The following is a 70,221-nucleotide window of genomic DNA, read 5'->3' on the forward strand; positions in this document are numbered from 1 at the left end:
AGCGGACTGGTCCATTGCTGCAACACTGATCTGCAATTTCTTTAGCCCAGATAGCTCACAGTCACCTTTTAATCTTCCCGGCACAAGCTCGCGATCGACAGGTCCATGCTATCGGCCTCGTCTCCGCCTTGCATCTCCCCCGGTAGATTAATCCTCCCTGTATTTGGTGGAGTGGACTCTGGTATCTTAGTCGGCCACCCTTTGAGGATGTAGAATTTAGTTAACACGTCGGATATGGTTCTATCCCCCGATCAATCAGGCAATCTGAACACAAGAAATTATTAGATCAAATGAATTTTTCTCCAGGTTTAACATCATTACAGTTTGCTTCAGGCATGTTAGTAAATAACACTTCAATTCCTGTTGTTCTTACACATTGTCATGAGAACCTGCACAGTAACCTCATAATATTTTCACATGAGGCTACCTGGCAAACAGTATCTCAACGGGAGATAGACAGGTGGTCTGGGATGATCTTGATACTAGTACCTATCACCTTACACATGTTGTAAAAGATATTACTTGTGAAATGAGTATTCCTTCCATCACTAATTCTAAGGATACTGTATTGATACAAAATTCCTGCAATAAAAAAATTCTGTTATAAATGTCTATGGTTCTATTGTTTCCTTGGCCCCTGGGTAGGGCAGTACTTCAAATATTTAACCTTAGCCGGGTATGGCTGTTGTATGTCTTTCGCAGCCTTGCGTCCTGTATGTGAAAGATAAAGCGCAACAGTTTAATATCATTTAAACATAACAGTTCTATAAAGCTTTGACAAACAATACTGGGTTAGTCCTTGGGACCCTGAGGCTTTCGTGTCTATGTGCAGTGTACCTCTCCCTTATATGGAAGCAAGAGGGCACTGGTAGTTGGGGTATAGGAGGGAGAAAGTAAACAATAGTTAAGCTACCTCACTCTGGGTCTCTTACATTTTTATGGGTTTTCACATTGACTGTACCTACACCCCCATCCGCATATGACGGTGGTGGTGCGCGTCAACCATCTGTACTACCTTCCACAACGCTACCGTGCCACATGTGCACGCTATTTCGCAGCTCGCACGCATTGCAATTCAGCGCTGCGGGTTTTATGCTATGGTAATGTGCTCACGACGCTAGTTTGCGTCGTTTGCACATTGTTAAGCCACGCATCCCCTTCATGCTGCCATATTTGTTTTTAAACATTCAAAATACTTAATCTTTTTTCTCTCGGGATCGCACCATACTGATGTGATCCTGGACATTATCTAATACATTTTTATCAAAACCACCAATTCTGGGAAACGGTCTAACACTCATTCTCGTCATATTAAACCATATATCACAATACCTTATCGCATAAGTACCGTACTTAGTATGCATAATATGTTGTGCCGACCAGAGCGGCGCTTTCAACAGCAGCAAACCTATGGAAGAAATTTCTAGATGCGTCCATTCACCTATGAAAGTTATTTCTAGATGCTTTCACTCACCTATGAAAGTTATTTCTAGATGCTTTCACTCACCTATTATCTCTCAGCTCACAATCACACCTAGTGCGGCTCAACTACAATGCTCAAATATTATTGAACATTGCAGTCACACTGAGAGCCGGTCCCTAACAAAAATAACAAACCATACACCTGCTCTGTGTACTGAATGGTAAGCTGCTTACCGAGCGGCTAGGCTAACCCTTGCACCTAGCCCTTAAGGATCATACGATACCCTTAACTGTCCAACACTTACTCACTGTTACACACTTTTTTCTCTGCGCAGAAAATAAACGTTTACCCAGATATTGCTAATAGAAAAAAAATGTAAACCTCAATGGCTTTGTTCAAACATGTGGCTGCAGAACCGGAAGTGCGTATACGCTATCGTGTGCCCAGCCGCATACACATTAATGCGACTACCACACAACCGTATAATGATTTTTTTAACTGCGTACACAAAAATGCGTCTCAGCCGCATACTCAATACTGCGGCACCCCTCTAAATGTAAGGTTCTATCAACAGAGAAAAAAAAAAACTTTTTTTTTTTTCCTCTTTTGTCCCTGAATTCTGATCAGCGCTTTCTCTACACAATAACCGGCAGTACGCTCTCAGCAACACTGTGGTAATGAGAGACTAATGCGTCTCTCAAAAGGCGCCTCCACCCTTTTGCTGAGAGAGGACTGACCGATTGTTATCATGTATCAGATAGTGTGATAAACCGATGCGAGCCCCCACTGTTAAATTTTTAAATACCTTTTAATATATTCCTTCCTATAAACCTCTAAGATTCACCTGCCTAGAACCTCTAAGACAAAACCCTGCCTATACCTTCTAAAACCACAAGATGTCGCTATTTTGATTATACCATTAATGAAATACCGAGACAGTTGAATAGCGGTCCGAAGCGCTAAAGATTATTATTCAGGTAAAAGTACAGATGTTACAATGCTATGATCTAATAATGAGCGCAAATAAATTGTACAAACATTAGGTCATAAGGTACAGTTAAAATAAATGAAACGGTTAATAAAGATCAAAACACAATGAGCAATATGAGAAAGAGAGAGAGAGAGAGAGAGAGAGAGAAAGAGACATTAAAATACAATGAGAGATATATCAATGTCTGCTGAGAGCACATGTTCAAGATGGCTGGTGATGGAGTGTGTGTGTGTTTGTGTGTGAGGGGGGGGTTGGGCCGAAGCACATGTTTTTCCTTTGTTTGCAAGCCTCATGATCCCTAGGCAAACTCCATCCTGCACCAAGCTGCAACTCCGCAAATCATCCATCAATGACCACAACCACAACAAAGACAATATACCTATCTGACCCACACAACACCACAACTGGGCAGAATCACCATTTCCCTTGTTCACCCCAAATGGAGGCAAGCCATCTCCAACAAACCGCAGACAACATACCCATCTGACTCACACAACACCACACTATGATCACATTCATGAGTATACAACACACACAAAGCCCATCTCTCCCAAGCAGAGATACCGTTCAAGCACACGGCAAGGCCCAAACACAGAACACATGGCAAGGCCCAAACACAGAACACATGGCAAGGCCCAAACACAGAACACATGGCAAGGCCCAAACACAGAACACACCAGAGGATCTCAATCAACCAGCATCAATCATTCACAAATATCACAACAATTCCACAATCAATCCCTTTCCTGCATGCTGACAACAGACCACTGTACCCTACAGTGCAGATGAAAAGCACAGACCAGACAACACATCATCCACTGCATGCCAACACAGACCCATGAATATCCTTAGAAAACTACAAACCACACACCATGCTAAGCTAATAACTGATTAACACCACATAGCTACAGACACCCAAATAGGCTAAATATTGCACATTTTATACTCAGCTATAACAACCCAGAGGAACTGAGACCCATTCTTCCGTTGTCTGGTCAGGGAGTGTACCTCTCTCTTCCTTCTAAAATCTGCAAGTGTGTCTGCTAAACTGTGTTTTCTCAGGATGTGCATGCTATGTTCCCGCCCCCTTTTACCTGTGAGGTCATCAGAAAGGGAGTATCCTTTTTGGTTACCTGAGACTACTGTTTCTACTCTCAGCTAGCTAGCTCTATTGATTAGACTGGAATAACCAGTCCTTTGGAGAAATCTGTTACAGGGCATTTATTGGACAATTCCAAATGGATACAAAAGGTCTCCAACCTCCTTTTGTATCCCCCAACATGCAAATCTAAGCTGCTATGGAAAACAACATTTCAAATAGATATTCTCTCTAACATTCAAATTTCATAGCCGCATGTTCTGATCTTCATATTGATGTAACCGGAATGCTGCAGAAACAGAGTAGGTCAGTACGGTTCCACACACAGTTCACTTGTCATTTACTAAGCCATAGTTACAGAAAACATTCATTTCTTAATTATCCTTTTTGCGTTACGGGACCATTGCTTTTAAATGTATGTATGCGGGGAAAACACCACTGAATTGCGTTGTGCGTCTGAGGGTCGGTGGGGCACTCAGCGAGCAGCACTAAGCTGGAAGGGCATCTAGGTGTGTGTGTGGCCATGCCAGTATGATTTTGGGAAGGATCACTAAAAAACTGACTGTATTCTGTTTAACATTGTGTGTATGAGTTGCAGGGAATTTTGCTACTTTTCAAATATAAGTCTGTGTGATATTATAAATGGGCCACATATACACACACACACATATATATATATATATATATATATACAAGCACACATGTATTTTTCTGATGTTTTTAAACTGCAATTGCAAAATGTGTTTATACAGTGAATTTAATTCTCATACAGGAAGGAGGCTTCCAGCTGTGCTGTCGGAGCCTCCCTGTTTAGTCTGCCTGTGTTTGAGGAAGGCTGACTATGTACCTTTTGTTTACAAAATAGTGCTGTGAGATTTTATTTCTAAGATGGAGTCTTGGCCCTTTACAAGACAGCATTGCGCAGATTCCAATTGCAAACAGATTCTGTCTTCGCCAATTATCCGGTTTTGACAGCCCACCCTCTCCTCACATCCACACCCCCAGGACCCAAACTGGCTTTTCTCTAAAGCCGACATTTCTAGTCTGTTTTTCCCAAACAGACTTCTGGGGGTTTCAGAACACATATGACAGGAACCTAAGACATACATATAAGCCATTCCACACTTCTCCAGTGCTTCTATCACAATATATATATAGTCAGGTCCATAAATATTGGGACATTGACAGAATTTTTGTATTTTGGCCTCTATTCACCACCACAATGGCTTTGAAATGAAACAAACAAGATGTGCTTTAACTGCAGACTTTCAGATTTAATTTGAGGGTAATTACAGCCAAATCAGGTGAACGGTGTAGGAATTACAATGGTTTCTATATGTGCCTCCCACTTTTTAAGGAGCCAAAAGTAATGGGACTATCAACTCAAAAGCTATTTCATGGACAGGTGTGGGCTATTCCTTCATTATTTCACTATCAATTAAGCAGGTAAAAGGTCTGGAGTTGATTCTAGGTGTGACATTTGCATTTGGAATCAGTTGCTGTCGACTCTCAATATGAGATCCAAAGAGCTGTCACTATCAGTGAAGCAAGTCATCATTAGGCTGAAAAATCAAAACAAACCCATCAGAGAGATTGCAAAAACATTAGGTGTGGCCAAATCAACTGTTCGGAACATTCTCAAAAAGAAAGAACGCACCGGAGAGCTCAGCAACACCAAAAGACCCGGAAGACCACGGAAAACAACTGTGGTGGTTGACAGAAGAATTATTTCCCTGATGAAGAAAAACCCCTTCACAACAGTTGGCCAAATCAAGAACACTCTCCAGGAGGTAGGTGTATATGTGTCAAAGTCAACAATCAAGAGAAGACTTCACAAGTGTGAATATAGAGGGTTCACCACAAGATGTAAACCATTGGTGAGCCTCAAAAACAGGAAGACCAGATTAGAGTTTGCCAAACAACATCTAAAAAAGCCATTACAGTTCTGGAACAACATCCTATGGACAGATGAGATAAAGATCAACTTATACCAGAGTGATGGGAAAAGAAAAGTATGGAGATGGAAAGGAACTGCTCATGATCCAAAACATACCACCTCATCAGTGAAGCATAGTGGTAGAAGTGTCATGGCGTGGGCATGTATGGCTGCCAATGGAACTGGTTCCCTTGTATTTATTGATGATGTGACTGCTGACAAAAGCAGCAGAATGAATTCTGAAGTGTTTCAGGCAATATTATATGCTCATATTCAGTCAAATGCTTCAGAACTCATTGGACGGCACTTCACAGTACAGATGGACAATGACCCGAAGCATACTGCAAAAGCAACTAAAGAGTTTTTTAAGGCTAAAAAGTGAAATGTTATGCAACGGCCATGTCAATCCCCTGACCTGAAACCGATTGAGCATGCACTTCACTTGATGAAGTCAAAACTGAAGGGAAAATGCCCCAAGAACAAGCAGGAACTGAAGACATTTGCAGTAGAGGCCTGGCAGAGCATCACCAGGGATGAAACCCAGCGTCTGGTGATGTCTATGCGTTCTAGACTTCAGGCTGTAATTGCCTGCAAAGGATTTGCAACAAAGTATTAAAAAGTGAAAGTTTGATTTAGGATTGTTTAGTTTGTCCCATTACTTTTGGCCCCTTTAAAAGTGGGAGGCACATATAGAAACCGTTGTAATTCCTACACTGTTCACCTGATTTGGATGTAATTACCCTCAAATTAAATCTGAAAGTCTGCAGTTAAAGCACATCTTGTTTGTTTCATTTCAAAGCCATTGTGGTGGTGAATAGAGGCCAAAATATGAAAATTCTGTCAATGTCCCAATATTTATGGACCTGACTGTATATACACAGATCGAGCAAGTGTTTGCCACTTGCCACTGCGCATGCAGGAAAGCGATTGTATTGCAATTACGCTCGCACAGAGGATTCACTCGCAAAGTGAGTGACAGGTAGTCAGCGTTTGAGGAGATAACCGGGGGTGACTAAGGAAATGCAGGCGAGTCTGACCTTTAAAACACCATTTCATGGGCGTGCATAAATTAGCCATCTCCTTTGCAGGATGAGAGCTCTCAGCATGTCAGGAGAGACGCAGTGTTTAAGACAGGTCAGACTTGACTCAGAATCTGCGTGGCTGCCTGATCTGCGTCGATGTTACAGATGATTACGCTGTTGTACGTTATCTGACGGATATGAGATGGCAGCAGTGGGCGTCACTGTGCTCCAGTAAGCTTTGGAAGGCATTAGCATATTTTTGCTATTGGGGTCCTTGAAAGATCGCAATTGCGATGGCTTTAGCGTAAATCTCTTAGTAAGGCCCTGTGTATGTGTGTAGTTACATGTATTTTGCTTATTTGTGGGTTAATCTGACAACAGATCAGACAGCTGGTTCTTTTTTTCTAGATTCATTTCTATTCTCCCTTATGAGCAGGTAATTCAGATCAAGAGCAGACTAAAATTGCTCAAATTCTATGTTTAAAATTGGTTAGGAAATATTGCGTGGCACGTAATAACAGTGGGTGAACCGTAGGCTTGATGTAATTATAGGTGGCGGTAAGGTAGAGCAATTATGTTGCTTAGTTGAGATTCTTCTCGATTCCCCCGGGAATAGAAGACTGAACTCTTTCTATCTGTGTTTTAAAATAATTGTTATGATGTGTTTGTATTTCATTTTGCAACTGTACAAATGCACATTGCAAATGTACAAAATCTGATTTTGTCATAATGTATTTTGTGCACACTTTTGTATTAAATTATTTGATCTTGCTATTATACAACATGCAGCATACAGATACATAGAAAAGTGTAGAGGCAAGGTATGAGTCCGCACTAGTGGTATAGAGTTTGAGTAGTTGAAAAATCACTATTTACATGATTAAATTACCATCATAATGGTTCATCACAACAAAAAAGTCCTGGATGACTCTCGGTTGGTGGTGCGCCCTTAGGATTTGTGCTAAACACATTTAGGAGTACTTTTTGCAAAGAGCAAAAAAGGAAAAAGACAAATATGCCTTTATAGGGGCACTCTTATATATAATTAACTTAGAAATAGATAGTAATGAAATGATTAATGTGAAATAAAACTTAACGTTTAATATACAACTTTTTTAAAAGAAATTCTCCCCATAGAAAAGTGATCACATGAGATCTCTTCAGCTTTTGTGAAAGCCTAAATAAATGCAAATATAAGGGGGCGACTCAATTGTTTTTTATGTGTGCTAATTAATGGGTGCCCAATGTAGCAATGTTTTGGGCGCCCATTAATTTTCGCGCTTGTCGCGCCCAAATAGACCGGGTTAGCTGCATAATATGGCTGGATTTATTGCACATTTCTGCTCACCTCCTCAGGAGGGTGCGAGCATAACTGCCGGCGTTGGCGGCTTTTGCGTCCGAAAGGAGCAACAATTTAATTGATTCTTCAGGCGTTCATTAGTCAGAGCCACCGGCGAAAGCAATTGAATCCCCCCCTAAATGTTTTCTATGCACCATAACAATAAAATATTTTTTTTGGTAGCTTGAAAGGTTATTCTAGTCTGTAGTGAAGGTGTTCAAGGAACCTTTGAGTAGCCTATGGTGAAATATAATGTTGCCAGATATTATGGATTAATCAATAATTTGAAGGAAAACTAGATATACAATAACAGGAGGTAGCCACGGGCTTTAATGCACGGGGCTCTTCAATTAGCCTCCCGATTTCGCCTGATAGCTGTTTTGGCGCCCTTTAAATTAATGTGTCAATGTGCGTGAATACACTGAATCTGTGAAAAGTTCACGGATTTGTATGTTAACTGGCTGTTATCACGTGATAACAGCACAGTTATCAAGGATTTCTTTTTGGGTCTCACAAGGCCCGAATAGAAATCCCAGTTAAATGGGCTAATTGAATAGGCCACGGTGATCAATTAGCTCGTTGTAAATTAACGTGGCTAACTGAATCTTCCCCTATGGCTGAATTCATTGCAAAATGTAATTGGTCCATTTGGTTTAGGAACCAACAAATTGGCTGGACAATGGCTACAGCCTTGCTTTAAGTACCTTGTACTGAAAAAATAATAATAATAACTATTTTTTACGAAATGGGTATGTTCCAGAAGAATAAAAAAAGACTACAATATGATTCCTTCCTGAAACAATATTTATATAGTAAACAAAATAAAAATATTATTTGGTAGGAGATATATATATATATAGTGACACAGTCAGGATAGGGGTCCCTCTCCTGGAATAGATGGACTCCCTCTTTACAAACACAGCAGCTGTAGAAACAGGATACAGGTCAGGGCTTCTTGTACAAACTGGTCGGTGCCAATCTTTATTGTGCCAAATGAATGTAAACATAAACAAAACATAAACATAAGTCCTGTTGGGCACTAGCAACACAGCAGATTCCCTCTCTATAATAACGGTAGGGCCTATTGCCCTCACCATCAACAAAACATGTGCACAGTACTTACAAGGATTATGACCAAGTGTCTCTGAACAGGCTAGTTTGCCTGCTCTCCCAGGTGTGAGACACTCAGCCACAGACAAACCCAGCTTATATTAGCCATTACCAGCTGCAAGCCCTAATGAGTCTGTTACCAGGCTGAAAGGCCCAAAACCTGGAGTGGCCTGTGGATGGAGCTGTTAAATTTGTAAATACCTTTTAATATATTCCTTCCTATAAACCTCTAAGATTCACCTGCCTAGAACCTCTAAGACAAAACCCTGCCTATACCTTCTAAAACCACAAGATGTCGCTATTTTGATTATACCATTAATGAAATACCGAGACAGTTGAATAGCGGTCCGAAGCGCTAAAGATTATTATTCAGGTAAAAGTACAGATGTTACAATGCTATGATCTAATAATGAGCGCAAATAAATTGTACAAACATTAGGTCATAAGGTACAGTTAAAATACATGAAACGGTTATTAAAGATCAAAATACAATGAGCAATATGAGAAAGAGAGAGAGAGAGAGAAAGAGACATATTAAAATACAATGAGAGATATATCAATGTCTGCTGAGAGCACATGTTCAAGATGGCTGGTGATGGAGTGTGTGTGTGTTTGTGTGTGAGGGGGGGGTTGGACCGAAGCACATGTTTTTCCTTTGTTTGCAAGCCTCATGATCCCTAAGCAAACTCCATCCTGCACCAAGCTGCAACTCCGCAAATCATCCATCAATGACCACAACCACAACAAAGACAATATACCTATCTGACCCACACAACACCACAACTGGGCAGAATCACCATTTCCCTTGTTCACCCCACATGGAGGCAAGCCATCTCCAACAAACCGCAGACAACATACCCATCTGACTCACACAACACCACACTATGATCACATTCATGAGTATACAACACACACAAAGCCCATCTCTCCCAAGCAGAGATACCGTTCAAGCACACGGCAAGGCCCAAACACAGAACACATGGCAAGGCCCAAACACAGAACACATGGCAAGGCCCAAACACAGAACACATGGCAAGGCCCAAACACAGAACACACCAGAGGATCTCAATCAACCAGCATCAATCATTCACAAATATCACAACAATTCCACAATCAATCCCTTTCCTGCATGCTGACAACAGACCACTGTACCCTACAGTGCAGATGAAAAGCACAGACCAGACAACACATCATCCACTGCATGCCAACACAGACCCATGAATATCCTTAGAAAACTACAAAGCACACACCATGCTAAGCTAATAACTGATTAACACCACATAGCTACAGACACCCAAATAGGCTAAATATTGCACATTTTATACTCAGCTATAACAACCCAGAGGAACTGAGACCCATTCTTCCGTTGTCTGGTCAGGGAGTGTACCTCTCTCTTCCTTCTAAAATCTGCAAGTGTGTCTGCTAAACTGTGTTTTCTCAGGATGTGCAGGCTATGTTCCCGCCCCCTTTTACCTGTGAGGTCATCAGAAAGGGAGTATCCTTTTTGGTTACCTGAGACTACTGTTTCTACTCTCAGCTAGCTAGCTCTATTGATTAGACTGGAATAACCAGTCCTTTGGAGAAATCTGTTACAGGGCATTTATTGGACAATTCCAAATGGATACAAAAGGTCTCCAACCTCCTTTTGTATCCCCCAACATGCAAATCTAAGCTGCTATGGAAAACAACATTTCAAATAGATATTCTCTCTAACATTCATATTTCATAGCCGCATGTTCTGATCTTCATATTGATGTAACCGGAATGCTGCAGAAACAGAGTAGGTCAGTACGGTTCCACACACAGTTCAATTGTCATTTACTAAGCCATAGTTACAGAAAACATTCATTTCTTAATTATCCTTTTTGCGTTACGGGACCATTGCTTTTAAATGTATGTATGCGGGGAAAACACCGCTGAATTGCATTGTGCGTCTGAGGGTCGGTGGGGCACTCAGCGAGCAGCACTAAGCTGGAAGGGCATCTAGGTGTGTGTGTGGCCATGCCAGTATGATTTTGGGAAGGATCACTAAAAAACTGACTGTATTCTGTTTAACATTGTGTGTATGAGTTGCAGGGAATTTTGCTACTTTTCAAATATAAGTCTGTGTGATATTATAAATGGGCCACATATACACACATGTATATATATATATATATATATATATATATATATATACAAGCACACATGTATTTTTCTGATGTTTTTAAACTGCAATTGCAAAATGTGTTTATACAGTGAATTTAATTCTCATACAGGAAGGAGGCTTCCAGCTGTGCTGTCGGAGCCTCCCTGTTTAGTCTGCCTGTGTTTGAGGAAGGCTGACTATGTACCTTTTGTTTACAAAATAGTGCTGTGAGATTTTATTTCTAAGATGGAGTCTTGGCCCTTTACAAGACAGCATTGCGCAGATTCCAATTGCAAACAGATTCTGTCTTCGCCAATTATCCGGTTTTGACAGCCCACCCTCTCCTCACATCCACACCCCCAGGACCCAAACTGGCTTTTCTCTAAAGCCGACATTTCTAGTCTGTTTTTCCCAAACAGACTTCTGGGGGTTTCAGAACACATATGACAGGAACCTAAGACATACATATAAGCCATTCCACACTTCTCCAGTGCTTCTATCACAATATATATATAGTCAGGTCCATAAATATTGGGACATTGACAGAATTTTTGTATTTTGGCCTCTATTCACCACCACAATGGCTTTGAAATGAAACAAACAAGATGTGCTTTAACTGCAGACTTTCAGATTTAATTTGAGGGTAATTACAGCCAAATCAGGTGAACGGTGTAGGAATTACAATGGTTTCTATATGTGCCTCCCACTTTTTAAGGAGCCAAAAGTAATGGGACTATCAACTCAAAAGCTATTTCATGGACAGGTGTGGGCTATTCCTTCATTATTTCACTATCAATTAAGCAGGTAAAAGGTCTGGAGTTGATTCTAGGTGTGACATTTGCATTTGGAATCAGTTGCTGTCGACTCTCAATATGAGATCCAAAGAGCTGTCACTATCAGTGAAGCAAGTCATCATTAGGCTGAAAAATCAAAACAAACCCATCAGAGAGATTGCAAAAACATTAGGTGTGGCCAAATCAACTGTTCGGAACATTCTCAAAAAGAAAGAACGCACCGGAGAGCTCAGCAACACCAAAAGACCCGAAGACCACGGAAAACAACTGTGGTGGTTGACAGAAGAATTATTTCCCTGATGAAGAAAAACCCCTTCACAACAGTTGGCCAAATCAAGAACACTCTCCAGGAGGTAGGTGTATATGTGTCAAAGTCAACAATCAAGAGAAGACTTCACAAGAGTGAATATAGAGGGTTCACCACAAGATGTAAACCATTGGTGAGCCTCAAAAACAGGAAGACCAGATTAGAGTTTGCCAAACAACATCTAAAAAAGCCATTACAGTTCTGGAACAACATCCTATGGACAGATGAGATAAAGATCAACTTATACCAGAGTGATGGGAAAAGAAAAGTATGGAGATGGAAAGGAACTGCTCATGATCCAAAACATACCACCTCATCAGTGAAGCATGGTGGTAGAAGTGTCATGGCGTGGGCATGTATGGCTGCCAATGGAACTGGTTCCCTTGTATTTATTGATGATGTGACTGCTGACAAAAGCAGCAGAATGAATTCTGAAGTGTTTCAGGCAATATTATATGCTCATATTCAGTCAAATGCTTCAGAACTCATTGGACGGCACTTCACAGTACAGATGGACAATGACCCGAAGCATACTGCAAAAGCAACTAAAGAGTTTTTTAAGGCTAAAAAGTGAAATGTTATGCAACGGCCAAGTCAATCCCCTGACCTGAAACCGATTGAGCATGCACTTCACTTGATGAAGTCAAAACTGAAGGGAAAATGCCCCAAGAACAAGCAGGAACTGAAGACATTTGCAGTAGAGGCCTGGCAGAGCATCACCAGGGATGAAACCCAGCGTCTGGTGATGTCTATGCGTTCCAGACTTCAGGCTGTAATTGCCTGCAAAGGATTTGCAACAAAGTATTAAAAAGTGAAAGTTTGATTTAGGATTGTTTAGTTTGTCCCATTACTTTTGGCCCCTTAAAAAGTGGGAGGCACATATAGAAACCGTTGTAATTCCTACACTGTTCACCTGATTTGGATGTAATTACCCTCAAATTAAATCTGAAAGTCTGCAGTTAAAGCACATCTTGTTTGTTTCATTTCAAAGCCATTGTGGTGGTGAATAGAGGCCAAAATATGAAAATTCTGTCAATGTCCCAATATTTATGGACCTGACTGTATATACACAGATCGAGCAAGTGTTTGCCACTTGCCACTGCGCATGCAGGAAAGCGATTGTATTGCAATTACGCTCGCACAGAGGATTCACTCGCAAAGTGAGTGACAGGTAGTCAGCGTTTGAGGAGATAACCGGGGGTGACTAAGGAAATGCAGGCGAGTCTGACCTTTAAAACACCATTTCATGGGCGTGCATAAATTAGCCATCTCCTTTGCAGGATGAGAGCTCTCAGCGTGTCAGGAGAGACGCAGTGTTTAAGACAGGTCAGACTTGACTCAGAATCTGCGCGGCTGCCTGATCTACGTCGATGTTACAGATGATTATGCTGTTGTGCGTCATCTGACAGATATGAGAAGGAAGCAGTGGGCGTCCCTGTGCTCCAGTAAGCTTTGGAAGGCATTAGCATATTTTTGCTATTGGGGTCCTTGACAGATCGCAATTGCGATGGCTTTAGCGTAAATCTCTTAGTAAGGCCCTGTGTATGTGTGTAGTTACATGTATTTTGCTTATTTGTGGGTTAATCTGACAACAGATCAGACAGCTGGGTCTTTTTTTCTAGATTAATTTCTATTCACCCTTATGAGCAGGTAATTCAGATCAAGATCAGACTAAAATTGCTCAAATTCTATGTATAAAATGGCACGTAATAACAGTGGGTGAACCGTAGGCTTAATGTAATTATAGGTGGTGGTAAGGTAGAGCAATTATGTTGCTTAGTTGAGATTCTTCTCGATTCCCCCGGGAATAGAAGACTGAACTTAACGTTTAATATACAACTTTTTTTAAAGAAATTCTCCCCATAGAAAAGTGATCACATGAGATCTCTTCAGCTTTTGTGAAAGCCTAAATAAATGCAAATATAAGGGGGCGACTCAATTGTTTTTTATGTGTGCTAATTAATGGGTGCCCACTGTAGCAATGTTTTGGGCGCCCATTAATTTTCGCGCTTGTCGCGCCCAAATAGACCGGGTTAGCTGCATAATATGGCTGGATTTATTGCACATTTCTGCTCACCACCTCAGGAGGGTGCGAGCATAACTGCCGGAGTTGGCGGCTTTTGCATCCGAAAGGAGCAACAATTTAATTGATTCTTCAGGCGTTCACTAGTCAGAGCCGCTGGCGAAAGCAATTGAATTCCCCCCTAAATGTTTTCTATGCACCATAACAATAAAATATATTTTTTGGTAGCTTGAAAGGTTATTCTAACAGCACTCTCCAAGAGTAATACTACTGTAGTGAAGGTGTTCAAGGAACCTTTGAGTAGGCTATGGTGAAATATAATGTTGCCTGATATTATGGATTAATCAATAATTTGAAGGAAAACTAGATATACTATGGGGGGTAATTCAATTACCCATGACAAATTACAGCGGGCAATAACAGGAGGTAGCCACGGGCTTTAATGCACGGTCCTCTTCAATTAGCCTCCCGAATTCACCTGATAGCTGTTTTGGCGCCTGTTAAATGAATGTGTTAATGTGCGTGAACACACTGAATCTGTGAAAAGTTCACGGATTTGTACGTTAACTGGCTGTTATCACCTGATAACAGCACAGTTATCAAGGATTTCTTTTTGGGTCTCACAAGGCCCGAAAAGAAATCCCAGTTAAATGGGCTAATTGAATAGCCCACGGCGATCGATTAGTCCGTGGTAAATTAACGTGGCTAATTCATTACCGCTATGGCTGAATTCATTGCAAAATGTAATGGGTCCATTTGGTTTTGGAACCAACAAATTGGCTGGACAATGGCTACAGCCTTGCTTTAAGTGAGTTGTACCGAAAAAGTAATAATAATAACTATTTTTTATGAAATTTGTATGTTCCAGAAGAGTAAAAAAACAATACAATATGATTCCTTCCTGAAACAATATTTATACAATAGCAAACAAAATAAAAATATTATTTGATAGGAGATATATTGCCCTCACCATCAACAAAACACGTGCACAGTATTTACAAGGATTATCACCAAGTGTCTCTGAACAGGGTAGTCTGCCTGCTCTCCCAGATGTGAGACACTCAGCCACAAACCCAGCTTATACTAGCCATTACCAGCTGCAAGCCCTTATGAGCCTGTAACCAGGCTGCAAGGCCCAAAACCTGGAGTGGCCTGTGGATGGAGCCCTCCCTCTCCTCACATCCACACCCCCAGGACCCAAACCAGCTTTTCTCTAAAGCTGACATTTCTAGTCTGTTTTTCCCAAACAGACTTCTCCTGGGAGTTTCAGAACACATATGAGAGGAACCTAGGACATACATATAAGCCATTTCACGCTTCTCCAGTGCTTCTATCACAAAAAAAAAAATATATATATATATATATATTCATATATTTATATATTATAATATAGTTTATATTTCAACAACAGGATATACATATTAACAAATTCACATATATTACAATATAATTTTATTTCAACAAAAACATAAAAATCAAGGGTCAACTAAGGGTTTAATGCCCAATCACTACTTACTTTGTATCTCTGTGATAATCCATGCATGTGTTCTCTACCTCTCTACCTTCCTCAGTATGTGAATGACTGTGCTCCTCCATGGTCTCCCTATTATCTCCCTGTGTAGTGATGTCACTTCCTGTTTGTGTTAATTAAACTACTCTGCAAATATATGTTCCCTCTACAGTGTGCTATTAGTTGGGCCTCTTAATTCAGCTTTTACTAATTATTTTCTACTTTATTGCAATACCAATTGCTTAATTAATCAATTAATTAGCTCTAAACTCCAGGATTGCTTTTTTTCCCCTTTCCTTTAGCTTCCTGGATGTGTTCCATCCCATATGTGTTCTTCTTCCCAGCAATTTTTGTGCCTTTATTACCTTTAGTTGTGTTCCCCTTTTACCCGTCTAATCTACCATTTCCACTTATGAGATACTTTATATCCAATTTATTTAATCATGCTTTATTTAGTGCTAGTTTATACAAATAAAATAGACTGACCAATCGCAATCAGACCCCTGTGATGCCACACAAAGATATATTTAAACTTTTTGGACACCACACCGGTCCAATTTGAGGCTCCAATCCTTCCTATGTAATAGTGTTTTTATTTCATGTTTTTAAATAGACTGACTTGTTGTAATCTAACCCCTAGGACATCTCATTAAGACATTTATGGCTGTCCCTCAGGTCCCTTTCGAGGTGTCACCTATTATTGTGCAATTATGTCCCTTATATATCACATCCCAATATTAGGGGCCTTACTTGAATTCCCATTTGACCAACGCTTTACAACCAATTATTTGTCAAAAAATTATACAAAATCAATCCCTTCTTTAAGGCCATTAGGAGACAATGTATTAAGGGTATAAATCCAGAACAACTTTTTTTTTGATAGACTAAATTCCTATTACCCCCCCATGGTCTTCTCTAATGTGTTCAAAAATGGTAAATGTTAAATCACTTATGTCTGAATTATGATATTCTGATAAATGTCTTGGAAGGCTATGTGTTTTGACATTTTTCTTTATATTTCTAGAATGTTCCTGTATGCATACTTTTAGGTTTCTCTTTGTTTTCTCTATGTAAAAAAAAACAGACTACACACACACATAATTCTATAGATGACACAACTGGTAATGCAATTTACCAACTCTGTGAGTGAATAACTTCTGTTGTCCTCCCCTTTCCATATGAAGGATTTCTTCTCTGTATGTTTGCAACAGGTACATTTGCTGCATTTAACCAAAGGGGGTGCTTTTGATTAGAAGACCATAATTTACTAGGGGCCGGGATACTTTTAGTATTTCTCACTCTCCTAAAAATTAATTTATGTTTAACTGGAAGATGAGGGTCTAAAATTGGATCCCTGAACAGGATGTTCCAATGTCACTCCATTATTTTTTGCATTTGTTTGTTTTCTTTATTGTATTGGGTCTGCTACTGTATTTTCTATCTGTTCCTATTGAAGCTTTTCCTTTTAATAGTTCCATTCTGTGCATCTTCTATATTCAAAGCATCATACCATCTTTCAATAAATTGGTTTACAAGCAGTTCTGACTGATTCCAATACTGATCAATATTACTAAAATTTTTTACTTAAATGTAAAAATTGGGCACATGGAACTTTGTTCCAAGCTGGGAGATGGCAACTTGTAGAGTATGAAACTGTTTGCATCTGTTTATTTAAAGTATGCACTTGTACTGATGCTTTTATTGACATCACCCTATAATTGGATAAACTTTAAATTTAAATAATTTTGGATTTATATATGACATAAATTCACTGATACTCAAATTATCCCCTATTCATATCAATATTATATCATCTATGAATTGACTTAAAAATGTTATGTTTTTTTGCTGCCGTATGTAAACTCCGCCTTCAACTTTCCAATAAATATATTGGCAAAGGCAGAGGCAAATTTTGTGCCCATTGCCATCCCTGTTTTTGGAGAAGAAATTAAAAAGTTATTTTCTAGTGCAGTGGTTCTCAAACTCGGTCCTCGGTCGGTTTCCAGGTCATCCAGCAGGTGCACAGGTGTATTCATTACTCACTAACACATTTTAAAAGATCCACAGGTGGAGTAATTATTTCACTTGTGATTCTGTGAGGAGACCTGGAAAACATGCACTGTTTGGGTACCGAGTTTGAGAACCTGTGTTATAGTGTAAACTTAGTACTACTCATTAAAAAACCTTTTAATTTCAAAAGTCATCTCAGGGTCATTTCTCAAAACCCTTTCTACTGTTTCCAGGCCTTTTGTATGTGGAATGGTAGAGTAGAATCATTTTGCTTTATGTATGATATAATTTTACTGATACTCAAATTATCCCCTATCCATATCAGTATTAGATCATCTATGAATCGTTGAAAAAATTTGATGTTATTTTGGTCAAATTTGCTGCCATTTATAAATTCCTCCTTCCAGTTTCCCATGAATATATTGGCATAGGCAGGAGTAAATTTTGTGCCCATTGCTGTACCTTGTTTTTGGAAAATAAATTCTACTTCAAACTGAAAAAGTTATGTTCTAGTATAAACTAGAATATATAAACTATACAATATATTGGCATAGGCAGGAGTAAATTTTGTGCCCATTGCTGTACCTTGTTTTTGGAAAAACAATTCTACTTCAAACTGAAAAAGTTATGTTCTAGTATAAACTTAATACTACTCACTAAAAACCTATTCATTTCAAAAGTCATCTTAGTCTCATTCCTCAAAACCCTTTCTACTGCTTCTAGTCATTTTGTATGTGGAATGGAAGAGTAAAATAATTGTACAACACACAGTTTGCTCCAATCCATATCTTTAATTTCTTTTATAAGGTTTGTTGAGTCACTTAGATGAGAGCATATTTTTTAACATAGGGTCAGAGATTTAAGTCTAAATAGAGCAACAAGTTTGCTTTCAGGGAATTTACCCCTGCTATAATAGGTCTACCTGGGCGATAGTCTTTGTTTTTATGGTGATTTGAGGATCTTTCACATCGATATTCTAATTCTTCACTACAGGTGAGTCCATAATTTTTAGCCTTGTTTAATAAACAATATATTTGATCTTGATAAAGTCCAGTGTGGTCACCTGCTAGTTTTCTTATGTACACTCATCCTCAATGATGTTATATGTTTCCTTAAGGTAATCCCCCCTATCTTGAACCATGACTGTCCCCCTTTATCAGCTGTTTTTATAACCAAAGATTTGTCATGTTTAAGTTGTTTCACAGTTGTCTCTCTGAATAGGTCATATTACTGAATTTATTATCGTTTATTTTTATTTTCCTAAAGTCTTACCTTACAGAGTCATACAATATATAATATATATATATATAAATAAACAGATATGTATTTAAGTCATACATAGTAGAGATGAGCTGTTTGGTTTTGATCAGTTCCTTTTTGCCAAATTAACACAAGTTTGGATTTATGTAACTGGCTTTTGTCATGACGTGGGGGTGGACACTCTAGGTGGCTCTGCAGCAGCATCCAAAGTGTCCTAAAGGCACTATTGTTTGGCTCTCTAAGCTGTAGGTGCCAAACCAGGCACCTTTCTTCAGAAGATTCAGCCCTACCAATCATTGTATTAGAATGGAAAGTGATTTTCCTTGTCCTGACAAAAACTTAGTATCTTCTAAAGGGGTTTCTGGTATAGCTCCAAATGGACAATGCCACCATGGTAGTTATATAAATCACCAAGGGGAGCACATAATTCATGAGGGAGACAAAAACATATTATGAGGTGGGCGGACAGATTGTTCCTGCTGTATTGGCTGTCTACATTTCCAGTGTAGACAATTGAGAGACTGATTATATAAGTAATACTATGAATCAGAAATTTTTGAGGACCTCTGGGCACTCCGGGGGCTACAGTAGAGGTAGTCAATGGTGAGTCACCAACCACCAGATTATTCAACAATAGCTACAAAATAGATGAATACCTCTTTCTGCACTCACCTCTATCAACATGAATAAAAAATCCATAAACAAAATTTGCAAACAAAATTATACTCTTAATATAATAGAATATTTCTCGGCATGGCGGTCAGCAGGTGATACCTGTGAGGACGCTATGGTGAGGGGTGCCTGGCAGTGGTGCTGATGTCTGGTGGGGAGCATTGGCTGTGCGTGGTCCTGTGTGGGCATGTTCTCATTCTGGGCTGGTTAGGCCAGGCGGTGTTTCCATTCCGCTCCGGCATGGATGCTGCCATCTTGCCTCTGGCCATGTGACCTAGTCGCCCTATCCTGGTGTGTCACATGCTCTCTCTCTGGCCTGTCACGGCAGAGCACAGGGTATTTAAGGGAGTTCAGAGCTCCCTTTCATTGCCAGTGCAATGTGTTTCTCAGCGGAAGCTGAGAGAGAGTTCCTGTGCTCATACACCAGTCATTGGAAATCCTGTCTAGCCTGCTAACCTTGCCTACTCCAACTCTGCTGGATTCCCCTGCCTCCTCCAGTTGCCTCTCCCTTGCCTGAGTCCCTGAGTCTCCTGTACCCTGCACCTTGCCTCCACTTGCATTCCACTGGATCTTGTTTTCTTCAGCCTGCACTTCACTTCAGCCTCACAAACCTGGAATACTGGACTGTCTCCTGTCTGTCACTACCTGGACTTTTTCCCATTGCCTCACTACAGTTCCAAGTGCACCTTATTATTACCTGGACTTTTCTGTTGCCATTTCCATGTCTACTAAACCACTCATTAAAAGTTCCACATTCTCTTTTAAACCTGCTTCAGTGTCTGCTCCTAATACCACCCCGGGTCCACAACAAAACCAGAACCTCACAAATGAGAAGTCTATTGATGGTATTCGTACAAGTCCATACATTTTCTCCCTAGAGGATGTCCTGATGTTTTTCCATTCCTCAGAAAGGGGTGAGAAGAAATGGAAGTATACCAATAGTGTAGTATGTTTTTAAGAGATATGTCCAATAAAAATTGTCCAATATCTTGAATAAAGTGATCATACCATGCTCACTCTGTAAACCAGAAGTATGCTCCCATAAAGGTATCTTTGATGAGCATAGGAAGTATTGTTGTGTGTCCCCAGTTTTCTCCCTGAAGTATATATATCAGATGATACTCAAATGGGCGAGAAGAAGTAGGGAGGAACCAATGGTGTAGTATGTAATATTCAAGACAAAGCAATATCTAAATATGAGGGTGAATGGTCATACCCTACTCACTCTCTAAACAAGGGGTATACTCCCATAAAGGTATCTTTGTATGAAAATGAGCATACGGGGGGTCACTGGATCCTCACCCCCCTCAGTGTCGGAGACTGCAAAAATAACAGAAGGATAAAGTAGGAGGAGGAAAGGTATCTTAAGGATGAAAAGAAACAGCTATGAACACATCTTCTCATGATTTTTTTGTGAGTGTACACCCTTTGAACCAGAGGATACGCCCCCTTTTCTTCTTTCATACATGTTGGTGTGATAATGACCATTTTCATACAAAGATACCTTTATGGGAGTCCCAGGATCCCGTAAACCACCCCCCCATTAGAAACCCTCTGGTTTAAACAGGGTGGCTATTGAGGCTTCAATTCTGAAAGCGAATGGTTTCTCTGAAGCTATTATTCAAACTATTTTGAAGGTAGGAAACCTTCCTCTGCTAGGAATTACCATTTGAATCTGGAAAGCCTCTTGTTGTGAGGATAAGGATTTTCTAAATTCCTCCTTGTAGACTTCTGATTTTCTTTCTAGATGGATCGTAAGCTGGTTTACTTTTCGGTTCCTTAAAGGTTAAGGTCTCAGTGTTGTACCTCTATATATACCTCTGGGACCTTCTATTAGTCCTCTGTTCTTTACCATGAGCTTCCTTTGAGTCATTTAACAAAGGAGAAATAAAATATTTATTATGCGTAACAGTCTTTCTTTTGCCAATTGTCTCTGCAAGGAGAATCTTAGAACTTGGAGATTTTTTTTGGTGTTCTCGTTATTCTTCACCATGACTGAGCTGTTCTCGGAACGAAGCCCATGTTCCAACTTAAGGTAGCTTCCAAAATTCTCATTAATTAACAAAAAGTGGTTCCAGCTATAACTCGGTATTCTCTGGAATTTAAAGACACATTCTTTTGTTGGATAGTTAGGGCTCTTAAAATGTATGTTCAATTCACACCAGAATTACGAAAGATGGATGTTCACTATAAGTCTTAAAAAAGGATTGCCTGCTTCAAGATAAACCATTTGAAGGTGGATCGACATTATCTGCAATGCTTACACAATTGAGGGTCAGACATTTCTTTCTTTTTATCCTGTACTACACCTGTCTCCTCTTCGGGCTTTGTACTTTAGTTTACAGACAGCAAAAGAAGTATTGGGGGAATTGCCTATAATCATTGTAGTTTAATTTTCACTGCAATCTTCTAGTGTCCCCCAGTGTTTCCCAGTATTCACCAGTGTCCCCCAGTGTGTTCAGAGAAAAAGGATTATAGTTTACGTAGGGTTTGTAGAGGATGTCGGCACTTGGGATTCCAGCAGTCATAATCCCAACGCCGGCATCCTGAGAGGGTTAGGATACTGACACCTGTCACTCAGTATCCTAACCCTTCCCTCTCCCTAACAGTAGTGGATGAGAGAGGAGGGTAGGAGAGGAGAAGAGGGGGTGAGGGGAGGAGACACAGAGGGGTAGGCGAGAGTAGAGAAGGAGAAAGCATTGGAAGAGTGTCAGTGGGAGAAATAGAAGTAGACAAAGGAGGGGGCAGAGAGATAAGAGGTGAAGAAAGGGAGAGAAAGAAAGAAAAAAGAAAGAAAAACTCAGGCACCGCCGGGGACAACAGCTAGGGACTTATAATGACTTTATAAACATTTGTTTATACCTTGATTTGAAATATTTACATCGGAATGTACTTACATTGAACATATATACTGTATATTAGTTTCTTTAGTTTCATAAACAATTTTTGAAAAACAAATATATTTTCGATCATGTATTTATATGACAGTTTTATTTTCTGTACGTGTATTATATTTTAGTACAGGACAGAATGGTCTAACACCTGTCACTAAGTTCAGCAGATCAGTTATAAAAGGCAGAGAGATGATCCAGCGACATTACAGCAACAGACGCCTGTCAGCGTCCTGTGTGCTATAATTTACCTCTGAGTGTTACATACATGAATCTGCATTATATTGGAACACACTGAGCTGTCTATGGGAACAATGATTGCACCCACAGTGGTCCCTTATTTATATAAAGTGCTGCTGTATATAATGACGCTGTGTGTGACACTCTGCAGACCTGTGACCCAGAGCCCGTTACCATCATGCCACCTGCATCTAAGAGAATCCTATGAGGACTATGAATATTATCAAGATGGAGACATCATGATTGGAGGAGTGTTCACTGTGAATCAGTATAGTGTACACATTCCACAAACTTACATGTTAAAACAAATGTGTTTAAAGTAAGTAATATAGGGGTTTATACACTTTACATCATTTAAGACTCCACGTTTTGCACAATGAGCAAACTACTTGCTGCACATCAAAGGGAGTGAGTGATTCTTAATTGACAAGTAGCCAATATGCAAACCATTCATTCATTAATTCAGAGGTTCCCAAACTCCGCTATGACAGCCCAGGTTTTAAGGATATCCATGCTTGAGTCCAGGTAGTTGAATCAAATTGACTGAGGTACTAGTTACTGTAAGTCACATGCGCTCAAGCATGGATATTCTTAAAATGTGTACTGTAATGTCGGAGTTTGGGAACCTCTGCAGTCTGCAGTAATTCACTAATTCATTGAGAAAAGGAATTGGCAGAGAAAATATGTGTCAGTGAATTTACATACACTAACTTTATGTCACTGATAATAACTTTATGTCAGTGATAATAACTTTATGTCAGTGATAATAAATTTATGTCAGTGATAACAACTTTATGTCAGTGATAATAACTTTATGTCAGTGATAACAACTTTATGTCAGTGATAATAACTTTATGTCAGTGATAATAACTTTATGTTAGTGATAATAGCTTTATGTCAGTGATATTAAATTTATGTTAGTGATAATAACTTTATGTCAGTGATAATAACTTTATGTCAGTGATAATAACTTTATGTCAGTGATAATAGCTTTATGTCAGTGATATTAAATTTATGTTAGTGATAATTTTATATCAGTTATAATAACTTTATGTCAATGGGTGCGATTCAATTCAACGCGAATTTAATCGTGCCTGGAGCGAGCTCCTGGAGCTATTCAATTCAGTGCGCTGTGTGGTCGGAGAATGCCGGTTATCGCGGTCATTGCGCCTTAACAAGGGTGTTAAGGCGCATTAACCGGCATTCTCTGACCAAAGTGCCGGGCGCGCTGTTGTTAGCGCCGCGCTATGCAGAAAAACAGCTATGCACCCGGCACTTCGGTCGAATTTCTCTTCGCATCCCCAGGGGGGTGCGAGAAGAAATCCTTAGCGCATCCAAACAACGCTCCCTTCCGTGGCTATTCAACATCGCGTTGAATTGGATAATAACTTTGTCACTTATAATAACTTTATGTCAGTGATAACTTTATGTCAGTTATAATAACTTTATGTCAGTGATAATAAACTCCAGCAAATTGTCATAAAAAATAAAACCTTCAGTAGAATGAGAAAAATCTATTAACTACAAAATATATCAATATTCTAGAGTTTTTTTTCTTTAATAAAAGAAATGCCACCAAATACTGCAACTTCTAGACAGGGAAGGGTGGAAGCCTCTAAATTACTTTATAGAGCAGTGGTACTCAACTACAACCCTCAAGTACAATTAACAGGTCATGTTTTCTGGATTTCTTTAATCATGCACAGGTGTGTTAATCTTTTTGATGGCAGGTGACAGTACAGTTTAATGCGTACAGAACCTGCTAGAAATTAGAGATGTGCACGCACCCCTCTGTTTTGGTTTTGGCAAAACCACATTCAAATGTTATGGCTTTGGTTTTGGCAAAACCACCATCAAGTGTTTTGGTTCGGTTTTGGCTTTGGAATTTTTTTTAAAATGGTATAAAAACAGTTGAAATCATGTAACTTGGACCTGCTTTTGTGCCTATAGTATTATTAACATCAGTAACATTAATTTCCAGTCACTTGCAGTCATTTTTTGACTAATTTTGCCACCTGAAATCACAAAGGAGGGACTTAAATGCAATCAAACACATGCAAGTTCCGGATCGTAGATCTGAGATCCAACTTCCGGGAACAATTGAGCCGGGACTCGGTTTCGACTCGGAACCCCAATGTTCAGGAGTGTTCAGTTTTCAGCAAAACCGAACCGCTCATCTCTACTAGAAATACGTATTGTACAGAACTTACACCCAGCCCCTGAATCGTATCATATAACCAATAACTATTGTACATTGCACAAGGAGGTTTCTCAAACATATTTTTAAAATTTAGAGTGAAATTAAAATACTTTAGATGTCACACTCACAGTTATTATATTGCATGTGTTTATATTATTAGTTCAGTGTATGTAGACATGTCCTATGATGGATCCTATTGTTCCTAATGTCACCACACTCTCTCTCGTCTTATGTTGCGCTCAGGTACGTGGCATTAGCAGAGCAGTTTCTGGACACTTATTTATTAATTTGATGGGGTCAATTCAATTACCAGCAGTGAATTACTTGCTGCCGCAAGTATGTGGTGGTATATGTCGCACGTACGGTATCTCCTGTGTGGGCCCAGGGAGTGAGAGGTGTGGGTTTTGGTGCCAGCAAAGGCGTTACAAGGGCAACGCGCGCCCTTTGCGGGTAATTGAATCAGCCCCAGTTTGTCCAACAAATTGAGGTCCATGTTATGACCACTAATTACCAACAGCACTCAAGGAATATAAATCTCATTCTCCAAATAATATCACACCAAAATGCTACCATATCAGATAGAGAATCTATTGCATCTATTGTGTATTAAAACCTTTTCCAGGAAACGTGCTACAAAATAACTTTTTATAAACATTTGACATGTAAATCTATTTTATATTGTTACTGAGTGACATATGCATGAATGGGATCTATTATCTATAGGGTTAAAGCAGAATTTAAACATTGCAGATTCCATGTGACTTTCTTCAAATAAGTATACCAATACTAGCTATGGTGGGAAGGGATGTGTGAGTGCACCACATATTATAGTATTTGAACTGTGATTTGTAGGAGATTTAGCAGATGCAAACAATACCATTAGAATTGGAGCAATTACTTGTAAGCAGAAGATAAAGTGCCAATCACAATGGAACCGCGACATCACATGACCTGAAATGTATGAAAGTAGCCAGTTTTACTTTAATCCATTTAGTTGTATGAGATGAAAACTCAGGGATGTAGTTATTATCCTGGTTGTCGTAATGTCGGCGCTCAGAATGCCGACATCCTGACCACCGGCATTTTGACAGTAAGTTTTAGGGTTGTGGAGAGGGTTAGGGTTAGGCACTAGGAGGGAAGGGTTAGGGTTAGGCTGCGGTTGGGAGAGAGTTAGGTTTAGGCTACGGGGGGAGCATTAGGTTTAGGCTGTGGGGAGAGAGGGTTAGGTGTAGGGTAATATACTTACCTCCATCTGATGGGATTGTGACCCAGTCGGGATTCTAACCACCGAGATCCTGAGCGCTGGTGTCCGTACCCATCCCAAAACTCAGTATGGCTCATTTACTAACATGGCATCTTGCAGCAATATTACTTCATGCAATTTTACAATTATTTGACTTTTAAACATCTTGTTTCACTGAAATATTTATCAGTTATTTATAAAGCCCACTTCTATTATGCAGCTATATTGCAGACATTCACATCAGTCCCTGCAGTGTTAGTCAGAACAGAGCTGGTGATGGTGCAGTCTGCACGGCACCAACGCGTTTCACCAATAGTAGACTTGGAGCCACATTGGAGCCACACAGACCGCACCATCAACGGCTTTGTTCTGACTAACAGACTGAGATGCTGCCTGCTGAAGAGGGTTCTGCCCGTAGACTAGTTGTGCTTGACAGACTTCGATTGTACACATCGCGTGTACATCATTTAAAGCACCTTGAAGACCTGCAGTAACACAGCAAAGAAGTGCGGGATCACAGGAGGCATCAGTCAGGGAAAGATACAGAAACACAGGAAGTAAACATTCCAAAAAATAATAATGATTTTTATTAATAATAATAATAATAATAATAATAATAATAATGATGATAATAAATAATAATGATTTTTATTAATAATAATAATAATAATAATAATAATAATAGTAATAATGATAATGTTCATAAATAATAATAATAAATTGAAAATGAAAATATAGAATTTTTTAATTTATCCACAATAAAAATAGCTCCCGGGAGTACATATAATATATTATAATAAAATTTAAACAGTACACATCGTATTGCAGATGAGAAATAAGAACAATCAAATCTTTCACAGCTGTAATAGTATCACTGTTTGAGTAATGGTTACAATGATACTATGTAGGAGAGCTTGAGGTGAACAAAGTAGCAAATAGCTTAATGGCAGTCCAGAAACATAGATCTAAAATGTCAGCTTTTCTAATTGTTCCATAATCAGTAGCAGAAAGAAAGAAGTGATAATACCACTGTATAGGTCATTGGTACGTCCTCATCTCCAATATTGTGTTCAGTTCTGGAGGCCATATCTCCAGAAGGATATTAATACATTAGAGACTGTACAAAGAAGGGCAACTAAAATGGTGCAAGGTCTACACCACAAAACGTACCAGGAAAGACTAAAAGATCTTATTATGTATAGTTTGGAGCAGAGAAGGGAAAAGGGGGACATGATAGAAACGTTCAAATATATAAAGGGTTTTAACAAGGTAAAGGAAGGAGACATTCTTCAAAGAAACAGAAGTATTAGAACAAGAGGACGTGTTCTGACACTGGAGGGTGGTAGGTTCAGGGGAAATATGAGGAAAAATTACTTTACAGAAAGGGTAGTGGACAAGTGGAATAGCCTCCCATCAGAGGTGGTAGAGGCTAAGACAGTAGAGCAATTTAAACATGCATGGGATAGACATAAGGATATCCCTCAGAGGAAGTAAGGATCAATAAGGGTCGAGGTAATAATATGTTTTAAAATGGGGCAGACTAGATGGGCCAAGTGGTTCTTATCTGCCGTCAAATTCTATGTTTCTATGTTCCATAGGTGCTGAATATATTAAGAGAAAACAATAATGCACGTGTTGTTATGTTCTGGTGAGTCTCTGGGCTTAAGTATGCTTGAGTTGGTTACTTAGATAGTATACTCACAAATGTGGAATGTGGATAACCAGTGTCCCCATAAATTTGCTGTCCTGAATTACTGGAATAAACTGTGTGGAACAGACGGTATGCTAGATCTTCTCCGGTGGCTCACGCTGCCAATGTGGTCATACTAGGAGAGTGGGAGGCAGCACCCAGCAATGCAGGTAATGTAGCGCTCCAGTAGTTGTCTGTGTTGGCGGGCAACAGCCCTGCTGAATTATTGCCGGCGGTGGATGGAAGCTCCAGCAGTGATCACACTATGAAGGGGAGTCTCACCCAGGGCCGGCCGATCATACAACGCCTGAAAGTTGGCGGCAGCAATTAGATGGATCAGACCAAAGTAGGCAGGACATCCAGAAGGGTAGTAGGTCCACGTTTGTAAATCCCAAGTGGAACCTCAATCCAAAAGGCAGTAGGGGACACATTAGCACAGTGCAGCAGGTACCAGCACCTGTAACTTCAACGCGTTTCTCCATATATCGCGGCTTTCTCAAGAAGCGCCTATGGAACAATTAGAAAAGCTGACATTTTAGATCTATGTTTCTGGATTACCATTAAGCTATTTGCTACTTTGTTCACCTCAAGCTCTCCTACATAGTATCATTATAACCATTACTCAAACAGTGATACTATTACAGCTGTGAAAGATTTGATTGTTCTTTTTTCTCATCTGCAATACGATGTGTACTGTTTAAATTTTATTATAGTATATGTACTCCCGGGAGCTATTTTTATTGTGGATAAATTTAAAAATTCTATATTTTCATTTTCAATTTATTATTATTATTTATTGTCATCATAACTATTATTATTAAAAATCATTATTATTTTTTGGAATGTTTATTTCCTGTATTTCTGAGCGCCACTAAGCACTACACATTTCTTTTGTTTAATTTTTCTTGTATGTGGAGATTGGCATTCTCCACGTGTTTTGTACTGGTGGCTGCTAGAGAAACTCGAATCAGCTATTACAGGTGCCTCATTTAGCGCCAGGTTTTTTGTTTTGTTATAAAGATACAGAAAGCACTGCCTGCACCCTTGCATCTTGAAGGAGGTAACATTTGAGTAATATTTGTTTTTATTGGCGCATTTTACAAGTTTCAAATGGGATGTAGTCAGCATGTTGACATGCCAGATGCTGACGTTCAAAATACCGACACCAGATTCCCGACATCGAGCTCCCGGCTCCAGTATCCCGGCCAGCATCCCGAATGTAAGTATCGGGGGTTAGAGAAGGATTCGGTTTAGAGTTAGGGGTTAGGCACTAGGGGGAGGGTTAGGCACTAAGGGAGGAGGGTTAAGTTTAGAGTGCGGAAAGTGGGAGGGTTAGGGTTAGGAGTAAGGGTTATTGTTAGGGAGCTTATCTTCTAGTGTTGAGATTCTGACCGCCGGGATCCAATACCCAACCCGTTTCAAACAGCGCTTAATTTTAATGTTACATTTATTAATCCTTTTTAAGAGATATTGACAGCTGCTCGGAGTTTCAAATGCCTCTATTACCGTAAAGTTTGGAGTTCACATTCCTTTTAATATGCATTACATATCACGGTTAACTGTTTTATCCTCAAATATTGGGCTTTTAAATTAAAATATCCTAAAATATGCTGCGCATACACTGCCAGAGAAAAGTCCTGTTAGACCGACAGACATTTTACCTGGCAGCCTGACACCCAGCACATATCACAGGCATACACTGTGAAATATCTCACAGTGTACTTGCCCCGTTATCTGTGCTTCTCCCCAGGGGAAGAGACATTTCCCCATTCTTTCACTGGGAAGGAACAGGGGGAAATGTCTATCAATCGGCCGCAGCTGGTTATACACTGCCCAATTTCGCTTTGAAAATATCGGATCGAATGGGCATGCTGGAGGATCTGGCATGCCTGACCATTCAATATTTTCAGATTGGTCGCCCGTATACACTATACAGTTATCTGCCCGATCCACCAATACTGGGCGGATCGGCCAGATAATTGTATAGTGTATGCCCAGCATTGATAGGCTTGCCTTATCAGCCTTTTAATTCGGGATACATGTGAATTACACAGTTTCTGTGGCTAATTAAAACCAGGTGAAATGAAGGTGCTAGATAAATGATAAGTATAATCTGATTGGTTGTTATGGCATATGATAAATGGTGCTCCAGCCAATCAGCTCCAACTGTCATGTTTCAAACAGATGATAGTTGGGAGCTGATTGGCTGGAGCACCATTATCATATGCAACAAGTTTTATCACTCATTGTGAATGATAAAACTAGTTGATAAATGAGTCCCTTGGACAACAAGGGGTAAATCTATTAAGAATCATGTTGGCATGATTTTGCAGTGAAGGGAGTATTTTGTCATTTTTACAAACACGGGAATTTACTAGAGAAAAAACACGTGTATTTTCTGTATTTTTAGAGGTGAAAATTACCGAATCTGACGTTAAAAAGCACCCGTAAATACAAATACAAATGAATACACCATCATCTGAACATGGCAGTAGTTTCCATAGACAGACGTACAACACGGGAATTTACCAAGAATCCTGATTATAATCACAGGTGTAATTTAAGCAAACACAGTTAAAAAATAGAGGTTTGAAATAGACCCTCTCCTGAGCAGCGTGTTTGGCAGAAACATACACAGATCAGTGTGATCTGTGCATGTTTCTGCCTGTAATTATTAAAAGAAAGGGTTAATTTAAAAAACTAATGACGTAGGGTTCCCTCCCAAAGCATAACCAGCCCCAGGTTTGGGAGCCAGTCCTGGTTCTAAAAATACAGGGGAAAAACCGTGTAGGTTTTCCCTGTATTTTATGAACCAGCTCTGGGCTCTAACTACCCGGGGTGTAATGACACAGCCAGGGAATCCTTTCTCTGGGTCACCCCGGCCAAAGCATTAACACCCCAAGCTAGTCAGTCCAGGTCGGGGATCTCATGGGAGGTGGGGAACCCCCCCAATAAAGGGATCCCCCCTCTCCTGAGTGCTCCAGTCTTAGGCTGAAGCCAAGGGCTCTTCCCTGCACCCAGGGCCGGTGGGTGCAGGGGTAATAGTGGGAATGTTTAATGTATACTATTGTTTTTTTACAGTGGGACTACAGGTGCCAGCGTGCCTGCCCTTTTGGCACTTGTGGAACTACAAGTGCCTACAGGCGGCTGGCACCCATACCCCCACTGTAAAAAAAATTCTCTGACAGTACTCACACACCGTACATAGTAAAGTTTTACTAAACACACTCGCACATACTTACCTTCTCCCAGGTGATCCCTTGTCCAGTAGAATTCCCAGGGATTTCCTAAAAAAAAAAAATTTCAATACTCGCCTATCTTGTGGCACAGGTTGGTCCTCTTCTCCAGTAGAATCCCATCCTTGGCAAAATAAGAACACGAATTGTCCAGACCGCGTGGTTTCCATCATGTACCAGGCCGCCAGTCAATCATAGGTCGCTCTAGAGTAAGAGGTCGCTGATTGGCTGTCAATCAACAGCCACCGGCCCAACAGACTCGGGCCCAATGTTTTACCAAAGGCAGGGACCAGCAGTTACAGAGAGGGAAGAGGTAGAAACAAAATATCCTGCCTTTAAATGTAGAGCTTTGCCTTTCTCACTATGAGGTCTATTTACTAAGCAGTGTTAGGAGACAGAGTGAAAAGTGATAAGAAAGTGATAAGGTACCAGCCAATCAGCTCCCAACTGTCATTTTTCAAACACAGCCTGTGAGATGGAAGTTAGGAGCTGATTGGCTGACACCTGATCACTTTTCACTCTGTCTCCTACCACTGCTTAGTAAATAGACCTCTATATCTTCTACAGGGCCTGATTCAGAGATGAACGCAATGCTCATCACCTCTGTGATCCCCTACGCAAAATATGCTAATGACTCAGCAGCCATCTTCTGCACAGAGACGCCCACCTCTGGGATCTCAAATCCGCTCACATACAACGGCTAAAAACATCAGAAACATCGGTTGCACATCAATCCTCTGAGCAAGACTATCTCAGAATAGCGTCTCACCTAAGACGCCGGGGCCTCTCCAGCTGCGAACGAAATCGCAGAGGACCTCTAGAGTGCGCCCAGAAAACGGTTCTGACGCGCCTGCAATTTTCTAATCTCCCCGTTATTTCCCCCAAATGCTGACTACCTGTCACTCACTGTGCCTATGACTCATGTCCTCTCTGTGACAGCTGTCGCTAATCCATCGCTGCACGGGCGCAGTGCGGCTCTGATAGATTCGCAGTGGCAAAAAAATTGCTCCACTGCACCTGACATCAATATTGCGTGCATCTCTGAATAAGGACTATTAGCTCCTGTAACAGTCCCATCCTGAGACGCAGGTCCCCGTAACCCGGATTATGTGTCTTTATTCATCTGCCACTATCTTCTACGTCAGCTACTTGCACATTTTTTCCAACGCTTCTATTTCACCAAACATATGACTGGCTAATGTCCTGTATCTCCTTTTCACAGACCCTTGCCTCAATATTACAAAAACTTTCAGACTTTTCGCTTTGCCATTGAGCAAATTAACAACAACTCTTTCATTTTACCTAATATAACAGTTGGATACCATGTGTATGACTCATGCTCTGATGGGAATAAGGCGTTAAAAAGTGTATTACAGATATTATCAGGACCAGGACGTACGGTGCCTAATTATTCCTGTACAGAGCGGGGCAAGGTGATTGGCTTCATTGGAGATCACCATTCCGTAACCACAGTACCAATAGCCCAATTATTAGGAGTGTATCGGTACTTCCAGGTGAGTAACAAGTGACTTCTCTATTAAACTGTAACTGTTATAATGTTAGTGATAATAAAGAGTCTGGGCCTTGTGTACTATAATAACCTGTAAGATGCGGGCAGGATTCCTCAGGTGAGCCCTGCTCCCGTGCTGACTGTGGTCCTGGAATGTGAAGTTCCTGCATATTAGTTTTTCCCTGCCCTTGTCCTTCAGCAGCCCCGAATGATAGGAGGCACAGGGTTGTCCATCTGCCTCAGGTGGTTTTAGGCTTTAAACCATTTGCTGACTTGCTGGTTGTCCCCTGCAGGAGACTTGCAGGGGGCATGGCATCGGCATAAGTGGGTAGCACGGGGCGCATGGCGTTGCAATCGCATTCATCGTGGCCCAGCTCCCAGTATACAGTGGCAATATTACAGGCATTGTAAGCGAGGGTCGGGGCTTCCGTCATCTTCATATCACTTCGCCTGGGCCGCCCACTTTCGCTCAGTAAGTGGGTGGCTGTGGAGGGGGTTTGGAAGCTATTGGTGGGTGTGGGCAGGTGGCGGAGACTTGTTTACTCTTACAGGTGTGCCACCCAATTTTCGGGGGTGCCTCCCAGATGTTCCAGGAGATAAAGAACCCAGGTAACGGTGCAGTGTAAATGGTGCGACCCTGTTCACGATGATCCAGGGCATGCCTCAAATCAGCGGATTGGCTGGCTTCAGTAATGCTTGGAGATAATATCAGATGATATAATCTCTAAACGTCCACTGTAACACTGGAAGACAGACCCAAGTCCGGTGTGAACGGCTGGGCCTGGGAAATAGCCCAGGTCCAGCCGCTGGTGTGAAAGGGGTAAAACCCGTCTCCGACCTCTGCTCAAACCGTGCTCAGTATGAGTCATGACATCAACATAGTGGCAAAAGATTTGATAACAGCGATTCAAAGGCAAAAGCAGCGATACACAGTAGTGTCCATTAAAAAAAAGTACTGTACCAAGAAATAATAAATTTTGTCATTTAAAAAAGATTAGCTTAAGTTTCTTTTTTTTTTTTTAAACATTTTTTGTGATATGTTTATATATTTTTTTTTACTTTTTTTCTCTGACACATTACATTCTTTTTTTCTTCTGAGGAAATTTATGGAGTATACTCGAAACGCACCCAGCATATTCAGAAGATTAATGGAAACTTGTTTGCAAAGAAGCAAAAAAGACAAATATAGTCTTACTGGTTCACTCTTAAATACATATTCGAAATAATCAAAAAGAGAAAGATAATATATGAAAATTAGAACTTTACCTTTAATAAATATTATTAACAAAGAATATATAATAGATACACTTCTTACTGGGATCAGAAAAAGTGAAGACATACATACATACAAATACATATAAATTATAACATGGGTGATGCAAGCGAAAATATCTCTTCTACAACTAGTTCCCCTATATCAATACTAATTAACTGTTGAATAAATAATTAATAATTAAAGGAGAAGTAGAATAGAAATCCACCTAGTTTGGATGTGTCATATATTCTAAATTATTGTAGCACATCAAAATCGCAGCTGCTCAAATAATATACATAATTAATCATATGTTAATCCAATTAATATATACATGAACACGCGACCACATAACTGGCAATTTAAACACATAACATACACAGTTAAAGAAAATGTATGTATGTCTCCCCTTTTTTTTATCCCAGTAAGAAGTGTATCTATTATACATTATTTTTTAATAATATTTATTAAAGGTTAAGTTCTAATTTTTATATATTATCTTTCTCTTTTTGATTATTTCGAATATGTATTTAAAAGTGCACCAGTAACACTATATTTGCCTTTTTTGCTTCTTTGCAAACAAGTTTCCATTGTGATTTTCACAAATTATATCTGGTAGCACCACCAACGATAGTGTCTCATATTGAATTGCTCTATTTATGACCAGGATGTTGGTTTAGTTTAACTATAATTTTTTCATTTGTTACTGATTGACTAGTGCAGACTCTACTGAAATCCTTTTTTATATTCAGAAGATTACCTGAACCACCCCGAAAAGTATATTCTTAAAGCATACTTGCCGACTTTTGTAAAAAACCCTCTCGGAGAGTCCCGCAGGGGAAGACCGTCTCATTTTGCTATATTTTATTTTATCTTAGGACAATGCTGATAATATCTGTTTGACAATTGCTGGTACATGGACACTGAACTTGTTTGATACATTCTTGCTCTGTGTGTGGCTGTTATACAAGAATGAGGAGCCAAGGGTGGAAAGGTTAAGCACTATCACTGGAAGGGATTTAAAAGAGCAGCACCCCCTTTAGCTCTGTCTTTTGAGTGGGTTGGTTTTAAACAATCCATATACTGTATACAATCTACTCTTCTCCCCTCCTCTACTTGAGCAGTGACTCCATCCGGGTTGTTGATTCAGCCTGGGATCCATGGATGTGGACTTGGAACAGAAGCTGCACTAATTTATACTCTGACACAAATTTTTGGAATTCATTACAGGCGTATAAGGGTATTGGTGGATTGGTTACATTTTGTAAACAAATTATAAATAGGTGTAACTAATGCAGATTATGGTTGCATGGATGATAATCTTGGGCTCTAGGTCACTCTCCACCATGTGCAGGATGACCTGGGATGGCAGTCGAAAGAGTCATAAACCTCGTCATCTGGCTTCCCAAATATGAAAACGTGTGACCAGATGGTACACTTCATGGGCCCGTGGTGATGTTGCTGCAGCAACTAGACTTGGAGGTGCTGGGTTATCACGCCTCCAAACAGACATTGCTCCCAAAGAATCCTAGGGGAAAAAATTTAGATAGATAGATAGATAGGATAGAGCAGTGGTTCTCAAACTCGGTCCTCAGGACCCCACACAGGTCACGTTTTGGGGGTCACCAAGCAGGTGCACAGGTGTACTCAATACTCACTGATACATTTTAAAAGATTGACAGGTGGAGCTAATTATTTCACTTGTGAGTCTGTGAGGAGACCTGGAAAATATGCACCGTGTGGGGTCCTGAGGACCGAGTTTGAGAACCTGTGGGATAGAGAGATAGATGTGATAAAAGCTAAGTATTAACATGCGGATTATGACTCACATAACCTTGAGAACATGTGAGTAAGGTAATCCGCACCTCATATATAAAAAAAAACTGCAGGGTGATTGTTCAACGTTTAGAATGTTAAAGGTGAAGAAAGAAAAAAAAGTATTGCATTATAAAACAAAGCAAAAAATTGCATTGATTCATCATGTATGTGTATGTTACTGTCTATGTTTTTCAAATATTTACTCTCCTAGAAAAACACATGCATGTGTAAATGTTAATGCACTGCAGGAAAATTAGCTCACCTGCATAGGTAGAAACTACAAATAATGTAAAATAATTTTGAAGTAAAATAATCTAATCAGCAGGAAGGGCTGCAGACAGTGTTGAAATAGTTTGCTCTAAATATTGAAATGAAAATAAAAATCATTAAAAAAACAACCTGGAAAAAATTATTATTTTTTTGAAAACAAATTAGATACCACTATATACTGTATCATTTTTTTTTAAGAAATTCAAACTATTACAACACATTAACCACCAGTATGCACCTTCCTGCTGTTAAATAACAGCAGTGTTTGCAGCTGTGCTGTACATTTAGCAATTAACCTGTCCAACATGGTAATGTCATGATCCATCAGTCATTATTATCATGGACGTAGCTATAGAGTGTGCAGGGAGTGCCAGGAAAATGGATCACACAACATGTTCCCGGTGACTTCTCTGCTGCTATTGCGCAAATCTCTGGGGAAAATGGCCTCTGCTAAATTTACTCAGTGATTTTTGCTGCTATGGCAGAGGAGAGGCGAGTATAATTATATTAGGGGTGAGCGGGCTCGGTTTTACTCGGTTTTACTCGGATCTTTTTATTGGCTATCGCCGAACACGTGTTTTGGATAGCGAATGAAATCGAGCCGAAATTGCGGTAAAGTGGCGATAAGAACCGAGTAAAACCGAGTAAAACCGAACCCGCTCACGCCTAAATTATATGGGTGCAGGGTTTGCAGTGTGGACCCCCCTGGGCCCAGAACCAATGTGCACTGCACACACTGCCCCTGTTTGAGCTAATCATACTGGTAGTCCTTCAGAAGTGCCTTAGTGTGCACTCAGATCCATACTCACTGATCGTGTATCAGTTGTATCCCTCTCTCATTAGACTGCAAATTCTATCAAGAGCAGGGTCATTCTTACCCTTCATTAATGCTTTATATAGTGTATTTCCATGGTTTTCCACTGACCGGTGCTGCTGAGCGTCATGGCATTTTATAAATTAAAAAAATAAAAATGAAAAGTTTCTTATTAGACTAGTATGCAAATTACATAATTAAATACCCTCTTAATATTATCTAATAATAATATAATTAATTATTATTATTAATAATAATAATAATAATAATAATAATACGCTATGGATGCATGAGTTTGGAGATGAGAGTAACTTTATTGGCAAATTTCAAGACGAACAACAGTATTATATTGATAAGGATTTCAGAACAAAATTATCTTTCAGATTAATCTTTTTTTAATAAAATAGTGTTTTGAAATATTGTTGAACAAAAATTATATCAAACATACAGTGTAACAACAAAATGAAACAAATATATATAATAAAAGACAGTTGGACTTTTACTACCTGGTAATTGCATAACATGCCATTTTGTCTTCTAAGGTGTTAATTTTGGATTCAAATAAAAAAAAATCAACTTTTAATTTTAAGATTTTTAGGGATATATTTACTAAAATGCATTTTTAGAAGTGGAGATGTTGCCCATAGCAACCAAACTCATTCTACTTAACATTTATCTGGCATCTTCTAGAAGATAATTGCAAGAGTCTGATTGGTTGCTATGGGCAACATCTCCACTTCTAAAAACCTGCACTTTTGTAAATATACCCCTTAGCATAGACCACTATCATGAATCACCACACAAGCCCATGGAGGTCTTTACAAAGCTTTAGGGCCGTATTCAACTAGACGCGAAAAGGCATTTTTTGCGAAAAAGTTTCGCCGATGACGGCTTTTCGCGTGGTTGGAACTTATCGCCGTATTCAATTCCAGACAGTTTTCGCTTATGCGGAAAGTCAATGCAATATAATAGGCGAAAAAGATTTGCCTAAGAATAGCAGGAGAAAAGAAGTGCAAAAACTTTATTTTGGGAGTGCAAATGTGGGGAAACAACTCAACACCCTAGGGACAGCCCCCCCCAAAGGACAACTGTGTCAAAATATCAGAGAAAAAAACCTAAGAACACCCCAAAAAAGTACTTTCAATTTGGGGGTGAAAAAGTACAAAGTGGGGGTACAAGCATAAAAAGTAGCGAAATAAACTTCTTAGGGGTTTGCAAGGATGGGTCAGGTGTTTTTAGGATTGTAGGTGCATGCAACAGGTGCGTTTTTTAAGTTTTTTTAAAACTTCACTTTAGAGACTTTAAAATATACTAGCACCCATTTTCATGTACCCCAAATTTGACAAGACTACTTATTTTCACCAAAAAATACTGCATAATGCCATTTTTCACCAATTGTGCAAAGACGCTAATAAAAAGCTATTGAAACAACTTCAGTACCCCAAATAGTTTTATTAGGGCTATTCGGACATATCCACATTGATCCCCAATGTTAGTGCATCTTTTTGGGGGGTTCAGGCTGATTTCCCCAATTCTGACAGCACTATCCGCCTGTTCTGAATTCGCCGCTTGCCGTTTTCGCGTGGTTTGGATTTGAATACGGGGAATAGCGGGGACGCGCACGATAAGTTTCCGCATACAAAACACGCAATGTCCACAAAAAGTCGGGTAGGCAAAACTTTCTTGTGGGTGCGAAACTAATTGAATACGGCCCCAAATTGTAAAAATACGCAACTTTTAGTAATTTTTTTATTTCAGGTCAGTTACGGTGCGACAAATCCTGTGCTGGGCAACAAACATTTCTATCCAACTTTTTTCCAAACTCTTCAACTTGATCACACAACTTATTCAATGCTTTCTAAACTTGTAGAATATTTTGGGTGGACGTGGATTGGCATTTTAGCCTCCAATGACGACAGTGGAGAGAGAGAAGCTGAACTGCTGACAAATTATTTGACCACAAAAGGCATCTGTGTCGCTTTTACCATAAAAATGAGTTTTAACATAAACAGTAATAAAGGCTGGATTACTAAGAGGAATGCTGAAATAATTAGAAAATCAACTGCCAACGTTGTAGTGCTTTGTGGGACAATTACCCAGACTTTCCTAAAAAGTCTAACAGAAATGTACGAAGTTCTCAGTAATAGGACCATGATCCTAACTCCGTACTGGGCCAAAAACAAGTTTCTTATGGATCAGTTTGTCAATATCTTCAATGGCAGTTTGGTCATGGACAATTTACCAATTAATTTGCCAGAAATTTCGTCATTCTTCAAGAAAATAAAACCTGAAAATTACCCTGAAGATAAATTGCTTGAGCACATCTATATTTTATACTACAATTGCTGCTTAACAAATCAATTAGCGTGTCATCATTATAGCTCCTTATATAGAATACGTCCTCATAAATGCTCTGGAAAAGAGCTGATGGTGAGAATACGCAATTTTAACTACGATGGCATTTTCCCACAAGTGTTTTTTGCGGTCTATGTTACTGCTTATGCTCTAAATATTATGCACTTACTTCTGTATAATAAGTATCAAAAAATGGAAAGGAAGAACCTATATTTTAAACAAAAGGTACAAAAATAAAGTAGACTTAATTATGTGTTTTTATTTTCTCTTCTGATGATAGTCTTTGATCTCATTTTGTCCATATTGTGGTAGTTTGCCTAATTCAGCATGGATCTCTATTGCCTTAGCAGCTGCGATTACGCACCCAGTGAGGCTGCGAAACTATGCTAATGTCTGCCACCGCTCAGCCAACAATACAGATGCCCACTGCTGCTTTTTCACATCTGTAAGACCTTGCAGTCCTGCGTATTCATCGGCAACATCAAGTAACATCGGACCCTCACGCAGAATTACAGCACCACTGACCTTTCTCAGAAAGTGCAAGTCTTGGCGCACGCAGTGAGTCCTCAAGCTGTGTATGCCGTCGCAGTGGCTAATTTATGCACGCCCATGCAACGGCGTTCAAAAGGATGGACACACCTGCGTTTCTCCGACCACTTCCCCATCACCGCCCCCAAACACTAACCTCCCGTATTCACTCTGCAATAGCTTTGTAACTGCGTATGTGATCACAAGTGCGATCACAATGCTAACCTGCGCATGTGCACTGCAGTACATACGCATGGGCAGTACGCACCATCGGCCGATCTGCGTACGTGGTTGCAATAGCGATCCGTGATGAATCAGGAATGTAGCGTTTATGCACAGATATTATATAATTCAAAGTATCAGGTACATCGCCCAAACACTGACTGAGGAAGCTGGATTAGTGTATGTTGTGGTTTCAGGGGCGTATGTCAGCAAGACACATACCGTGTTAACTTTTGGGGCCCGTTTCATAGACGCCGATGTTCACGGAGTGAGAGATTGTTTTGCAACTGACATTCCCTAGAAACTTGTACAGCGCATGCGTTACCCAGAGTGTACACAGTTGTGATTAGGATGCACGGTGTCAGACGTGTACTGGAAATGTGCTGGACGTTCCTGGGCGGTGACTGGGAGGTGCCTAATTCAGATGTGCGAACATGACCCGTCATATGATCGTGTTATGGGAGTGTTGCATAACTGGTTGCAAACTCAGACACTTAGGGGGTCTGTAACCCCTATGTACTAAGCCTTTTCAAACACAGCCTGTAAAGTGACAGTTAGGAGCTGACTGGTTGCTACTTTATCTCCGCCCACTTTATCTCTCTCCAAGGCTTAATACATAGGGCCAGATGTACTAAGCTCGGGGAAGTGATAAACTGGAGAGTGATAAACCACCAGCCAATCAGCTCCCAACTGTCATTTTTCAAACACAGCCTGTAACATGACAGTTGGGTGGTTGATCGTTTATCACTCTGCACTGTATCACTTTTCAGAGCTTAGTACATCTTCCCCTAGTCCCCTTAGCTACTTAACCACACCAAAACACTAATCCAAAGTACATAGACCCCTTAATCACTCACAGTGGAAGCTGTACTCTGATGGAGAACCTGCACCTAGCATGGTGGTGGCACAAGTCGCGATGGTGTGTCCGATAGCTGCGTCTAAAGACACATCAAGTGGAAGTACAGCATCTAAAGGTGCACAAAGTGGGCACACGCTTGCATCAGCATGCTGATACTAGCATTAGCATAAAGCCGCAGACGCAACTACGCCTAAAGGCGCTAAAGCGGTCGCAGCGATGTGTGACTCTGAATCTCACTGTGTGTTCTCTTCCTTAAAGTCGTCCATGTCAACAACAACCTATTGTCAATCATGTAATCAGAGTGATAACAGCAGCACAGAATATGTCAGGAGATAAGCAAGCCAATGGCAGGCAATAACATGTCCACTCAGAGCTAAATGTGACATGGAAGCATCAAGTGTAATACATACAGGACCTCATTCAGAGTCGGTCGAAGCGGCCGCACGGTCGAACGCCACCGATGTTCGCTAAACTGCGCATGCGTAAAGTTCGCAATGCGCGTGCGCAAACTAGCCGCTACGATCAGAAACTTCTCTCTCCTTGAACACAGCCAGGTCGGTAGTTTGAGTAACAGATTGAGGCGTTTGTGGGTGGTAACAGGAGAAGGTGCTTGAAAACGGGGGAGTGGAGATCCGAACGCAGGCGTGCCTAACGGTCAAAATGGCGTTTAATGGGAGTGCATAATTAACAAAGTAGCGTCATGGCACATGTGACATGGGAGGTTTTTACACTGACATGATCGTAGAGCTTAAGAGAGGGTATGGTCAACCTTAAGCTCTACGACCAGTTCCGATGGTTCCCGATGGTCTCGATTAATCCTTATATGCCCAGAGATGACGTGTAATGCGTACGAGAAGGGGGCGTATTTTTTGTCTTCCGGCCGCTTCCTCCCCTTGGTCAGCCAGCTGCCGATCTGATCTTAGGGACGCAACATGCGAGTGCATCATTTGCATATCCGGCCCCTTTTCCCGTACGACCGTGCGGCCGCTTTGACCGACTCTGAATGAGGTCCACAGTGCTTGCCGACTTTGTATTTCTCCTCCCAGGAAGAAGCCTGGTGAGGAGAAGCAGGTGGGTAGAGTTGGGGGCGGTGTTGACTGAAATCGCATCATTTAACCCCACCCCTCATGGAAATTTGACGCGTTGATGCATATTTTAATTAGGGTGCAGGGCTAAATGATGCGATTCTCATAGAATCGCGTCGTTAGTTCCCGCCCCCAATGCCCGGACTCACTGATCGCCGCTAATAGTCTCTCCATTCTGCCTACTTCACTAGAAAGTGGGCAGAGTGCGGGAGAAATGCCTACCCTTCCAGGGGTGCGGGGGGTTACCCAAAAATTCGGAAGCCTTCCGCGAATTCCGGGAGGGTAGGCATGTATGGTGTAATATGAGAAGGGGGGTGGGAGTAAGCAGGAAGACTTAGATTTGAGAGATTGGTATTGGAATGAGCAGGGTCCTCCAGCAGCACAGCACTATGCAGCCACATGTTGTTCAGCCTCTGGAAGGATCACTGCGGAACCCTCTTTGGTGATGTCACATTCCCTTATTTGTATTTCTATAAAAGTGCATAAAAGATGACAGCGTTTGCGGAGGAATAGAAGCCTCTTTATTAGTACAAAAATAAGTTCTAACCTTTGGCGCTGCACTCCACAAGCAGCAAATAAAGACCGTAAAATAAGTCACCCACTTATACAAACAAGATACATACAAAAAAGAACGGTCTTACAATATTCGCGCTATGGGGGGCTCCAGAAATCCTTCAGATGTAGAATTTCTTCCAAATGTTGTTTTTCAATATGTAAAAAACATAAACAAGTATACAATGGTGTGATAAGGTTTAGGGCGGAATTCAATTGTTTTCGCGGCCCGCATCTCCCGTCTAAAGTGACAGGAGATCGCGGGCCGCTATGCAATTGCTCCAGATTTTCGTGCTGATCGCGCCCAAAGTGGTTGGGTTTAGCCACGTAAAGCAGCTAAACCCGACCAAAGTGCTGGGCGCGATCGCGGAAAGTGATGTTTGGGCGCCCAAACATGTCACTTTTTGCACATTTCTGCTCTCATCCCCCTGGGGCTGCGAGCTGAAATGTAGCACTGGCAGCTGATCGTGCCCGACAGGAGCAAGAATTGAATAGCTCCGTCGGGCACCATGGGGGCAGGAATCAATTGAATTCCGCCCTTAGAGTCCAAAATCTTTTACACCCTTCATGTTAAATTCTACAGAAAGTGGTGAAATAGTCCTCATCCATGAATATATCCAAATTCCTCATGGTGATATATATGAACAGCGTCAAACAAAAGAAGGAATGGAATCAGATGGTGGGGATAGTGAAGATAAAAGTATATTTTATTAATAAAAACTTAAAGGGACATTGCATACCATATGTGGTTAACACCAGGTATACTGTAGGTAGATGGAGCCTGGACATATCACTACAGTGACAATGTCAAGCCAGACAGGCATGCGATTTTTATAATAAAATATACTTTTTATCTTCAATATCCGCTGATTCCATTCCTTCTTTTGTTTGACGCTGTTCATATATATCACCATGAGGAATTTGGTCGTATAATCTAAGACTTTGGAGGAAGATAAAAAGAAACCTTTATGTGTATGTCATATAGCTAATAAGGAAGCACACATGTAAGCATTCTTACTGTAAGGTGGACTGTCTGCACACTGGGTGCCTTCTAAGGAAGTTGGATATAATAACGATAAAGATATTCTTGGATGAGGACTATTTCACCACTTTCTGTAGAATTTAACACGAAGGGTGTAAAAGATTTTGGACTCTAAACCTTATCACACCATTGTATATTTGTTTATGTTTTTTACATATTGGAAACAACATTTGGAAGAAATTCTTCATCGGAAGGATTTCTGGAACCATCCATAGCGCGACTATTGTAAGAAGCCTCTTTATGGCTAATGGGTTGGATGGAGCGATGGGTGTTCACTGCAAGTGCACTTAGGGTCTCATTCAGATTTCAGACCCGCTCGCAAGTGCTTGAGCGCTCGCAAGTGGGTCGATGTTGTGCTCTGCGCACGTGCAGCGGCCTCACTGCACGTGCGCAAACCCCGGAGCGAGAGAGAAATTCTCTTGCTCCGGGGCTCACTACAAAAAGGGTGACTGTCGATGTTGATCGACAGCTCGCCCCGTTTTGTAGGCGGAGCGGGGGGTGGCTACACAAAGGGAGGCATTCCCGACAGAACGCCTGCCATTTGGGGGCAGCCCCACTGACATCAGTCGTGATGTCAGTGGTGAGCTTCCGGCTGTAATAGAGCCGAAAGCTCACTGGGGCTTGCGGTAGACGAGACCCTACCACAAGGGTCTCGTCGCAAGCCCGATGGTCGCGATGGTCTTGACCATCGCGACCATCAATCTGGCCACTCGCTAAAGCTGTGGGTGGACACCCACAGCCAAGCAAGCGGCCAGGAGGCGGGGCCGGAAAAGAGATGCGCCGCATCTAGGTCCTTAGTTCGGTGGAGCGCAGCACACTTTTAAGTGTTTGCGAGTATCTTTGCAATTGCACCCATTATTATCACAACAAAAATGTCTAAAGGTACCTTCTCCACCCATCACAGGGCCTCATTTATCAATAAGTGATTTTCTTGTTATCACTCGTTACTAATCTTAAATGGTGCTCCAACCAATCAGCTCCTAACTGTCACTTTTCAAACACATGGCGGTTAGGAGCTGATTGGTTGGAGCACCATTTAAGATTAGTAAACGAGTGATAACAAGAATATCACTTCTTCATAAATGAGGCCCTGTGATGGGTGGAGAAGGTGCCTTTTAGAGAAATTTTTTGTTGTGCTAATAATGGGTGCAATTGCAAAGATACTCGCAAACACTTAAAAGTGACATTTAATACGCACTGTTCTGATGTCCCCTGTACTCTCTTGATTAATATAAGCTTAAAAAGAGCAGTATTTTAAATGAAACAATAGAACGTTTCTTCTAATGGAAGGGGTGGTATTAACGTGCTAGGAATTTGGACTTTGATGCAGTGTTTGCACTTTTGCTCAATGCACACCTTCAGAGTTTTTTGCTTTATGCAAACACAGACCCACTAATCATCTATACAAGTGGCTCTAAAGACCATAATGTAGACATAACTTTTGAAGTAGGCATCACAGTGCAGAGTCAAAGCAATTTCTAGCCCTCATCCTCAGTGAGCTTTAGTAACGAGGTTCCCTATGCACATATTTTCTCCCCATCTGAGTTTGATGAGGTTCTAACACAGCAGGTCAGTGGGCGCCTTCCCCAGACAAAGCCCTCGGGTTCCATCGCCTGACACCTGGGTCTGTGTGGCTTTGGGATAAATCTGAACATGTACAATTTTGTAAGTATTGTGTTTCTTTTATGCCAGATTTTGGGGTAGACTTATTAAAGCATTTATTAAATGAAAAGTACTGGTGTTGCCCATAGCAACCAGATTCTGTCTATCATTTTCTAGGATGCAATTGAGAAATGATAATTACAATCTGCCCCATTTGTGTTTCCTTTCTGGACTAGTGCATTAATAACACGGCTTTGTGTTGTTACTAGGCACTTTAGGAACCACTAAGATATTATTATATACATCTCCCATTTCTTCTATGATTTTGCATTAGCTTAAACCATATATACATTAACAGTAGTCTTCAAATTGTTTACTAGACATTCTGGGCCTGATTCAGAGCCGCTCGTAAGCGGCCGCTCGTTCGCTCTGAGCGATGTTCGCACAACTGCGCATGCGTAGGGGTCGTAATGCGCATGCGCCAACCAGTCATTGCGGTCGGAAATCGTGTGCTCGCAAAACAAGGGTCTGCTAATTTGATTGACAGAATGTACCGTTTGTGGGTGGTAACAGGGGAAGGTGCTTGAAAACGGGGGAGTGGAGATCCGAACGCAGGCGTGCCTAACGGTCAAAAGGGCGTTTAATGGGAGTGCATAATTAGTAAAGGAGCGTCATCGACCACGTCACTTGGTTGTCTTTTAGCCTGAACTGCTCGCAGTGATAGCGGTAAGAAAAACCTACCACAAGCACTGCGAGCAGTTCAGATGCCTTTCGATGTACCCGATTAATCTAATAAATATCGGAGATGACGTGTGATGCGGCAAAGGGGCATCTTTACAAAATAGCGAACGCATTTTTCGTTCGCTTGCTCAGACATAGAGGTGTCAACAAACCGCAAAGAGCGAGCGCTCAATTTAAATAGACGGCCCCTTTTTTGGAACGACCGTCCGCAAATAGCGTCCGGGTCTGAATCAGGCCCTATGTTACCTGTATTTTATGTCCTAGCTTCATTTAATCTTTTGTTTTTAAAGTTACATCGCTATTTGAGGAATCTTACATATACATATAAAGATGGATCATATATTGGCTTTGACAGAAATGGGGATTATGTCAGTTCATATCGTATATTTAATTGGATAATGACACAAAATCTGAAAGTAGTGACAAGAGATGTTGGTGACCTAAAACCATCCGCAAAGGAAGACCAGCAGCTTTTCATCAATGAAAGTGCAATAATATGGAAGCACAGGGACAATCAGGTTAGCTGCAGCCACTCTTTACTTTGAAAATTAAAATACTTACTCTGTAAATCCGATAACCAAAGATGGATGAACAGTATCACAAAGGGTTCTTCCAAGACACCGTAACCAGATTAACTAAACCTGTATAGCCAAAGAAAAATAAGTTTTATCCTTAATTCAAGGGAAATAATACAATAATGTTATCTTTGTAATAATATAGCCTTTTCTTTAAATAATCTATATCCTTTATTAAAATGAATCAAAATATTGAATAAAGTGATAACAAAAAAATGATTATGGGCATTCAATCTTAAATTAAACCAGTTAGCAGATCTCTTGGTTTCACTTATAGAAAGTGCATTTACTGTATGTGTCTATTTATTTAAATCTAAATCTATATCATGAATAGGGGATATAGACTATATATATAAAGTGCTCCCAAGTCCTGCACACTCAAATCTAGTCTGTATTTCCGTGGGTGCTTGGTCAAATCAAATAAGTAGCCAAAAATGTCCAGAACACTAGACAACCAGCACACCAACTTAATGCAAAAAAGTTTTTATTATATAATTTTTTTCATCAATCAATATTCCATATGAAAAACAGCATCAGTTCCCGGCCCAACAGCTGTTTTGGCACCCTCAGGCACCTTCTTCCTGGGGCGCCTAAGGGTGCCGAACAGCGGGCTACATACTTCAATGCCACAGCGGTGGTTTACCTATGATGATGAGCATCATATTATACTTCTGGTTTGCACATATGCACTGTTGCACTTTTTTTGTGAACTGACGCTGTTTTTCATATGGAATATTGATTGATGAAAAAAATGATATAATAAAAACTTTTTTGCAGTAAGTTGGTGTGCTGGTTGTCTAGTGTTCTGAACATTTTTGGCTATATATACTGTATATATATATATATATATATCTCCAACGGATGGCACTCCCCTCTTGGGTTGTAGACTGGCCAGGGTGCTCAGCATCTGCATACAAACAGCTATACAACTCCCATATTGCGGCTCTCATCCGGACTTGGAAATAACACAACTTAACAATGGAGCAATGATTTGTTAAGTTGTGTTACTTCCAAGTCCGGATGAGAGCCGCAATGTATATATATATATATATATATATATATACGAGAATGAGGAGGCACTAGGAGACTTATTTGTAAAAAATCTATTAGTGATTTAATGTTGTCATCATCATCATCATCAACGTTTCGAGGATCGTATCCCCGTCATCAGGACATAACATAACTTGTTGACGGGGATACGATCCTCGAAACGTCGATGATGATAACACCATTAAATCACTAATAGATTTTTTACAAAGAAGTCTCCTAGTGCCTACTCATTCTCGTTCATATATAAGGAATCTTGCATTTCTAGAGGAGGGCACAGGAGCATTTATACCCCGGAGGGTACCCGAGTGCCAAGTCACAGATGTATATATATATATATATATATATATATATATATATTTATATATATACAGATGTGTCCACATACATCTATCCTCCGTGCGCTACAAGTCACGTTATACTGTACATAACACGTGAGCGTCTTGTGACTCGGTAGCGGCGAGCGTCTTTTCCTGCAACGTTTTACCTTCCAGTGCATCTTATTTGCACAGTGATGCAAATAGTGCACATAAGCAGTTTCTGTTGATTAAAATGATGTGCAGCATTCCTATATTCTGTGTGTGACTGTGGTCATATCTGCATGCAAAATGCAACATGACATTGTCAGAGGCTGTGACATTGTTACACAGTGTTTTGCATTCAGGTAGAGCCGCAGTTGCACACATAGCATAGGTATGCCGCATATCATTTTAATCAGCAGAAGCTGATTGTGTGTCCTATTCGGCATGGCGCAACTAGAAGAGGTGTTTAACACACAAAGAGGCTAAATGTATGTGGACACAACTGTATATATATATATATATATATATATATATATACAGTACAGACTCCACACAGTTAAGGCGTAGTGGGTATCGAACCCATGACCTCAGTGCTGTGAGGCAGTAATGCTAACCATTACATCATCTGTGCTGCCCCCATATATAGGTCAGATCACTCAGTGTGTACAAGAGATTGTGCGCTCCCGTGTGTTGTTCGTCTCATCTTCTGATCTGCTATCATGCATCGCAGATCATAAGATCCAGTGGTCGACACCATACTTTTGGATGTGGTGGGGAACCGATATATCGGGCGGTTGTACACCAGATCATGCAGTGAGTACACACTATTGTGCACTCCCATGTGTCGTATCTCAAGATCAGGCGAATTATACCATGGTTATGGATGCAGTGGGGTAATGATATCTTGGGTGGTCATACACCAGATCGTGCAGTGTGTACAGAACACCCCATATATCGTGCCATTACATCTGCCGTCCCTGGGTACACACATTGGGCCTGATTCAGAGCCGGACGCAAGTGGCTGCTCATTCACTCCGAGCGATGTTTGCCCAACTGCGCATGCGTACGGATCGTAATACGCATGCGCGAACCACTCAGTGTGGCCGAAAATCGTGTGCTCGCAAAATAGCGAATGCCTGCTATTTTGAGTGACAGAATGAGGCATTTGTGGGTGGTAACAGGGGAAGGTGCTTGAAAACGGGGAGTGGAGATCCGATCGCAGGCATGCTTAAAGGTCAAAACGGGCGTTTTATGGGTGTGCATAATTAAAACTTCAGCGTCATTGACAACGTCACGGGCTTTTTTTTTGCCAGAACTGCTCGCAAAATTGTGGTAGCAAAAACCAACCACAGGAATAGCGAGCAACTCATACCCTGTTCGATGTACTCGATTAATCTAATAAATAGCGGACATGACGTAGGATGCGAGCGGCCAGGGGGCGTAGTTTCCCAAAAAACGACCACAAGTTTTGTTCGCTCGTTCAGACCTAGAGGCGTGAACAGACCGCAAACAGCGAACGGTTGATTTGAATAGCCACCCCTATTTTCTGGACGAGCGAGCGCAAATAGCGTCCGGCTCTGAATCAGGCCCATTGTCAGTATTGGAATGGGTGTTGGATATGTCCCACTTTTGTAGAAAGGATAATTAGCCCTTGCAATTTGTGGTGATGTATTTGCATCATTTGAGTCAACGGTCACTGAATTGCTTGTGCCAGCATACATTGTATTTATATTAAGCTGACCATTTTTTTAAAAATGCCACATAGTTGTCTTGTGTCTTTATTTTAGGTAAGTATAAGTTAAGGTAAAGTTTAAGGTTAAGCTTCAGTGCAGGTGCAATGTTTTTTAAAATTCCTATTTTATGTTAAAATATCGGTACTTTCTTCAGGACCCCTTGGACACCTCACCTAATGACTAATTAGGCAATTGGATGTTTTCAATTAGCTTAATTAGTCCAAATATTACATGTCATTATTGTTTGTTAAAAACTGACCTCAAATTACCTCAGAATAAAATTTTTCACTTATTTATGCACCCCAAATTTAATTACCCTTATTAAATAAAAAAATAATAGCTTTTTGTAATTTATTCTTTTTTTAAACTGGCCTAAAATTACCCCAAAATAATTTAATAATAATATTTTTGCAGTTTTCATTTTATTCATTTGTAATTGAACAAAAAAATTGTTTTGTTTTTTTTTCAGTTTTTTAACTTTCTAATAACATACAAAAATCAGTGATATGCAGCATTTGTAAATCTCAAGATATATTTTTCTTTGGGGCAGTAATAAATATTATTACTGTTACCCAATTTTTGTAAAAAAAATTCAGGATATAGTCTGTTCCACAAGTGCTTTTTTTTTTTTAAATCCTGTGGGTATTTGTGGTAAAAATGACTGCAACCATTTTTTTTCAATTGGATAGCAATACCGATAGGTATCGGGAGCATGCATACCCACGTTAATGAAAAAATGGTCACACTGTGCGTGGTGTGTTTTTTTTGCAAAAATTGTGCACCAAATTGGATATGCTCCACCGTCTACATTTCAGATTCCAGAAGCTCGCTGCTCAGACATGTGCTCACCTGGAAGTAGGAGCATCCCAAGACCTGGAATACACTCCTGCTGTTACGACTGTGTCCCCTGTTCTGAGGGAGAAGTATCCAATACAACAGGTACATTTTATTTTTTTTATAAATATTCCAAAAGCAATGTATAACTGTTACTAATAATTATCTAATGAAATTTTGCACATTGATAATCGAATATAATACAAACAATGATGACTTAAATGGACAGGTTAGTTGGACCATTACCACATACAAAGAGTAAACAGCACTAACACTAATAAGTATTGAGAATGAGATGGAATGGATTATGAATATTCATATTTAATATATCGTGTACAGAAACATATAGAAATTATTAAAATAAAGATTAAGTAAAAATAAAAATTAATATTGACCAGTGAATACAAAAATAGAGCCATATATAGATTTCATCTGTATGCATAGACAGTAATATGTTGTAAAATATTACTTAAAAGTAACTTTTCTCAGCAGCTGGGAATTAGCACATAATTGTCCAGTAAAGTGCAATAGTGCAAAATGGAAGCCTGTTCCTATTATAGCCTCTTAGGGGCAACTGACAGTGGATAAAATGTCACAGTGCTTGTATTAGAAGATACACATAATTTTAGCTGTATATATTTAACACCATAAAGTCCAAAACAGGTCCTGTTTTGGACTTTGTGGTGGTAAATATGTACAGCTGAAATTATGTGAATCTAATAGGATGCTTTGTTAAAACATTTTTTTTGGCTACGAAGTCTATTTCACTATTGTGGGGGTCTATAAATGTTGATGTTTTTTTAAGGAATTTTATAGGTAGATTTTATTAGTGTATATACCATAGGAAAACACAGAGGGGTTTCCGGTTGCCTGGAAACCCCCCTTCCCCAGCCCACACCATGACCACAATACTATATAACACAATACTATATAACACAGGTTCTCAAACTCGGTCCTCGGGACTCCAAACAGTGCATGTTTTCCAGGTCTCTTCACAGTATCACATGTGAAATAATTTGCTCCACCTTAGGATCTTTTAAAATATGTCAGTGAGTAATGAATACACCTGTGCACCTGCTGGGTGACCTGGAAAACGTGACCTGTGTGGGGTCCTGAGGCCCGAGTTTGAGAACTACTGCAATATAATAAAATTTTACTAGTGCTGCATGTTCTTCTCAGTATCACAAATGAAATAATCAGCACCATCTGTCGATCTTTTAACATTTTTCAACCAGTAGTAACTACACCTGTGCACTAACTAGGAAATATGGGAAACATGCACTGTTAGAGGTGCACTGCTATAGACCATCAATAGGGTTACTTATTAATACCATATAATAATACACTATCCAATGCATAACGAGACCAATATGTACATATATGTCCAGGGCAGTGCTAGGCTCTTCTGCTGCTCCCCTAGACTCTCGGACTTGTTCCAATGCTCTGAAATGGAGCCCACATCTTAAATAAATACATTCAGCTCAGGCTGGATGGTCCTATATATGCTGGTATTATGACACACAATACACTTTGTATGACGCACATTAAAGCTGGTTAAGTGCTAATTATGCCCTCTTCATGGAATGGCCACACTCATCCTAAAATCAAGCATTTGGAAGCCCAACTCTGGAAATCCTGCGTTTGCCACTGTATATACCACATCCCGCTACAGCTAAACACATCAGTGTATCTGCAACTAGCATCTGATATAGCTCAGTGAGTGCGGCAACACTTAGTAAAGTTATTCAACTTGCAAGATACATTTATTTTAATGTATTTTAATGTAAACCACAGTAGCTGATGGCAGGTAGCCTACTATAAACGGTGAGATACAACAGCAGTGTGTAAAAGGAAAACACAAATATTTAGCTTACAATATGCCAACAGAAGTATAGGCAAACCACCCCAGAGATGGATCAACTGGGAAATATAGAAATGAGAACAAGAAGCCTGCCAGGCTTTTTCTTTGTTAAGAAGAAGGACAGTGGTACTGTACCTGCCCTTGCATTGACTACTGTGGCCTCAATGATATAACCATCAAACATCGATACCCTTTGCCTCGTATTTCTGAGCTTTTCAATAGGGTGAGAGGAACAACTGTTTTCACCAAGCTTGACTTAACAGGATTTTATAATCTAATGAGAATAAAAGAAGGCAATGAGTGGAAGACCGCCTTTAATATGCATGATGGCCACTACGAATATTTACTTATGCCATTCGATCTTTGCAACACCCCCTCTGTATTCCAGCATTTTGTTCATGAGATTTTACGTTACTTCTTGTACATCTATGCAGTTGTCTATCTAGATGACAATTTAATATTCTCTCGAGACTTGGAGTCCCATTGGCAGCATGTGAAAGAAGTTTTGCAGCACCTTCGTGTCAATCATCTCTATGGTAAACTATCCAAGTGTATTTTTGATGTACCTGAGTGTCCTAGGGTATATTATTTCCAGAAATAATGTTCAAATGGATCCTGAAAAGGCTAAATTCCATCTGAGATTGGCCACAACCATCCACCTTGAAGGTAGTCCAGCGATTTCTAGGATTTGATAATTATTCCTCTCTGGTAGCTCTGATAACAGCCTTGACAAAAAAAGGAGTCAATCCTTCACACTGGTCATCTGAGGCCATCTCTGCTTTTCATGGTTTGAAACAAGCTTTTACCTCAGCTCGAATCCTCCGTCAGCCTGATTTGGAAAAAGCATTCTTTCTTGAAGTTGATGCATCATCTCTTGGAATAGGTGCTGTCCTTTCACAGAACATGGAAGATGGGAAGCCTGATCCCTGCGGGTATTTCTCCCAAAGATTTGCTCCTGTTGGAAAATTTATGCAATTGGTGACCAAGTGCTTTTAGCCATCAAGTTAACCTTAGAGGAGTGGAAGTACCTTTTTGAGGGTGCTAAACATCCTGTCTATTTTCTCAGACCATAAGAATTTATTGTATCTAAAGTCCGCCCAACATCTCAACCCTCGGCAGTCTCATTAGATACTATACTTCTCGAGGTTCAACTACAAGATCACCTTCTGCCCTGGAGTTCAGAATCATAAAGCAGATGCCCTATCACATGTTTGGTCTACTGAAGAGGATGCTAATTATCAAGAATCTTGTCCTTATCTCAATCACCTTTCTTTTGCCAACACTCAGGTAGCCCCTGTGCCACCACCCTGTAAGATGTTTGTACATTTAGAACTCTGCCAAAAATTGTTAACGTCATGCATCCTTGTTCGCTGGTCATGCCGGCATCAGGAAAACTCTTAAAGCCTTTTGCGCTTTTATTGGTGGCCTTCCATGAAGCAAGATGTTCAGGACTTCATCACCTCATGTATCAAATGCGCCTAGCATAAAAACCAACATCAAAAACCAGTTGGCCCTCTCCAACCACTATCAAACCAGTTGGCCCTCTCCAACCACTTCTCCAAAGCAGCCATGGACCCATTTATCAATGGACTTTATTACAGATTTGCCTGTCTCTAAAGGATGTAATACCGTCTGGGTGGTGGTGGATAATTTTTCTAAAATGGCCCATTTTATTCCTTTGTCATATGTGACGGTCATATGTCACCACCTCAATTAGCACACATCTTCAAATGTGAGATTTTCATCTCCATGGTCTCCTGAAGGAAATTGTCTCAGACCAAGGTGTACATTTTGTGATCAGGTTCTGGAGAGTATTGTGTTCTGCAATGCAAGTCAAATTCTCTTCTGCATATCATCCCCAAACTAATGGGCAAATGGAGAGGATAAACCAAGATATTGAGATATTTATCCGCTTTTATTTATCCTTCTCCCAGGACAATTGGGTGGACCTACTGCCTTGGGCAGAGTTTGCCCGCAACTCCAGATACAATACCACTACCAATACAACACAGTCTTTGGTTTCCATCCTCATGTTCCAGAGTTCCAATCGTTACCCTCTGTGGATGTTCCTGCGGTTGCCAATACTCTGCAGTCTTTCACAAAAATATGGAATAGTGTATATGCCTCCCTTAAAAAGTTTTTTCCAATTACAACAAATTTGCAGATCGGAAATGTCAAGCTATACCTTCCTTAAAAGTTGGAAACCGTGTTTGGCTTTGGACCCGGAATCATCGACTCCGAGTTCCCAGCATGAAATTTGCTCCTCCTCGTTACATTGGTCCATTTCCAATTTCTCATGTATTAAACCTAGTGGCCTACAAATTGGAACTTCTACCTCACTTTTGGATACCTAACTCATTTCATATATCTCTTCCACAACCATTAGTTTTAAATCGATTTCAGTCTTCAGCACCAAAAACTCCTAAAATCAAAACTCACAGAGGAGTGGAGTTGGAGATTTATCAAAGCCTAGATTCCCCTCATTGTTTTGGTCATTTGCCATATCTCATCGACTGGCAGGGCTATAGCCCGGTAAAAAGAGCCTGGATTGATTTTATGGATGTTCATGCTCCGCAACTTGTGAAAGCTTTCCACCAGAAGAATCCTTCTTAACCCTCAGAGTCCTGCTGCTATGCCTTGGTGGGGGTCCCAGCCTAGAGGCCCCCAGAGTGTGCTGACGACAGGTTCTCAGCATGGTGATGGTCTCAGGGGCCTGGAGCTCTGGCAATATTCCCACTGGCTTCAGACACTGGGCGCTGCCATGTCGGTCCTGGCCCCCTGAGTGTGTTATTGATGGGCTCCCAGCATGGTGGTGGTCTCAGTGGCCTGGGGCTCTGGCGGCATTCTTGATGGCTTCAGACACTGGGTGCCTCCATGTTTGTCCCGGTCAGCTGATCGCTAATCTCCAAGCTCAGTTGTCTGTTATATTCCAACTCATATCTAGCCCCAGTCTGTGTCTCCATCCAGTACATGTCTCAGTGGCATATCCCAGTGCACCTTTCCTTCCAGGACTGTCCTGCCGCTTAACACCAGTTACCTTGCACACCTATTAGGAAATGTTACATACGTCCCTCTTTACTCCAAACATCAATCTATCAGTGAGCAAGTATCTAGACCTCACCCGGGAAATCCAGAATTCACTGTCCTGACAGAGGGATGAATTAGTCAGGCCAAAACTGAGTAATCTTATTGCATTTCCTCCAGATAAGCCAGAAAGTTTCTGTAGCAGGACCACAACTCCACCAATTGGTAGGTACATTTGATAATCCATTTAGAGCATCAAAGTTTATAAGGACTCCATTACCTGTACATGTGAAAGTAATAAATATAGCCCCAAAAGTAACAGTTATACAACCTCCATAAAACCCCTGTGTAACACTGGGCCAGCAGCCAAGATAAGGGTAATATGTGTGGATGTGGTTACTTTTAAAAGAGTTGACAAAAAAACAAACAATGAAAGAACTGTATTACTTCAGTAGAATGAAAAAGTGTCTCATAGATGTATTACAGCTATATAAACGGTATACAATCGGGAAGCCGGCTGCCTTAATAGCGGCAGCCGGCTACCCGACTGTCATATCCCGGCGAGGGTGAAATACCGGGCGTCTAGATGTAGACGCCTGACATTTCCCCGACGCCAGGAGACCGGCGCCCGGCATCCCGATCGAAGGGATGCCAGGCGCCGCGAGCGGACAGCCGTGCGGGGGGGAGGGTTAGGTTTAGGGCACCCGGCGGGGACTTAGGGTTAGGCACCCCCTGGGAGGGTTAGGGTCAGGCTAGGGGGAGGGAGGGTTAGGGTTAGGCACCCTCGGGGGGGACTTAGGGTTAGGCACCCCCCAGGGGACAGGTTTAGGTAGCGGGGAAGGGGGGGTTAGGGTTAGGCACTGAGAGGGGGGATTAGGGTTAGCACTTGGGGGGGAGGTTAGGGTTAGGCACCCCTATGGAGGGTTAGGGGGTTAGGTTAGGTTAGTCAGTACTTACCTATCGACGATCAGGATTTCCAGCGCTGTCGGGCTTCCGCTGCCGGGAACTCTGCTTTGGTCGGCCAGGCGCTGCCGGGAATCATACCGATTCCATATAAACAGGATTGGCTTTATTTTATATTTTATAAAATACACAATAATAAAGCACAGTACTGTAAACACATGATAAATCCATACAGTACTGTGGAATAAATACAAATAATTTAGTTAGTTCACTAAAATTAAAGGATAAGCAGCATCACTTAATAATGTCATAATTAGGAACTACAAGTCCCACAAATCCACCTGACTGCAAATAAAGAAACACTGGCTCCCAGAAAAGATGAACAATAAACTCATACGCATACTGTATTTGTGATTGGTCCTCTGGGTCCAGAACACAGAACTTAGGTTGCACTTGTGACATGTATAGAGATAGTTCAGGAAAAAAGTATCCCTATTTGTAAGTGGCCATAAACTGGACTTAAGTATATTAAAATAGGAAAGATCCAGTGTGCTAAAGGCGAATAAGGATCTAATTTAATTTTCAAAGATATGAATCCTAAATATTGGCTCTCTAATGATGTGAATGAAATAAGTGATGTTTCTGGGTTCACAGGTTATATGTGGGGATTGGTTGTTAGTTACTACTTGACAATATATCGCTATTACTTCTACTTGCTTGTTGTGAGTGTCTAGGTTTTTATACTTTTTATGTAGTTCCCTAAAAAAAATTCCACTTGTTTTTTTGGGAACACAAGCAAAATAGGACAGAGACACATATATGATTGGCTGTTTGCTCTGTCGATGCTGATTGGCTATTTTTTTCATCACTTGCCTTGCATAAACTAAGCGCACATGCTACTGTTGCTGACTGTTGCTGAATGACATGCATCGAAAGATAGTTGCCACCTTGCATATGGTCACAATTGTGAGTAATGCAAACTGTGAAATTTGGGGAGGAGTTGCAGACAATTTTGTATTACCACTATGGGTGGAAAGTTTCTTAAATAAGTTTATCCTGTGCTCCATAAACTGAGTTTTAATGCTTAAGTTGTACTACCAGTATATTACAGACGGGATGCAATCGGGAAACCGGCCAACATGATCATGGCAGCCGGCTTCCTGACTGCTTTATCCCAGCGTGGGTTAAATGACAGGCGTCTATATCTAGACGCCTGTCATTTTCCCGACGCCGGGAGACAGGCGTCCGGCATCCCGATCAAAGGTATGCCGGGCGCCGCGAGCAGACAGCCGTGGGGGGAAGGGTTAGGTTTAGCACACCCGGGGGGACTTAGGGTTAGGCACCCCCCCGGGAGGGTTAGAGTCAGGCTAGGGGGAGGGAGGGTTAGGGTTAGGCACCTCCGGGGGGGACTTAGGGTAGGCACCCCCCCAGGGGACTTAGGTGTAGGCAGCGGTGAAGGGGGGTTTAGGGTTAGGCACTTACAGGGGGGATTAGGATTAGGCACTTGGGGGGAGGTTAGGGTTAGGCACCCCTAAGGAGGGTTAGGGTTAGGGGGGTTAGGTTAGGTTAGTATATACTTACCTGAGGACGATCGGGATTTCCAGCGCTGTCAGCGCTGCGGCCGGCGGTATTTCATACCGATTCCTTACAGACAGTTGGATGAACTGCTACAGAAAGAATAGGGTGTGTTATATTTTGTTGCCATTCATCAAATCAACCTGAGAATGACAACATGCAGCATCTCGACTCAGGGACAGCCCCAGTGTTGTTTAGTTAGTAACGATCGACATTTTAAAAAGTGTCACACAGAAATATGTTAAATAATAACTTGATACATTTACTCTAACAAGACAAAACCAAATGAGGTGAGGGGGGGATTGCATTGTTGATACCTCCAGTTTATATATAATCAAATAAATATTATTGTTCTGCATTTTGTGAAATTCTTTAGATACATATGATGTAACAGATTAATTTTACTTCACGAGTGTGTCCTTTAACCAATTTATTGCTAGAAATAATAAAAAATAAAGCTTGGGATTAACATTTAATATATTTTGACAAATTATTTATGGTATACCTTTATTTTCTAGCGTATAATAAAGTCAATAAATCAATAATAATTATCCTTTATAATGTGTGTCCTCTATTTCTAACATTTATAAAGTTGCTCTATGTTTTTGTAACTGTACCAAATATCTATAAGATAACTTCATTATTTTTGCTATTTTACAGACAGCAAAGCATGTGATAAATGCCAGGATGATGAATGGCCGAATGTACAGAGGGATTTGTGCATTCCGAAAAGTGAAGACTTCCTTTCCTACACAAATGATGGGATCTCTGCAGTATGTATTTCTGCCTCAGTCTTCTTCTGCTTTATCACCCATCTAATATTGGGAATATTTATATCACATGGGGATACACCTATAGTAAAAGCTAATAACAAGAACCTCAGCTTCCTCCTCCTGGTCTCCATCATGCTGAGCTTCCTCTGTGTCTTCTTGTTCCTCGGCCGTCCTGTGAATGTCACCTGCAAGCTGCGTCAGGTCTCCTTTGGGATCCTCTTCTCAGTAGCCGTCTCCTCTGTGTTGGCCAAGACTATAATGGTTTGCATCGCTTTCAATGCCACCAAACCCGGCAGTGTGTGGAGACAATGGATGGGAGCGACACTGCCCAATTGTGTTGTCTTTATTTGCTCATCTGCCCAAGTTATAATCTGCATTATCTGGTTGTCTGTCTCTCCCCCCTTCCAGGAGCTGGACACACACTCCTACCAGGGACAGATCATCGTTCAGTGTAATGAGGGCTCAGTTATTGGGTTCTACTCGGTCCTGGGTTTTATGGGGATTCTGGCAGCTGTGAGCTTTATTACAGCGTTTGTAGCCCGGACATTACCGGACAGCTTTAATGAGGCCAAGTACATCACCTTCAGCATGCTGGTGTTCTGCAGTGTCTGGATTGCAATGATCCCGGCGTATCTGAGCACCAGAGGGAAATACATGGTGGCTGTGGAGATCTTCTCCATACTGACCTCAAACGCTGGACTTTTAGGCTGTATATTCTTCCCCAAATGTTATATTATTTTATGCAGGCCTGAATTAAACACAAAATTGCATTTGCTAGACAGAAAAACCTGATGATCTGTCATAAGACTGCCTATGTATCCTCATAAAGTAACCTTATTGGACAATTAGAGTATGATAGAGATGCAGTTAGTATAAGTAAAAAAAAATGTAGAACGTCTCTATCTTACATTAAATATGAAACATAGTGAAAGAAACATTGTAATGTCCAAACACAGTGAAAAAATGCAATGTGCAATCCTATTTTATAAAGTCAAAATGATGAACGTAACAATATCCATAGAATAGTAATGGCAATAGTAGTGGATATGGAATTAGTAGTTTTAGTAGTAACATCAATAGTAGTAGAGGTGGAAATGGTGGTATTAGTAGTAGTATAAATGGGATGCATTCTGGAAGCCGGATGACATTATACTGACAGCCGGCTTCCCGACTGTCTTATCCCGCGAGGGTGAAATGCCCAGTCTAGTTGTAGACGCCACTCATTTCCCCGATGCCGGGAGAATGGCGCCCGGCATCCCGATCGAAGGGATGCCGGGCACCGTGAGCGGACAACCGCAGGGGGGAGGGTTAGGTTTAGGGCTCCCGGAGGGGACTTAGGGTTAGGCACCCCCCCGGAGGTTAGGGTTAGGCTAGGGGGAGGGAGGGTTAGGGTTAGGCACCCCCGTGGGGAGGTTAGGGTTATGGCACCCCCCCCCCCGTGGGACTTAGGTTTAGGCAGTGGGGAAGGGGGGGTTAGGTTTAGGCACTTAGAGGGGGATTAGGGTTAGGCACTTGGGGGGAGGTTAGGGTTATGCACCCCTAAGGGAGGGTTTGGGTTAGGGGGGTAGGTTAGGTTAGTTTATAGTTACCTAGGGACGATCGGGATTTCCAGCGCTGTCGGGCTGCCACTGCCGGGATCTGTTCCAGTGTCGGGCTGCTGGGAATCGAACCATGCGGCCGGCAGTATTTCATACCGATTCCGTATAAATAATGTTGGTATTTATAATAGTAGTTATTATAGTGGTGGTGGAAGTAGTAATTCTAGTGTGTTGTAGCCAATTATCTGTCATTTTACTGGCTGTTAAAAATGTTTGAATGAACTGCGCTTGGTGAATGGTATAAAAAGTTAAAAAAGTCAGATAAAAAAGAGAAGCACAAACGAGCGCTAATAATAAATAATGACACCATGGTGTCTATGTTTGTTTTTTTGTCCCCTCTTCTTTTCCTTTTCTTCTCCTTTTTTCTCCCTTTTCTGTTTTTACATTTTACTGGCTGTGTTTGGAAAATGGTAGCTAGGAGCTGATTGGCTGGTACTTTATCTCTCTCCACTTTATCTCTCTCCAAAGCTTGATACATCTCCCCCAAAATATCTTTTCAACTTTCTATAGTGGGGTTATATTTCATAAAGAATAATTACATACATGATATACCCTGTAATGTAATTACATATTTATTCACTAGTAAGGGGAAGGACATCGTAGTCCTTAGGGACTCTTATTATGGGGAAGTGACTACCAACTGAGATGTACCCATTTGTCACAAGCTACCGCTGCGTCTTGTCTGACAATAGTGCTCCGGGTGGTTCTCTCAGGCCCATTGCTAAGAGACCAGGACGGAGGTGCTCCTACCTGGCTGCTCCGTCATCTCCGTCCTGTCCTGATTGGATCCCTCTCCTTTTTTACCTCTGCTGAGTCTCTGCTCGGATGCTGGTTATAGCGTTCATTACGTGGCTTCCGGTTTCCGTGTGTGTCTAGCGTGTATCTTGCCTGCCACTACCGTTTTGTGGCATCTAATGGGACTTATGTCTTATATCTTTCATCATGACAGTCTCAGCCTCACTGCAGTGTTCAACTGGACTATTTGTTTTCAAACCTACAGCTGTCTCAGCCGCACTGCTGCATCTGACAGGACCTTTGTTACCAACTTTACTACTGTTTCAGTCGTACTGCTGCGTCTGAGTGGACTTTAGTTATTCCATCATGGCTGTCTCAACCGCTTCCCAGCCAAGTACACATCAGCCCTCAAGACTGCAACTTGGCCACAAGGCCACATCCCAGCCAAGTTCATATCAGCCCTCAAGGCTGCAACTTGGCCATAAGGCCACATCCCAGCCAATTACACATCAGTCCTCAAGGCTGCAACTTGGCCACAAGGCCACATCCCAGCCAAGTTCATATCAGCCCTCAAGGCTACAACTTGGCCGTCTGAGTGGACTTTAGTTACATTACAGCTGTATCAGCCGCACTGCTGCATCTGACTGGACTATTTGTTAACAACTTTACTACTGTTTCAGTCACACTGCTGCGTCTGAGTGGACTTTAGTTATTCCATCATGGCTGTCTCAACCGCTTCCCAGCCAAGTACACATCAGCCCTCAAGACTGCAACTTGGCCACAAGGCCACATCCCAGCCAAGTTCATATCAGCCCTCAAGGCTGCAACTTGGCCATAAGGCCACATGCCAGCCAATTACACATCAGTCCTCAAGGCTGCAACTTGGCCACAAGGCCACATCCCAGCCAAGTGCATATCAGCCCTCAAGGCTGCAACTTGGCCGTATGAGTGGACTTTAGTTACATTACAGCTGTATCAGCCGCACTGCTGCATCTGACTGGACTATTTGTTAACAACTTTACTACTGTTTCAGTCACACTGCTGTGTCTGAGTGGACTTTAGTTATTCCATCACGGCTGCCTCAACCGCTTCCCAGCCAAGTACATATCAGCCCTTAAGGCTGCAACTTGGCCACAAGGCCACATCCCAGCCAAGTACATATCAGCCCTCAAGGCTTCAACTCGACTACAAGATCACAACTCCAGCCAAGCACACATCAGCTCTCAAGGCTGCAACTTGGCCATCAGGCCACACTCCAGTCAAGTACCCTCCAGTCCTCAAAACTTCTTTATTAATTGACACTTAGTCAATCGATTCCTCAAAGCTTCTTTATCAATTGACTTCTCAAAGCTTCATTATCAATCAATTTAGACCATTAATTATGAGTTTTTTATTCCTGATAAATTATCCTTTCTGTGAATCTTCCCAGTGATTGTACATTTGACTTGCCTTAAACTCCTTGTAGTCCTGACATACAGAGTGGGTAATCTCTAAATTGCAACTACTGAGGTCCGTGATGAGTGGCATGCTCTGATCACTGTGTACTGTTTGGCCTGCCAAGGGATACAAAGAAGCTGGCATTAGGTTTTATCTGAAACAGGTCCAATTGAGCAGCCCTGTAAAGCTTTGGAATAAAATGTTCAGCAATGTGCTGGTAGATGGTGTTGACAATTGAGGTCTTGGAAAATTTAGATCTTCATCAGTTATGTTCAGTTCATCCCTCCTTTCCGCTACTGGAAACTTGTTGTTAGTATTCAATCTAATTTCTATTTTAGTACAATAAAAAAAACAATATTAATATTTTGAACATTTATTCAAATATATAAAGTATACTAATGTACCAAAGGTTTGAGAATACATCCCTTTATTAAACAGAGTATATAGTGGTGATAAAACCAATAAACTAATAATTGTCATCACTGTGAAGGACTTTTTTACATTTGTAATATAGACACAAATGTATATATATTATACTTCATAATAATTTCTTCACAAAGAATCCATATAAAAAATTTCTATTATTTTTTATTTTTATAATACTCAAAATTCTTTCAACTCGGAATAGCCAGATCACCTTTATACTGTGTCAGGTGTCTATTCTACTGCCAGCCAATAAATCCACAATTCCATATGGAATGGGATTGAAATACAACTGGTTCAAATCCTGACTACGGCAGCCTGACAGGAGGACATCCCGATGCCGGCTTGGAAAGTACCCTAACCCTCCGTTCCTCCTCTCTAACCCTAACCCACTAACCCTCCCTTAGTGATGCCTAACCCTAAAACTCCCAGGGGGTTGCCTAACCCTAAGTCCCCCAGAGGGGTGTCTAAACCTAACCCCTCCTTCGCGCACCCCAAACCTAACCTTCTCGGGGGGGGGGGGGTGTTGGCTAACCCTAACCTCCCTCTAGTGGTGCCGAAACCTTACCCCCCCTTCCCCTAGTCTAACCCTACTCTTACCCAGGCCATGCCTATCCCTAAGTCCTCCTGGGGGTCCCTAAACCTAACACCCCCATCCCCAGGCTCAGTAGTATATGTACCCGGCTCTTGACAATTGGGATGGCGGGGGTCGGGCTTCTGGCATAGGGATTAAGATAGGCATCGGTATTTCGATGCCTATCTAAAGTCCCATGTCGGGCATGTATAGTCGGGATTTAGACCGGCGGCATTGCGTCCACCAGTCTAGTAACTACATCCTTTCCATACATCTTATAGGCGCTTGATCACTGGATGTCCACAAAACTATAAAAAAATAAAAAAGGGTTGTTTTCTTATAAATTCCTTATTAGATTCAGTTTCAAGGAGGTATCAGTTTTACATACAACACTTATGTTTCTTAAGGTGCATTTATGATTTCTAATCAAATAACCAATTGCTATGATGTTATTCTATCTATAGCTCTCCATATAGATTACGTTAGGTCACGGATAATGGACAGTAATACCTATATATAATATATATATATATATGCTCACAATACTTTTCCTAGTGCTTGTAGAGTCACAACTTGGATCATAGTGGCAGGTGGTAAAGTTAACAGGTATAAGATCCTTTTCTCCATCATTACATTGGACAGGCTCAAGTTGCAAACACACCTATATAGAGGTGGGATTTTCTCTGCTATTCTTTTGAAAAATACTCCAATCTTTGGACAGTCATTGATGATTATATCATCATATTTCAATAATCTACCGAGCATTGAGACAACCCCTGATGGTCTCATAATGAGGCGAAATGCGTAGTGCAAAGAGGCTCTGAGATCCACTATAAGGATACACAATTGAACTCTGAACTCTAGAATTAGGGTGAAAAATTATTCTATCTTGAGAGTGGAATGTCTGCAACTAACTGTGATGTAATTTGTATTGTGTAAATTCTGTTTTATACAAATAAAAAAAAAAGATATTTCAAATTGTAGTATTGGGTTCATAGCCCTATGGTATTTTCTACTGTATTTTGGGTATAGCACCATTAGTATCTTGTTTGTTGGGGCAAGTTTGTAACTTCTAAACACTAGATGCCCCCTAGAACAATTTAATCCATGTCAGTCATCAGAAAATCTTCAGTTAATCAGATAGGAAACATTAAATACCAGTTTTATTGATATGCACCCTCCAGTGGTTTGTTTATGCATATACTGTATATATAAATACCAATATAACAGGGATGCAGTCAGGAAGCCGACAGTCAAATGCCGACTGCTGGCTTCCCGACCGGCAAATCCCAACAGGGTACTAATGACAGGCGTCAAAATCCTGATGCCTGTCATTAAACCTATGCTGGCTTCCCGACTGTCAAATCCTGGCAGGGTACTAATGACAGGTGTCAAAATCCCGATGTCTGTCATTATATCTACACCGGGAGCCCGACGCCCGGCATACCGAACGAAAGTAAGCTGGGCGCCGGGCACGGACAGCCGTAGGGGCGGAGGGTTATGTTTTAGGGCTTCCGGGGGGACCTAGGGTTAGGCACCCTCCCTGGGAGGGTTAGGTTTAGGCTAGGGGAAGGAGGGGTTAAGGTTAGGCACCCCGGGGGGAGGTTATGGTTAGGCACCCCACCAGGAGACTTGGGTTCAGGCTGCGGGTACGGGGGGGTTAGGTTTAGGCACTTAGCGGGGGGGGGTTTGGGGCTCGGCACTATGGGGGAGGCTAGGGTTAGGCACCCCTAAGGGAGGGTTAGGGGAGGTAGGGTTAGTATTACTTACCAAAATTAGCTTTCGGGATCTTCACCCCTGCCCCGCTTCCATACGGCCGGCGGTAATACATACTGATTCCATATAGCAGTGGCACTCAGACTGAGGAAAGAAATACCACGTTTCAGTTGTTCGATATATTTCTGAGAGTACAGTGCACACAATTCAGTTGTCTAATTTGACAGTATTGACATCGGCTCTATTTTCATTTGTGCTCACTGTGCTTACCACTCTTTTGTATCCATTCATTGTTTTGTTTTTATGTATGTTTTTAAATGTATTAGTAAAAAATAAACTTGATGTCTTTTCTCCTGTGTCCTGACTCCTTACTACTGAGCACTCCAAAAGCAACTTATAACCATAAATTCCTCTGATGAATACATTGAATTAGCAAGGAGTCACATGCATGTGGGATTTTTCCAATTTGTCCCCACTGATTACAGCTTTCCAGCACAAGGTCTTCATGAACTCACAGCCTCTATGTGAGCACACAAGTTCCTAAGACAGCTATTTACCACCCATTAACTAAGATTTTATTTCAGTTTGACTTTAAATAAATCTATTTCCTTTTTCTTTCCTTGTGTCCGTTCTTTCTAATTAAATTATTGTTATAGTATTTGAACCTTCTCTCTCTCTTTCTCTCTCTCTGACCAATATTATGGGGTGTACAGTATATGTACACACTTGTTACACCTGAACTGATTGCTACTGTTATTGAGCTGGACACATCTTGGTAGGCATCTAATATGTACCATTTTCTATCTTTACAGCCATTTTTCCTGAATTATTTGTTAGTGTAGAAATAATCAACCCAGTTGATGCATTTGTTCCCATTGTCAAGTCACCCGCAAACTGCTTGCCGAATGTACCAGTAGGGGTTAGTGGCAGTGGCTGCATGACATATTCTAGACACCAGGGCCGGATCAAGGTCTGTGGGGGCCCCTAGGCAACAAATGTGTGGGGCCCCTATATATATATATATATATATATATACATATATATATATATAGACACACACATATATACATATATATACACACACACACACATATATATATATATAGACACACACACACATATACATATATATAAAGACACACATATATATATATAGTATATATAGACACACATATATATATATATATATATATATATATAGACACACACACATATATACACACACTCATATATAGACACACACATATATATATATATAATGATCATAATGGTCCGGCACTCACATAATAAGAATAACTTCGCCCGATGCCCCCACAAAAGAAGATAGTAACTGCAATACCACGGGTGCCGCACTCGGGGCTGCATATCAGAATAGAAAATACAACACAGTAAGTTGCATACAACGTTTCAATCAGTTTATGATTTTCATCAGGTAATAAACGACAATACAAAAAGTACCTTACCTTATACCTTTACAAACAGCAAATGAAACACCCAGTGACTCGTGCTCCAGCCCGACTCGGGTCTACGCGCACATGAATGACGTCAACCACAGCAGTGTAGTTTCTGCCAGTGAGACCAAGAAGAAAGCCATCACCATGGAGACAGCATGATACATAACAGTGTAGCAGATAGCGAAGCACATATAATCAATAGAGAGGTTACTGTAACAAAGCTATTCATCATAACACAGAACAGTAGCAATTACATGAGTATTTAGTAATAACAAAGATACAGTAATATCAACAATTAAGGCAATCTAAGGGCAGCATTTCATTTAAAACCTTGGGTGCTATAACATCCAGAAAATGAATCAAAAACGCTTCGCGTTTCAATAACATCAGGTTCCTATCACCTCCTCTTAGAGGTTGGGTCACATGGTCAATCATTCTATATTTTAAACATGAGAGATTATGACCAGCCTCTAAAAAGTGGCGAGCCACAGGCTGATCACTAGAGCCTTTTGTAAGCGCACTTCTAATAGCAGACCTATGTACACCCATTCTCTCTTTGAATTTTCTGGCAGTTTTACCTATATAGGTAAGCCCACATGGGCACAAAATCTGATAGATAACATAAGTTGATTCACAGGTAAGATGATGTTTAATCAGTCATTTTTTCCCGGATTGCGGATGATAAAACGTATCTCCGGTAAGCATAAATCTGCATGTTACACAGAGGCACCTGAAACAACCACGCTTACTGGGAAGCACACTCCGCTCAGGACTACTCCCCATACTAGTTATGTCAGTCTTGACTAATAACTTTCTCAGGTTTCTGCCCCTAGAGTAGCGGGTACGTAGTCTATGGTCCTTCAGCCCAAGGTGCCATAGTCTTTTACTGATACCATTAATCACAGGTGACAGCATATTATACTGTGTAACCCAAATGAATGTCTCCTGTTGCTCAGTATGTATCTTTCTAGACAACAAATCATTCTGTTCAAATTGTAACACTTTACTTTTAAGCTGCAACAAATTCTTCAATGCATAACCCCTATCGACAAAATGCACTATGAGCTCATCAATCTGTTGTTCAGCCTTCTGTCTATTATTGTTAATCCTCCTCAATCTGACCATCTGCGAATAAGGAATGCCAAGTTTTAGGCCTTTAGGGTGGCAGCTGCTGGCATGTACAAATGTATTGCGATCAGTATTTTTCCAGAATACTGTTGCCTCAAATAGGGTATTCTTTAGACTAATCCTCACATCCAAGAAATCAACTGTCTCACCTTGTATATTAAAGGTAAATTTCACAGGGCAGTCAGAGGCATTGTGATTATCAAAAATCATTCTGAGATCATTACAAGGGCCAGCCCATATAAAGAATAGATCATCTATAAATCTTTTATAAAACTGGATCCTAGAGGCAATACTGTCATCATTAAAGAATAATTGTTGTTCAATATCGAACATGTAAATGTTGGCATATGTAGGAGCGACAGAAGAACCCATCGCACAACCTTTAGTCTGCAAATAATGGGCACCATCAAATATGAAAAAATTGCAAGAAAGAACAAGTTCTAATAATCGCAATATGATATCAATGGTGTCTGACTCCATGGTAGTTTTATTAATGAGAAGTCTCTTCACAGACACTACTCCGTCCTGATGTGGAATGATAGTGTAAAGGCTAGTGACGTCAGCCGTGACTAGCCACACCTCCGTAGATGATGGAATATTAATCATCTTTAATAGTTGTAACAGCATAGTTGTGTCCAGTAGAAAATTTGGATGATTATGAATCAGAGGTTGGAGTATACAGTCCAGTAAGATAGACGTCGGTTGAAATAATGATTTACGTGCTGACACAATAGGTCTACCGGGGGGCGGGTTGAGGCCTTTATGTACCTTAGGGAGGATATATAAAACAGGTTTAAGTGGAAACGCTGGGATAAGTATTTGCAAGATCTGATCATCAATTAGATGTGCATCCTTAGCCAAATTAAAGTTTCTTTAAGCTCCCGAGTAAATGTATCTGTCGGGTCACACTTAAGTTTTCTGTAAACCCCCGGTTCATTCAATTGCCTCATAATCTCTGATCTATATGACTCAATGTCTTGAAGAACTGATCATTATTACTTGAAGTTTTTAATGCATGTCTCTCATCAGGGGTTAAATTATGATGAACTGGTTTAAGTTGTGATATGTAGTCTGTAGTCTCACTTTCCAAAAGTCTCATAAACGTCTTGATAGACGGATTATTTGATAGCGGATCGAATGTAGATTTTCTTTGTAATGGTTTCAATTTATTGGGTATAGGTATCTGAGACGTATCAGATACAGTCACATTCTTGGAAAAATACTCTTTAAGTTTAAGCTTACGATTTAACTGAAACCTTTCCGCCTGCCATCTAAGATCAGAGAAATAATTAGTAGGAATAAATGAGAGACCCTTAGATAATAGACTATGCTCGCTCTTAGTTAACTCATGACTAGACAAATTTAAATATTATTTCTTCTTTAGTAGCATTGGAGGTTTTTTTCCATGTCCTCTCACGTTGGTATTGACCACCTCTCCTGGTAAATCGTTTCTTTGGGCCCCTTGTGTGCGGGTAATAACCCCTAAAGGGACAGATGGATCATGTCGTCCTCTTTGTCTCCCCTCACTTTCACTCGTATTGCTGTTACTCTCCGCAGAGGTATCTGTATCAATCGTGCTTTTAGGATATTTCGCTCTTCTATGAAAAGGCTTTCTACGATCCTCAGACCTATTCCCAGGTAGCCATCTGTAGACTTGATGTTGCTCATAGTCCCTGTTAACCTTTTCCAATTTTTCCCTTTTAAATTTAATCAAATCCCGTCTGTATGTAGCTAATTGCTGATTAAGCTTATTGATCCAATCCTCATTCTCATCCTGTGATAGAACAGGTAGATGCTATGTTTCAAACTTACTAATTTTTTCTTTAGATAATTCCATTTCTTTATTGGATTGCTCAATCACCAACAAAAGGAGATCCATAGAGCACTTATTTAACACCGCAATCCATTTGCGGCAGAAAATAGGGTCAAATCGACCAATAGTTGGACAGTTCCGGATCCTGAACCCTCTCGGGATCTTCTTAGCACGGTAGCAGTCACTCAAGGAAATTGCGTGATAATTAAAATCGATCTCTTTATTTTTGAGGCAGAGTAGATCACGAAATAATATGTCACATGGTAATGCCTCCGTTAATTCAAATAAAGGTTACTTAGGTAAAATATGCTCTGCTTCATTTTCAGAGAAGGTAAAAATCTCATCCAATGGAAGATTTAATGGATCAAATGTCCCAGAAGTAGCTTCATTAGGCTCTGCCATACTGTCAAAAGTTCCTCCAGGAACAATTGTCTGCAATATATCCAGTAAATTGGAATGACAAATATCTCCACAATCAGTGAAACATACAGATAAAAACAAATCCAATGAGTATTGGAAAGTACTGAAGAAAAGTCCAAATGAATAATGGTGCCTTGACCTGGTCCAGCTCCAAGTGTTGAGTGAAACTGTTCCAATCCAATGATCATAATGGTCCGGCACTCACATAATAAGAATAACTTCGCCCGGTGCCCCCACAAAAGAAGATAGTAACTGCAATACCACGGGTGCGGCACTCAGGGCTGCATATCAGAATAGAAACTACAATATATATATATGTGTGTGTGTATTGTGGAAAACTAATTTACAAGAAACATCATATTTTACATAATTCCATATTTACATATGCTGTATGGTTTATAATGAATACAGTTCATGAAATTCAAAATGGCCTTTGCACAGCCATTTTGCTTTGTACACATTTAAATGGAGAAATTAGATGAGAAATCTTTAAGGCCTCTCCCAAGGAAAGTTGTTTATCTG

The 70,221-nt window shown here is 40.8% G+C and overlaps 1 protein-coding gene across 1 annotated transcript; it reads left to right on the forward strand.

Moving 5' to 3' along the window:
* The first annotated feature begins 32,392 nt into the window (after positions 1 to 32,392).
* Positions 32,393 to 59,193, forward strand: LOC148442157 (vomeronasal type-2 receptor 26-like). The gene is made up of 5 exons (XM_088464154.1): positions 32,393 to 32,638; positions 38,547 to 39,368; positions 46,065 to 46,292; positions 50,247 to 50,370; positions 58,289 to 59,193. Exons 2-5 carry the CDS (start codon positions 38,640 to 38,642, stop codon positions 59,191 to 59,193), a joined length of 1,986 nt encoding a protein of 661 aa, XP_088320280.1. The 5' UTR covers positions 32,393 to 32,638; positions 38,547 to 38,639.
* The last annotated feature ends 11,028 nt before the right edge of the window (positions 59,194 to 70,221 follow it).

This window comes from Taudactylus pleione, unplaced genomic scaffold (assembly GCF_031769625.1).
Source record: "Taudactylus pleione unplaced genomic scaffold, aTauple2 ptg001598l, whole genome shotgun sequence".
Classification (NCBI taxonomy): Eukaryota; Metazoa; Chordata; class Amphibia; order Anura; family Myobatrachidae; genus Taudactylus; species Taudactylus pleione.

Excerpts from the sequence above, each read along its gene's own strand:
- LOC148442157 (XM_088464154.1), top strand. The coding sequence starts at position 38,640 with ATGCTTTCTAAACTTGTAGAATATTTTGGGTGGACGTGGATTGGCATT. Across the intron at positions 39,369-46,064 it reads ACCTATATTTTAAACAAAAG|TTACATCGCTATTTGAGGAA; the intron begins GTACAAAAATAA and ends TTGTTTTTAAAG. Across the intron at positions 46,293-50,246 it reads GGAAGCACAGGGACAATCAG|ATTCCAGAAGCTCGCTGCTC; the intron begins GTTAGCTGCAGC and ends TCTACATTTCAG.